Raw genomic sequence first — 65,033 nt, 5'->3', positions numbered from 1 at the left:
CTGGGAACTACAGACCAGTCAGTCTGACATCAGTTCCTGGGAAAATTCTGGAGCAGATGATAAAGCAATCCATCTGTAAGCACCTTGACAACAATGCAGTGATTACTCGAAGCCAACATGGGTTTGTCAAGAACAAATCCTGCCAGATGAATCTGATCTCATGTTTTGATTAGGTAATTTCCCTTGTGGACTGTGGGAATATGTACATAACATACCTCGACTTCAGCAAAGCTTTTGACAAAGTGCCCCATGATATCCTGATGTGCAAACTAGCTCAAAGTGGGCTAGATGAAACAATGATCCAGTGAATCCACAGTTGGCTACAGAATCAGGTTCAATGAGTATTTATCAAGGAAATCTTCTCTAGCTGGGGAGAGGTAAGGAGCAGAGTACTGCAGTGCTCAGTCCTGGGCCCAGTGCTCTTCAACATTTTTATTAATGACTTGGAGGAGGAGGTGCAGGGAATGCTGATCAGATTTGCAGATGACACAAAATTGGGCGGGATAGCTAATACCCTGGAAGACAGAAAAAAAATTCAAAGTGCTCTGGATAGACTGGAGCGCTAGGCAGAAAACAACAGAATGACATTTAATAGGGATCAATGCCAAGTTCTGCACCTAGGAAGAAGAAACTAAATGCACAGTTACAAGATGGGGGATACGTGGCTCAACAATACTACAAGCGAGAACGATCTTGGAATCATTGTCGATCACAAGCTGAATATGAGCCAACAATGTGATGTGGCTGCAAAAAAGGCAAATGCTCTTTTGGGCTTCATTAATAGAAGTATAGCTTCCAAATCCTGGGAAGTACTAGTTCTCCTATACTCAGCACTGGTTAGGCCTTATCTTAGGGTGTATGGATTCCCCACCACCCATTCCAGTGGGGAATCCATGCAGGGGGAGGATTTTAAATTTTAATACAATTTAAAATAAAAAAAATTATTTTTTTATTTTTTTTAAATGGTGATCAACAGGATGTGCCCATAGACTTATACACAAAATAGAGCCGTGAACCTTGCATATAAGCCTATGGACACATAGACGCAAGATTCATGGCTCTATTTGCATCTAAGTCTATAGGCACATCCTGCCAGCTGCCATTTTCTTTTTAAAAAAAGACATGGTGATCAGCAGGGAGGAGGCAAATGGCTCAGGCTGGCAAGAAGCAGCCTAGTGCCGTTCTGCCTCCAGTCCTCCTGGAGCGGAGGTAAGTGGTCCCAATCCACAGCGGATTTCTCTGACATCCTTACCTCATCTTGAGTACTGTGTCCAGTTGTGGGCACCACACTTAAAGAAGGATGAAGACAAACTGGAGAGGAGGGCAACGAAGATGATCAGGAATTGGAAACAAAGCCCTATGTAGAGAGACTGAATGAACTGGGCATGTTTCGCCTTGAGAGGAGAAGACTGAGGGGAGATAGGATAGCGCTCTTCAAGGTTGTCACAGAGAGGAAGGCCAGGATCCTTTCTTGATCATCCAGAATGCAGGACATGGAATAATGGGCTCAAGTGACAGGAAGCCAGATTCTGGCTAAACATCAGGAATAGCTTCCTGACTGTTACAGCAATACGACAGTGGAACCAGTTGTCTAGGGAGGTGGTGGGCTCTCCCTCGCTGAGTCACTGGAGGCATTCAAGATAAGGCTGGATGGCCACCTGTCAGGGATGCTTTGACTTGGATATCTGCATTGAGCAGGGGGTTGGACTCAGTGGTTTTATAGGCCCCTTCCAACCCTACTGTTCTATTATTCTACCTAACACTGGGTCCAGAGGTATACTGCTGCTACATGGTGGAACAGGCACCAAATCCTATGCCAGCTGAGCCTAGTAGGGGAGAGAAATGCATCAAAAAAGAAAATACAAAAACAGTGCGAAAACGACAGAGACGCCCACACTGTTCCTGGAAACTTCGCCACCGTTCATCAGTCCAGCATCAGCAGTGACATCCACATGTCACCCAGACATGGAGGCAGCCAACGACACCACGACAATTGGGGCATGCCTCCAGTATAGCCCTCCCCTAGCATCATCAAACATGAAATGATGCCAGAGCACCCCACTCCATCAGCCTCCAGTTGCTCATTCCATAGGGCAGGTGTTGGGAAGGGGGCAGTGGGGTTTGAACCCTCTCTGGACAAAGGGGGGAAATGTAAGCAGTGACACTGGTTTGTGTAAGATTTACCAGGGTTCAACAAACTGCTCAGGAATGGAAATCCAAATCACCAAAGGAAAAAGGTACAGCTCCATCTTATTGACAAGTATAGTCTATCTTTCTCTCTAACAACAAATTGTGCTTGTGTACAACTTGTACTCCATGCACCCACACTTTTCCACCGTCAGCAAAGACGCCCGATGTTGTTGTGGTCATATATTGCCTAATGAAGCACGTAGCCATACTACTAGAAAAGAGTACTAACAGTTTAACCCATCCTGCCAGCTACTGATGAAAGCAACGAACTGGCACAGGTCATCCCACCCCAGACACCCATGGGTGAAGAGCGGTGGCAATATGCAGTAGTTGTCTGGACTGAAGTGAGGCCAGAAACAAAAGACCCAAGCCTGCCATGAGGGCATATTCATTGAAATTCAGAAGACAGTGGGTTCTGACTGGGTTCTGACTGGGTTCTGACCGGGCCGGAGATTTTTGTTTGCTGCAGACAAAGAAAACAAGGCCGCCAAGGGCATATTAATTGAAGTACAGAAGACTCTGAGCTCTGACTTGAACTGGGCCTGCTGAGACAAACAAAACTAGCTCCATGGGGGCTGCCAGGTCCCCAAATTTCATATATGTATCATGAAAACTGAAGAAGTTATGGCCGTTTCTGTTTTCCAATGCAAGTCAATAGGAAACCGTCAAAACCAAATGATTTGGATATCCAGATCTCGCTTTGGATCTGGATCTGAAGTGGAGCGGATGGGGTCCAAATCAATCCAAAGTGAAGTGCAGCTGCTTTGCAAGATCCAAAGCAGCATTCACCCCTTTGTTGGGTGAAACAAAGAAATAATCCACAAAAGAAAGAAAGAGAATAGTTGAATTGGGAAGGTAGAAGAGAATTGGGAAGGTAGAAGAGAGCAGTGCATACACACAGACACACACCTCAAGCCAAACAAGTTCAGATAGAGCCCTCTCCAGTAATACCACCAGAGTGATCTCTGTCTCTGAAATGCAACCGTTTTTCTCCAGTTTTATTCAGTCTTCCCCCCCTCCTCCACCACAATCACTGATTGGAGACTGCTGGGTTACATCCAGCCCTGATTTGGCAACTAGAGGTGCCATTCGCCAAAGTTCCCTCCCCCTCTCCCCTTCCCCACTCTCTCCTCCTCTTCTCTCCCTCCTTGATCTCTTTCAAGGTGAGACGTTTAGCACCAGGCTGTCTGGGCTGCTCAGTACACAACATAAGAGCTCTGAATCACCAAGGTGGACCGAGTAGGGATGGCAGAGAATTCCGCCACGGATCTCGGTGAGGCCGAATGCCAGTGCATTCGGCCCCCCAAACTCCATGGCAGAACGGCCTGCCACCCCCCCGCCCCCCACCCCCCCACGGATCCCCCCCGGGATGAGACTTACCTGGGGCGGATCTTCCGAGCGGCGGCAGCTGCGGTGGCGGCAGCGGCGGAGGCTGGTCTTCCAACCAGCTGCCTCTGCCACCATTTCCAGTCTTGAAAAAAAAAAAAAAGACGTGATAGGCTACGTAAAGATTTATGTAGCCTATCATGTTGTTCAGTCGTTCAGTCATGTCCAACTCTTCGTGACCCCATGGACCATAGCACGCCAGGCCTTCCTGTCCTGCGCTCTCTCCCGGAGCATGCTCAAGCCTATCATGGCTAGGTTTAAAAAAAAAACAACAACAACGACACGATAGGCTACGTAAATCTTTACGTAGCCAATCACGTCTGACTTTAAAAAAAAAAACATGAGCGTACGCAAATGCGTCCGCTACGCTATTTGCGTTCCCCTTATTTTCGCCGTCTTAGTCTACATAAATATTTACGTAGACTAAGACGGCCCAAAATAAGGAACGCAAATGGCAGCGGCTGTAGCCACCGCCATTTGCGTATCCACGTTGTTGTTGTTTTTAAGTCAGACGTGATAGGCTACATAAAGATTTACGTAGCCTATCACGGCTGACTACAGGGATGCAAACGGCGGCGGCTATGGCCGCCGCCGTTTGCGTCCCTGCTAGCCAGCGGCCAGATGTCCAGCTGCTGGCGGAGCCAGCCGGCAGCTCTGCGGAATCCCCGCGGAGCGGAGCCAGCCAGCCAGGATTCCGGGGGGAGGGACGGAGCGCCTCCCCCCCCCCAGCGGAACCCGGCGGAGACAGGTAAGGGCAATTTCGTACATCCCTAGTTCCTTCCTGGCATGCCACTGGGCTCCTTCAGCCTCTGCAGAAGCAGCTGTCCTCTGCCTGGCTCTCCCCAGACCTTGCCACCCCTGGAGCTTCAGTATCTTCTGGCACAAATGTGTTTACATCTGGGTTTCCTGAATATATTTTTATTTTATTTATTCAGAACATTTCTATACTGCCCTCAGAGTGGTTTACAACTAATAAAGCCCAATAAAAACTCAACAAAATTTAGTGTCAGGGCCTTATAAGTTACAGCCAGGATTTGATTAGAAGTAGCCTAGAAGGGCTTGGGCACAATCAGCCTCTGGATTGTCAGGGTCTGCGTGAGTTTCTCTCTGTCAGTGTTCTAACAGCAGAGCCAGGGCCAGGGGGAGCCCCTCTTCCCCTCTATGGTGGTCTATCCCTGTATGAAAGTCTCTCCTTCTCAGGGCCGCCATCCCATGGGGCAGCTTGAATCCCTCGCCTCAGGCAGCGGATCCGGAAAGGTGGCAGATTGCATCCCCACCCCACCCGCACTGCCAGCAGCCGTCTGCTGCTGCCACCAGGCCCAGGCTGATGCCTCGCATCTGAGGACTCCTCAGAGCGCTTTCTTCGAGCTGTGTGCCACAAGCTCAGGATCCCTCACCTGGCCAGTCATGACTCAGCTCATCACCTAAACCAGGTGTAGGGAACTGGATTGGTCCCAGGGTCCAGATAGCCTCCTGGGACCAATCTGGAGGGCTAGACGACATCAGGGGGTAGGACCCTCTCCCCAAATCCCCACTTCATCCCCCAAAGCACCAACCCCTCACGTGACCCAGCCCCATTTTTGTTCCCTTCTTTATACAGCAGGAGGCCAGGAGGAGACAGGACATGACATGACTCTCAGCAAAGACAGGCATCTGCCTGTGCCTGGAGGAGCGGATAATGCTGAGTGCATGGCTGCCCTCATATGGGATGTCTCCTGAGATCTCAGCTCTGCTGGCCCAGAAAAAAATCATAACAGTCAGTTACGTCCAGACATTTAACTGCTGACAGACTTGCCAAAGGTACCCCTGCAGCACCACTGCAACACAGAGTCATAGAACAGTAGGGCCGGAAGGGGCCCACAAGGCCATCGAGCCCAACCCCTGCTCCATGCAGGAATCCAGGTCAGAGCATCCCTGGCAGGTGGCTGTCCAGCCTCGTCTTGATGCCTCCAGTGGGGGAGTGCCAGCCGCCTCCCTATTTGTGTGGAATCCAAACCTCCAGCCGCAAGAGATGCTGTTTTTTCTACACAACACAGGCTGAGCTCCTTCCATCTTTGCTCTGAAGATAAATGCTCTTTTCCAAGGATAATTTTTGTTGCCTTCTTTCCTATTCCAGCATGAATTTATCCTTCCTTGGGGGACAAAAATGGGGCACAATATTCCACATGTGGCCTCCTCTGTGCCTTGTACAAGGGCAACAAGATTGGCAGAAGGTTTCACTCCACTGAGGTTGTTAGATTCCTTGCTGTAGAGGGAGTGATGACAGTATCACAGTGACATCCAGCAGCTATGGGGGGAGTTGCAAGCAATGAGACATGCCAAGTTCTTTTTTTTTATGTTTCATTGGTTTTCTTTCTACACAGACAATTCCCCTGTAATTAGGGATGGGGTAGAACTTCATCCAGTTTGCAGTTCAATGTGAACGTACCTAATTTCACTCTTTCAAACTAACATGCAAACCAAAATGCAATTATCCTTCAAAAATCACACTTCTCCAAATTCTGCATTTCAGTTCTCAAATTAAAAATGGGTAGAAAAATGCACATATATTAGGGGAAAGTGCATACAGAAGTGCATGTATTTGAGAAAATAGCATTCAAAAATGTATTACAGATGCTGCTATTCCAACAGTGCCAGGAAGCAATCACCCAGTTTCCAAGGAGCCAGAGCTGTGCATCACCCTTGTCAGGAAGATGGGAGGAGGGAAAAGCGCAACGAGAAACACTGTCACTGGGGAAGAGCGGGTGAAGAAGCTCACGCTCTCGGTGGTGTCCACACTCCCATTCCTGGGCTGGACATTAAACGTCTGCTAACGTTGCCCAAAATGTCACTGACCAGGTTCGCATGACACAAGGGTGGTTAATAAGCCATAGTGGCTTGTTAACCATCCCTGCTGGTCATCTGCTGCCCAATTTAACAAATTACCCTCGCTGGGCAAGGCTTGTCTTGAGGTCCATGCGCAGGGAGGGAGGGGTGGTGGGGTGGTTAACAAACCACCCAGAACCCACAGCCTGCTCTAGAGTTGCTGGATGGCTTGTCAACAACCCCAGCCCCCTGCCCTCACTAGGTTCGTATGTCAGGACAAGCCGTGCCTGGCGAGGGTCGCATTAGGTGAATCGGCTGGCATGCACAGGCGTGGTTAACAAGCCTCTGTGGTTCATCAACCACCCTCGTGTTATGAGAACTGACCCATTCACTTTTTGAGCAGTCTTGACGCACTCCTGGCCCTGTTTAACTTGTAATCAGCCCAGACACCAACATCTTCCTCCTACATGTGGCTGCAAAGCCCGTTTTTGTTTTTGTGATACCCAGTGTCTTTTCTTAAAGCATTTGATCCCTAGATATCAGTACTTCTGCATTCATAGTCCTGTTCCCAATGGCCTGGTCCAGACACAGCAGTCCTGGTCCAAGGAAGAGTGGGTGGCCTGCCCCCCCCCCCGGTCTCTCGCACCTTCATTCAACACTTCCCGGTTTCTTACACCACCGTTTCTCATGACGTCCACACAGTTCCTTGGTCTAACATTTGACTTGATCCAATGTGTTCACAAAATAAAAGCTTGAAGAAATGTTTTAAAAGAAATAAAATACAAGTATTTTAGCCCCACCCCTTTCTGTTCCATACCATTTTCTTGCTCCCATCAGTGTCGTTTCAGCTCAGCTGAACTCCCCTGCCCCCAGCTGACTCCTTACATTTTGCAATGCCATCAGGATCCTGCCTCAAGGAGCCCACCACCAACCCATTTGCCGGCCACCGGTGTCGAGGCACCTTGAAGTACTGATTCCAGTTAAAACAGATTCTGTGCATATTGGGTCCCCACCTGTTAAGGTCGTGTTTCATCTGGATTCTGCTTTCCATGGCGTTGGCTGTCCCTCTCAGCTTTGTGTCCCCTGATCCTACAGACTCAGAGGCAGCAGGCCTTGAAGCACTGGTTTCTGGGAAGCAACAGCCTCATAGGACTCTGCCCTTGGGCCCCTGCTTGTGGGCTACCCAGAAAGTCATCTGGTTGACCACTGTGGGAACAGAACACTTGACCACATTAGCTCCTGATCGGACCCAGCCCAACTCTTCTTCCTACGTTCTTACAGTCACTCTTTCAAATTGATTCAACAAAACTGATGCCTTGTGCCAGCCCTTGGGATTAAGTCCTAAGTGGCTGCTCCGAATCAGTGCCTGGGCAATAAACTGAGACTCAACCCAGACAAGATGGAGGTACTGTTAGTGGGTGGTTTGTCTGCCTGGCTAGGTGATACTCAACCTGTTCTGGAGGGGGTTGCACTCCCCCTAAAGGATCAGGTTCATAGTTTGGGGGTGCTCTTGGACGCAGAACAGTCACTTGAGGCACAGGTGGACTAGGTGGCAGGGAGCACCTTTTATCAGCTCAGGCTGGTGTACCAACTACACCCTTCTCTGGACAGAGAGAGCCTAGCTACAGTTGTCCATGCTCTGATAATAACCTCTCGTGTGGATTACTGCAATGTGTTATAGAATCATAGAATAGTAGGGTTGGAAGGGGCCTACAAGACCATCGAGTCCAACCCCTGCTCAATGCAGGAATCCAGGTCAGAGCATCCCCAACAGATGGCTGTCCAGCCTTGTCTTGAATGCCTCCAGGGTGGGAGAGCCCCCCGCCTCCCTAGGTGATTGGTTCCATTGTTGTATTGCTCTAACAGTCAGGACGTTTTTCCTGATTTTCAGCCGGAATCTGGCTTCCTGGAATTTGAGCGCATTATCCCATGTCCTGCACTGTGGGATGATCAAAAAGAGATGCTGGCCTTCCTGTCTGTGACAACCTTTCAAGGACTTGAAGAGTGCTATCATATCTCCCCTCAGTCTTCTCTTCTCAAGGCTAAACATGCCCAGTTCCTTCAGTCTCTCTTCATAAGACTTGGTTTCCAGTCCTCTGCCCTCCTCTGAACCCTCTCCAGTTTGTCTGCATCCTTCTTAAAGTGTGGTGCCCAGAACTGGACACAGTACTCCAATGAGGCCTAACCAGTGCTGAGTAGAGGGGAACTAGCACTTCCTGGGATTTGGAAGCTATACTTCTATTAATACAGCCCAAAAGAGCATTGGCCTTTTTTGCAGCCACATCACATTGTTGGCTCATATTCAGCTTGTGTTAGACAACAATTCCAAGATCCTTCTCGCTTGTAGTGTGGTTGAGCCACGTATCCCCCATCTTGTAACTGTGCATTTGGTTTCTTTTTCCTAGGTGCAGAACTTGGCATTTGTCCCTATTAAATGCCATTCTGTTGTTTTCTGCCCAGCACTCCAGTCTATCCAGATCACTTTGAATTTTGTTTCTGTCTTCCAAAGTATTAGCTATCCCACCCAATTTGGTGTCCTCTGCAAATTTGATCAGCATTCCCTGCACCTCCTCCTCCAAGTCATTCATAAAAATGTTGAAGAGCACTGGGCCCAGGACTGAGCCCTGCGGTACCCCACTCGTTACCTCTCCCCAGTTTGAGAAGGTCCCATTGATAAGCACTCTTTGAGTCCGATTCTGTAGCCAACTGTGGATCCACCGGATCGTTGTTTCGTCTAGCCCACTTTGAGCTAGTTTGCTCATCAGGATATCACGGGGCACTTTGTCGAAAGCTTTGCTGAAGTCGAGGTATATTATGTCCACAGCATTGATTCCCACAGTCCACAAGGGAGGTGACCTGATCCAAAAATGAGATCAGACTCATCTGGCAGAATTTGTTCTTGACAAATCCATGTTGGCTTCAAGTCATCACTGCATTGTTTTCAAGGTGCTTACAGATGGATTGCTTTATCATCTGCTCCAGAATTTTCCCAGGAACTGATGTCAGACTGACTGGTCTGTAGTTCCCAGGTTCCTCCTTTTTACCCTTTTTGAGGGTAGGGACCACATTAGCCCTCCTCCAGTCATCTGGCACTTCACCCGTCCTCCATGATTGCTCAAAGAGAATAGACAGCGGTTCTGAGAGTTCTTCTGCCAGTTCCTTTATGACTCTAGGATGCAGTTCATCTGGCCCTGGAGATTTGAACTCATTCAAAGTAATGAGGTGTTCCTTGACCATATGCCTGTCGATCTCAAGCTGCAATCCTGCCCCTTCAGCCTGTACTTCGCCTTTGCCAGGGAGGTCATAGACCTTCTTTTGGGAGAAGGCTGAGCCAAAGTAGAAATTGAGCACCTCTGCCTTTTTTTTGTCAGCTGTTATCATTTTGCCATCCTTATTTAATAGCTGAGCTACCATTTCTTTCCTCTGTCTTTTACTATGCTCGTAGCTGAAGAAAGCCTTTTTGTTGCTTTTAGCTTCCCTCGCTAACCTCAGCTCGTTCTCAGCTTTGGCCTTCCTGATGCCATCCCTGCAATTCTGTGCTACCTGCCTGTACTCTTCCTTTGTTGCTTGGCCTTCTCTCCACTTCCTATATGTGTCCTTTTTAGTTTTCAGCTCATCTCTTAGCTTTTTGTGAAGCCACCTTGGCTTCTTCTGTTGTCTTCCACCTTTTCTTCTTGTTGGAATTGTTTGTAATTGTGCCTTGAGAATTTCCTTTCTTAAAAAAAACTCCTGCTCATCTTGGATTCCTTTTCTCGTTAGAGTCGCTTGCCATGGGACCTTCCTGATCATTTTTCTGAGTTTATTAAAATCAGCTTTCCTAAAATCCAGGGTACGCGTTTCACTACACTCGGCTTTTGCTTCCCTTAGAACCAAGAACTCAAGTGCAACATGGTCGCTTTCCCCCAGAGTTCCTGTAACTGCTACTTGACCCACCAAGTCATCTCTGTTGGTTAGGATCAAGTCAAGGACAGCCAATCCTCTAGTTCCTTCCTCCACTTTCTGTAGGAGGAAGTTATCAGCAACACAAGTCAGGAATTTCCTGGAGGGGCCATGTTCTGCAGAATTTGTCTCCCAACAAATATCGGGGAAATTGAAGTCCCCCATTACAACTACATCATGCTTCATTGAAACATTGGCTGTTTGCATTTCAAAAGTTTCATCCTTGTCTTCTCCTTGATCGGGTGGCCGGTAGTAGACTCCGACCACCAGGTTCCTTTTATTCTTTGCTGCATTTATTTTAACCCAGATGCCCTCAATGGGGCTACGAAGCTCATCCTCCTGTATTTCTGTGCAGAGATATGTATTGTTCACATACAGTGCAACTCCACCTCCCTTTCTGTTCCTCCTGTTCTTTTTGAACAAGTTATATCCTTCAATTGCTGTATTCCAGTCATGAGAGTCATCCCACCAAGTCTCAGTTACACCTATCAAGTCTTAATTTCCCTCCTGTATTAAGAGTTCAAGTTCGTTCTGTTTGTTTCCCATACTCTGGGCATTAGTATATAGACATCGAAGACCATGTGCTTCATGGTTTGGCTTTCTTCCTACATGTTTGTGAAGACTATTATTGGGCGCTATCAAAGCTGTTCTCTCCATTGTGGTGTATGAGCCTTCGTCCATCATTACCCCCAACTTTACATCTCCCTTCCCCATAGGATTCAGTTTAAAGCCCTCCTGATGAAGTTCTTCATGCTGTGGCCAAACACATTCTTCCCAGCCTTTGTGAGGTGCAACCCATCCCTTGCCAACAGCCCATCTTCCAGGAAGTATAGCCCGTGGTCCCAGAATCCAACTCTCTCTCGTCAGCACCACCTTTGTAGCCAGTCATTCACCCGGAGTATTTTTCTTTCTCTTTCTATCCCTAACTACAGGAAGGATGGATGAGAAAACTATCTGGGCCTCAAAGTTCTTGAGTTTCCTCAAGTTTATATGTGGGGCTTTCTTTGAAAATGGCCCAGAAACTTCAACTGGTCCAAAATAGGGCAGCAAGATTGTTAACAGGGACTGGCCAATGAGCTTATATTATGCCAGTACTTTTCCAGCTGCACTGGCTACCAGTCCATTTCTGGGCCTGATTCAAAGTGCTGGTATTAACTTACAAAGCCCTAAATGGCTTGGGGCCAGGTTACCTGAAAGATTGCCTCCTCCCATATGTGCCTGCCTGGGCCCTAAGGTCATCCTCAGGGGTCCTTCTCTGGGAGCCCCTGCCAAAGGAAGTGAGGAGGGTGGCTACCAGGAAGAGGGCCTTTTCTGCTGTGGCACCCCAGCTGTGGAATGAGCTCCCTAGAGAGGTTCGCCTGGTGCCTGTGCTGTACTCCTTCCGGCGCCAGGTGAAGACCTTTTTATTCTCCCAGTATTTTAATATTTTAGCTTCCTAGTCTTTCAGTTCTGGTGTTTTAAATCCGTATTTTAAATCTCTGCATTGCTGCTAGGTTTTATTCTGGTTGTATTATTATATTGTGGTTTTAATGCTTTTATATTTTGTATTGTTTTATATTGTACTCTGTGGTTTTAATTTCTGTGAACCGCCCAGAGAGTTTCGACTATTGGGCAGTATAGAAATGAAATAAAAATAAATAAAAAATAAAAGTCCAGGGGTGCCTCCCCTTCACACTTGTTGGAGGGAAAAGCAACACTCAAATAACCCAACAGCAGGCCATGGGTAATTTGAAGGCTGTTTTCCCCTCCAACAAGCCATGCCGCCTGGGTTCGGATGACACGAGAAGCCACGCCAGGGCAGGCACTTAGGCAAAGCACACCCCACACACCCCAGCATATACCAAGGATTAAACACGCCACAGTGACTTATCTAACACTCTGTGCACTGTCCTGCCCCCACTGGAGGAATCCTCTTTAGAGGATGACCTGACCCCTCCCCCGAGCCCAACATCATAGAAGAGTTGCCTGTGCTGAGGGACCTGGAGGCAGATCAGGGGGATCCCAGGCCCTCAGGAGAGACGGTGGTCAAACCTTCCCCTCAAGACACACTTAGCGCCCTCTAAGAATCAGAGTCAGGCGCCCAGCAACCATCTGACCCCAGGGAGCACAGGCACCCGACGGTGCAGAGTGCAGACTCAGCCAGCTGCCAGACACCAAAGTGCCCACCTGAGAAATAAGAACTCCCCAGAAGTAAAGGGACACGCATGAGTACACTCTACTCATAAGCAGACCATTCCTCAGGTGACATTGATGGGCTGCAGCTGTGCTCTGGGTGGGGCTCTGAAGGCTCGGGCTAAAAAGCCTCCAGCAGGCTGCAGGAACCATGTCTGTGCACCAGTTGCCAGACTCTTCCTGTTTTGTATTCCCCAGCATACCTTGCTCTTCTCTGGACCTCCCTGCATTTGGGCCTTGGATCGCTTACTGGCCTTGCCTTTGGTAATAACCCTCCCTGGCTCATTCCCTGGAGCTCTGTCTCTGCACCGCTGGAAGCAGACGTGTGCCTTGGAACAATTAAGGCTAAGTCACGCTGCAGATGCCACCTGTTCAGATGTATCCAATGGGTTTCCTTCTGTGCGTATGTTCTGTGTCAGATCCCCAGTTGCACAAGTCCCTTCTCCTATCGATAAAAACAAGGAAGCAGAAACTTTCTTACTATCTTGATCCTGAACTCTGTGCTTAAGAGCAAGGCTGGCTTGGCAGCCCCACTCTTGTCTTGTCTCACTCGCCCTCTCCCTCTGCACACGCCCCTCTCTCTTTCCAGACGATCACCTGCACTGGGCATCATAGTTTCCAAGAGAGCTGCCTGTTCTCTGCACTGTCCCCTCCCTGTCTCTTTACAGCACTGCACACATTCCACAGCAGCTGCATAGAGACTGACAGACCCACGCAATCCGAGCACCAAGTCAGGGGCAGCTCTCAGTGCTGAAGTTCTTCCCAAAGCTGAGGAAGAGGCACCCAGGTAGGGACCACGTCTTTGTTCAAAAAGGTTCTTGGGTAGCAGGGCTGGGAAAGGCCCTTTGTGAGCGGCTCGGGCTGCTTCGGAAAGCCAGGAGCCCATGGAGCCAAGTCCAGCAGGAGGGGAGGGGTGGTTGAGGTGGGGAGAAGCCCTGGAGCTGCTGCTGCGTCCAGCCCCAGAGCTGCTGCCCGCCCCCACCACCTTTGCATGCTCTGGCCACCAAAGCACAGCTGCAGGAGAGGAGGAAGGAGAGCTGCACACTTGCAAACGTCCTGTAACCCTCCCTCTTATGCAGGAATCCATGAGACACTGGGTGAAATAAGTGGTATAGAAACGCTGTTGCCCCCTCCCAGAGTAATTCTCATTATGACTGTTGCCACAGACACACCCCAAGAAGAGTGCCAAAAACAATATGCAGGCAGCTGTGCTGATCTACATCTATGTGTACATACACCCCAAAGAGCTACTTAGCATAGTACCCAATTCAGTAGGTTCAGCTGACAGCCATAGGCCAGTGAGCTGGCAAAGGGCAGTGGAATGGATAGCAGGTAGGACTTTGGCCAGAGAGATCCGAGATAGTATGGAAGGGAAAGAGAAGAACACAGCATGTCCCCAAGCAGCGTGAGACCGCCAGCTCAAGGCTTTCCGGGAGTTTATTTCCCAACCCGAGGAAGAAGCATTTGATCTCAAAGCCAACAAGCCAGTTCTAGCAATTTCAGAGCATGTATTTTGTAAAGCTAATGGGCCTTACTTACTCATACAAGACCAAGCCATCCCCGAGTATTTTGAACAACAATGGGGGCAGCTCGAAACTATATACTGTTGTTGGGGAAACGGGTCCTTCCATTAGGCAGACTGAGGAGGCTGACGCAGGCAGGCAGCAGCAAGGTGTCTGAGGAGAGAGCTGTGCATCGAATGTCCTGCCGGAGCCCCCAAACCAGGTTAACTTCTGGTGTGGTGGTGAATGCCAACCCATCACCAGTGCAGAAGACAGATTCAGCTGCCACCCAGTCAGCTTTGTGCGTGGAATGGGAGGGGGCACCTCAGGCAGCCAAGTGCCTTGGCCAGCCCTGGCTCAGGGGGAGGCCTTCAGGGCATGGGGTGGCAGAGGATGTTGTCACTGTCCCTCCTACTCAAAATGTGCCAGCGCTTCGGCTTGTGAGCTCTGGCTTCTCTACAACACCGAATACAACTGCAGATCAGGAGAGGGACCGAGCTGAGAACCCCATTGCACCACTAGCACAATGGGGTGCAATGGGGTTCTCAGGTCCCCATTGAGAACATTGCAATGGGGTCCCCATTGAGAACTAACCCCATTGCACCACTAGCGCAATGGGGTTAGTGTTGCATGTAAGAACCCCGGGTAAGCAGAATCGCCCATTTCCATATCAGGAAAGGACAGCAGGGCTCCCTTATGCGAGCTCCACTGACCTGCCCCATTCTGGAAACAGGTGCTTCCGCTCGCTCCCAGTTTCTTTAGGGAGTGCTGACTTCTGGAAGTGGCGCTTCTGGTGGGTCCCACTGGTGTGGGCCCCACTAGCATGGGTCCCGCTAGCATTCTCCAAGTGGGAATCTTCCTCCAACCAATGGCTCACAAAGTAGCCTGAGGCAAACTGCCTTCTCTCAGACCTTTGAAAGAATGCTGATCCCAACATGCCCTGCACTCATGTTGTAGGGCTTGCCAAGGTACTCTGCAAGGAACACTTGGGAACGGTGCTGCATTAAGCCTAAGTATTCTCATGGGATTATTTTGTGCTTCGTGGCCAACTGCCATGTTTTGCCACGTGGGGCAGCCACCGAATGGCACCCTCTCTCTCACTAGAAACTGGTAACTGTGGCATTTCTAAGTGCTGTTCCACTTCAAAGTGTGCAATAAATATGCAGGTGTTCCTTGTTTGTGGTGCTACAGTCTGGAATCTTGCCTCAGACTTAAGCATCCCTAAATGTGGACATCACATTTCTAAATTACCGCTCTGTGTTTGGAATGGATGAATCTGCCAAATGTGGTTTCTCCTTTTTCCAATCTTAAATTGGATTCATTTGAAATATTAAGATTTTTTCCAATCTTAGATTTGGTTCATCTCAATCTCTGATCATATTTTCTTTAAGTCTACATGAAACTTTGTATACATTTTTCTGTACATTTTTTCTAAAATTGCATGCATTTTGTTTGCAATTTTGCCCAATATACACATTTTGCAAGCAGTTTTCCTAATATCCTGTATCTTGATATATACTGTTGTTTCCATTAATATACACATCCTTGTATGCATTTTTTTACTGGTAGTGATGACCACCAATTGCAAAATTTGGAATTCACGCTTCTTCAAAGGATAACTCAGTATGGGTTCACATTTTGGTTTGAAAATGCAATACTAGGTAACAAAGATTTTTCTCCACCATCCCTACTCTTATTAATTTTATTTGATTTGTATGCACTTTCTACCAAAAAAAAAAAAAAGCACTCAAGGAGGTTTACATGCATGATTCAAATTGACTGAAACAATAGAACAACGCATTAAAATACAATAAAATGTAATTACAGAATAAAAAATAACACTACTATTTGTGTACTAACAAAATATATTGAAGGCAAATTGTATCTTACACATTATTCTGTTGCAAATCTTTCAGGGAGAAATGGACAGGATCAGACATGGTAAGGAATCAGAGAAAACATCACATTCTGGGGGCAACTCTGCACTGCTGCTCAGCTTGTATCTCGGGACAATTGATTATTTTTGCTACAAAAGTTTAAAAAGGGAATCTAATTGTAAGAGCCATGCGGGAGGGGGGAGACAATTGGAACAGGGCTGTGGCACTAGGGGAGGAATGGATAACCCTTCCCCCCTGAGCAATTCCTGGCTTAACCCACACATGTTCGTGTGCACGCACACACATACACACCCCCGAAGGTGCTATCAGACAACATGTAAGAGGGGACAACATATAAGCACCTGTGCTGGAAGGTAGGATTTTCAGTCCACCTTTAGTCAGACCTCATCTACTAGTGCTGCAAAATCTGGTGTGAAAGAGTATTGCTCAGCCAATCTGTTCATGGAAGCTTTTTTTCTTTCTTTCTCTCTCATCTTTAGCTAAACACCAACTCATGCACAACAGCTATTCTCTTAGAGAGACAAGCTACATCTGCGGCGGTTGAGCCTGCAGAGTCTCAGCAGCAGAGCAGAGCACAGGAGCTGCTTTAGATCCAAACTCTTCTGGTATGGATCAAGAACATAAGAAGAGCCCTGATGGATCAGACAAAAAGCTGCTCTAGCCCAGTATTCTGTTGCCACAGGTCACAGAACAGAACTGGGAAGCCCATAAGCTGGACAGGGGTGCAATCACACCCTCCGGCTCATGTTCCCCACTAGAGGTGGCATATAGCCCCCAGGACTAGTAGTCTTCTTCTCCATGAATTTGTCTAATCCCCTTCAAAAGCCCTCCAAGCTGGTGGCCATCACGACATCTTGTGGAGGTGAATTCCATAGTTTGACTCTGCGCTGTATGAAGAAGGCCGTCCTTGAGGACTCCTCTCTTTGAGTCATCAGGCTTCCTTCCCCACAGGTCTCCCTTATGGTGGCGTTGCAGCAGCTTCTGCTTTGGTGGTTGGAGGGAGAGAAATGTGGCTGTATGAGAAGTGCGTGCTTCGCCCACAGTCAACATGGGCTGTTTTGCTTTCAGAGGCTGCTCTGGTTCTCCTCCTGGGCTAAGGGCATCAGAGCAGCATTCAGATGGAGAGAGAGTTTCCCCCCAATAGGCTTACATGGGTGAAACATCAGCCAGCCGTTCTGTACTATTAGCGAGTTTTTAATAGCCTTGAGCCTTGTTATGTTAAGCGGGAGGGGAGGGGGAAATCCACCCATTGATAATATAATGACACGGGGACCTAGGCCGCTGCTCCATCTCATCAACGCCACCTGGCAGTGGCTCTCCAGGGTTCCAGGCAGGATTCTTTCCTATCCCTACCAGGAGACACTGGGGGCTGGACCGGGGACCCAGCTGATCTACCACTGAGCACAGCATGCATCGCTTACATCAGCACAGCTAGATGCCCCTGATCTGCACCTTATTCCTTTTTCTTAAATGAAAGCTGCAAGACAGATGGTTTGTGGTGATGTGATGAAGGCCAGATTGGCCACCAGCTTAGATGGCTTTAAAAGAAGACCAGACAGTCAGTTTACGAAGGAAAGGTCCGCCAGTGGTCCCACGCGTGTTGCCTAGCTATGGTGACAGCAAAATGGCACCGCCATGTTCAGAGGCAGCACCTCTGAGAACACCAGATGGCTGGGGGCAAGAGCCACACTGGTCGACTGGTGACCTGGTGTCCCCCAAGTCTTTCGGAGTACAGCTCCCATCAGCCCAGCCAGCATGGCCAATGGCCAGGGAGGATGGGAGTGGTGGTCCAAAACATCTGCACCACACTGGGGAGGACTTGTCAGGCATTGGGGCCTGGTAAGAGGAGGAACTGTGCAGAGCATGATGGCAGCCTGGGGGCCCTTTGCTTGGCTGGGGGCTCCAGCAGGAGGAGTGTTGTGGGAAAGCCAGCTGAGTGATGCCGGGAGCAGCACAGGACCAGACAGGGGTGATCAAAGGCGCTCTGCACACACTCAGAAAGGCATTGTGCCTGAAGAGAGAGCCTTTAATTTTTATCCCCCAAAAGGAAAGAGGAATTGCTTGCCCTCATCCCAGCAGATGTCACAGCTGAAACTGAATCGAAACTTCAGTGGCTTGAACCCCCTCCCCCACCACACTGGATCTCAGCCATGTGCTGTGTGACTGTAAATGTCAGAAATTCACTAATTGTGTTTACATTCATTGTAAAAAGTAGTGGAACCCTAGCAGTGATGCTCAGCCTTTCTCTGACATGTTCTTCGAAACCAACAGGGGGAGAATCTGAACTCAGGATCATCCTTGTTGGCAAGAGTGGAGGTGGGAAGAGTGCCACAGGAAACACCATCCTCTGTCGGAACGTGTTCGAGTCCACACTGGGGGCAAAGACAACAACTCTGTGGTGCCAAAAAGGGCAGGGAAGCTGGAATGGCCGGGAGGTTTCTGTGATTGACACACCAGCCATTTTTGATCTAGAAGCCTCCAATGAGATATTGCGACGTGAGATCAAGCGCTGTATTGACCTCTCCAGGCCTGGCCCTCACGCCCTGGTGTTCGTGACCCAGGTGGGCCGCTTCACCGCGGAAGACGAGGCAGCAACCAAGCAGGTCCAGGACGTGTTTGGGGTGGAGGCCACCAAGCACATGGTTGTCTTGTTCACCCGCAAAGAAGATCTAGGAGGGGGCTCCTTGCACGATTATGTGATGCAGTCAGATAACAAGGCTCTCCTTGAGCTGATTCAGGAATGCAGGAGCCGCCTCTGTGCGTTCAATAACAGGGCAACTGGAGAAGAAAGGGAGAGGCAGGTCTCTGGGCTGATGGAAATGGTCCTGAGGATGGTCCAGGAGAAGGGAGGAGAGCATTACATCAATAAGCTGTACTTGCAGCCTAACTTAAGGGATGAACAAATCATATCTTACGTGGGAGAGAACAGACGAGCCAGGAGAAAGGCAGAAGGAGCTTGGGTTTTGAATAACAAATGGTTATTTGGGGGGATTCTTGTTATTTTTATTTTCATTGTGATTGTGGTTATTCTGGTTCAATTTCTAAATGCATGATTGTCTCTGTTAGCAGCAGCAGCACATCAGGCTTAATCATGGAAGATCATGGGGATTTCAGAGCTGATGGAAGGAAGGCGGGGCATAAATGGTCTTCTTTGTATCTGAGTCATGGCATACCACCAGCTTCTCCTTTCGTTAGTGTATATTTCACTCTTTTGTTTGGCACTTATGATTTGTTCTCTGTGGCTGCTTTTTGGTTGTGGGACTCTCAGCTGCTTGGGATTCACCAAAGCCTCAGCATCTTTTCTGACCATTTCAAGAACTTCTCATTTGGGACGGTTTCTGTGATTGTGTAAGGATTTCTTGGGCCTTGCAATATGGGTATGGGTACACTATGGGGTATGGGGAGTTTAAAGTTTAAGGGGGTGGTAAGAGATGATACTTATAGGGGGTTGATGCTTGGGGCAATGGGGCAAGTAGGAAGATGAGTATGATAGTTGCTTACCAGAGCTTAGAGGGATGATGGGATAAAGGGTTCAATTTATACCTTGTATGCTATCACATGAGGCTGCATACATCTCATGAGGTGGTTCTAAGTAGAAGGTTATCACAGGACATTTGGAGGGTGAAGAACAGAGCTGGTTCCAACTGGTTTTAGGAAAAGGGGAAGGAGAAAGGAGTTGTTTGACTTGAGCAGGGGGTTGGACTCAATGGCCTTGTAGGCCCCTTCCAACCCTACTATTCTATGATTCTATGATTCTGTGACTTCAAGAAAGGGGAACTGAGGCATTCTGGGAGAAAACAAGATGTGTCAGAGATAGGGAATTGCTGGGAATGTGTCACGAAAATACACATATGAAGTGACATGGTCCAATAGAAAATATAATTTCTGGAATATGTATTAGAGGGGAGGACATCAAGACAGAGCGGTCTTTAAATTCATACACGGAAGAGATTGGGGTCTCTCTTTTAGGAGAGGGACCCTTTTACCAGTAAAAACGTGTATGAATGCTAACCAAGTAGAGCTGCTAGAAGTGTGAGTATTACTTGTATCTTTGCTTTGCTCGCTGAAGGTCTGTGTGCTTGTTGAACTTTTCTTTATCTTCCTTTAATAAATGCATTTTGCTTATGTCATTGTTTTAGTCCTTATTTGTACAATTTAAGTACATCTGAATGATTGTGAACATGAATGTGAACGTCTTGGTCCCCAAAGAAACCTCACCAACCACATCAGGGCCAAATTGAGGCTGGTTAAAATAGGTGTGCCTGGGTATCCAGTACCAGGGACCCTGAAATTTTACCCTCCAGTTTTTACCTTACAGTTGGATTTATGACTTAAAAGTACTAACCAATTAAAGGGCTGGGATTTCAGTATATCTATTTTACATTGTTTTTAGCTGTAACCTGCCTCAGATTTGGGCACAAGATGAACCACAAGTACAAATCAAAAATGTCTCTGCTCTGCATTTTTTTGGAGTGCTATTGCTTGAAATGGATGACTGGATTAAATTAACCATCCTCTAGCATTTTAGGACTTCAGCAAAGGAGATCGTTACCTTGTCGTGATGCTGGAGCTTGAGCACCTCAATGACGTCATGAGCTAAACCGTGAAGGGACACCCAAGACGGGAAGATCATGGCAGAGAGGTCAGACTAAATATGATCCCTGGGGAAAGAAACAGCAACCCACCCCAATATTCTTGCCATAAAAACCAAATGGATCAGTACAACCAGAGATATGTCGGTATACCATCGGAAGATGGGACTCCCAGGTCGGAAGATGGTCAAAATGCTACTGGGGAGGAACAGAGGATAAGTTCAACTAGCCCCAGATGTGATGACGCAGCTAGCTCAAAGCTGAAAGGATGGCTAGCAGCCGATGGTGCTGGTGGTGAATGACGAATCCGATGTTCTAAAGATCAACACACCATAGGAACCTGGAATGTAAGATCTATGAGCCAGGGCAAATTGGATGTGGTTATTGGGGAGATGTCAAGATTAAATATAGACATTTTGGGTGTCAGTGAACTGAAATGGACTGGAATGGGCCACTTCACATCAAATGACCACCAGATCTACTACTCTGGACAAGAGGACCATAGAAGAAATGGAGTAGCCTTCATAATTAATAATAAAGTGGCTAAAGCAGTGCTTGGATACAATCCAAAAAATGACAGAATGATCTCAATTTGAATTCAGGGTAAGCCATTTAACATCACAGGGATCCAAATATATGCCCCAACCACAGATGCTGAAGAAGCAGAAGTAGATCATTTCTATGAGGATCTGCAGCACCTACTGGACAGTACGCCAAACAAAGATGTTATTTTCATTACAGGAGACTGGAATGCTAAGGTGGGTAGTCAAACGACACCTGGAATTACAGGCAAGCATGGTCTGGGAGAACAAAACGAAGCAGGACATAGGCTGATAGAATTTTGCCAAGACAACTCACTGTGCATAACGAACACTCTCTTCCAACAACCTAAGAGACGACTTTATACATGGACTTCACTAGATGGTCGACACCGAAATCAGACTGACTACATCCTTTGTAGCCAAAGGTGGTGGACATCTATGCAGTTGGTAAAAACAAGACCTGGAGCTGATTGTAGTTCAGATCACAAACTTCTTATTGCACAATTTAGAATCAGACTAAAGAGAATAGGGAAGACCCACAGATCAGTTAGATATGAGCTCACAAATATTCCTCATGAATATGCAGTGGCAGTGAAGAATAGATTTAGATTTAGTAGATAGGGTCCCAGAAGAACTATGGACAGAAGTTCGCAACATTGTTCAGGAGTCGGCAACAAAAAACGTCCCAAAGAAAAAGAAAACCAAGAAGGCAAGATGGCTGTCTGCAGAGACACTGGAAGCAGCCCAAGAAAGAAGGAAAGCAAAAGGCAACAGTGATAGGGAGAGATATGCCCAATTAAATGCAAAATTCCAGAGGTTAGCCAGAAGAGATCAGGAATTATTTTTAAACAAGCAATGCGCGGAAGCGGAAGAAGATAATAGAATAGGAAGGACCTCTTTCAGAAAATTAGAAAAATCGGAGGTAAATTCCAGGCAGAAATGGGTATGATCAAAAACAAAGATGGCAAGGACCTAACAGAAGCAGAAGAGATCAAGAAAAGGTGGCAAGAATATACGGAAGATCTTTATAGGAAGGATAATAATATCGGGGATAGATCTGATGGTGTGGTCAGTGAGCTAGAGCCAGACATCCTGAAGAGTGAGGTTGAATGGGCCTTAAGAAGCATTGCTAATAACAAGGCAGCAGGAGATGACGGTTTCCCAGGTGAACTGTTTAAAATCTTGCAAGATGATGCTGTCAAGGTGATGCATGCCATATGCCAGCAAATCTGGAAAACACAAGAATGGCCACCAGATTGGAAAAAATCAAATTATATCCCCATACCAAAAAAGGGAAGCACCAAAGAATGTTCAAACTATCGAACAGTGGCACTTATTTCACATGCCAGTAAGGTAATGCTCAAGATCTTGCAAGGTAGACTCCAGCAATTCATGGAACGAGAATTGCCAGATGTACAAGCTGGGTTTAGAAAAGGCAGAGGAACTAGAGACCAAATTGCCAATATCCGCTGGATAATGGAGAAAGCCAGGGAATTTCAGAAAAACATCTATTTCTGTTTTATTGACTATTCTAAAGCCTTTGACTGTGTGGATCATAACAAATTGTGGCAAGTTCTTGGTGGGATGGGGATACCAAGTCATCTTGTCTGCCTCCTGAGGAATCTGTATAACGACCAAGTAGCAACGGTAAGAACAGACCACGGAACAGTGGACTGGTTTAAGATTGGGAAAGGGGTACGGCAGGGTTGTATACTCTCACCCTACCGATTCAACCTGTATGCAGAACACATCATGCAACGTGCTGGGCTTGATGAAGCCAAGGCTGGAGTTAAAATTGCTGGAAGAAACATTAACAATCTCCGATATGCAGATGATACCACTTTGATGGCTGAAAGCGAGGAGGAGCTGAGGAACCTCATGACGAAGGTGAAAGAAGAAAGTGCAAAAGCTGGGTTGCAGTTAAACCTCAAAAAAACCAAGATTATGGCAACCAGCTTGATTGATCACAGGCAAACAGAGGGAGAAAACGTGGAGGCAGTGACAGACGTTGTCTTTCTAGGCGCAAAGATTACTGCAGACGCTGACTGCAGCCAGGAAATCAGAAGACGTTTACTTCTTGGGAGGACAGCAATGACAAATCTTGATAAAATAGTGAAGAGCAAAGACATCACGCTGACAACAAAGGTCCGCATAGTTCAAGCAATGGTATTCCCCATAGCAACCTATGGCTGCGAGAGCTGGACCATAAGGAAGGCTGAGCGAAGGAAGATAGATGCTTTTGAACTGTGGTGCTGGAGGAAAATTCTGAGAGTGCCTTGGACTGCAAGAAGATCAAACCAGTCCATACTCCAGGAAGTAAAGCCAGACTGTTCACTTCAGGGAATGATATTAAAGGCAAAACTGACGTACTTTGGCCACATAATGAGAAGACAGGATACCCTGGAGAAGATGCTGATGCTAGGGAAAGTGGAAGGCCAAAGGAAGAGGGGCCGACCAAGGGCAAGATGGATGGATGATATTCTGGAGGTGACGGGCTCAACCTTGGGGGAGCTGGGGGTGGCGACGGCCAACAGGAAGCTCTGGCGTGGGCTGGTCCATGAAGTCACGAAGAGTCAGAAGCGACTGACCGAATAAACAACAAACAACAACAAAGCACTTTAGGGGGAGGGGGAGGGGCCAGAGCCCCAATTCCTCCCTCTGAGGCCGGAGTGCTGTCTCCGACCTTGAACCTGGGGATCCAAAATATCCTATGGCCCCTCAGATGCTCTCTAGGTGACATAGGATCACTCCATCCAGGACTAATGCATGGATTATGGCATACGCTGTCATGGACTGGAGCCCCGTCCTCAGGCAAATGAAACATAAGCCTCAGATGGCCGCTATACACATGGGAGTGTAAGGAGGAAAGTGGGGAGGTTTCATGGCAAAAAAATGAACATAAGAACATAAGAAGAGCCCTGCTGGATCAGACCAAGGGTCCATCTAGTCCAGTACTCTGTTCACACAGTGGCCAACCAGCTGTCGACCAGGAACCCACAAGCAGGACACAAGCGCAACAACACCCTCCCATTCATGTTCCCCAGCAACTGGTTTACCTAGGCTCACTGCCTCTGGTACCAGAGGTAGTACATAGCCATCAGGACTATTAGCTATTGATAGCCTTTTCCTCCAATTTGTCCAACCCCACTCTAAAGCCATCCAGATTGGTGGCCATCACTGCATCCTGTTGAAGCAAATTCCACAGTTTAAGTATGTGCTGTGTGAAGAAGTATATCCTTTTATGAAAAGAGTACAATCTCTGATCATTCAATTAAAGCTTAAATGTGCACAAGGGCACTCAGCACTATTTGCGGATAGGCTTGTCATCTTATCATTGTGCATAAATCTACGTTAATGAGAGCAAATTCCCCCAGCTCAGTTCAGAATGGGGTTAGTATTTAGGAGCATTCTCTGTGAGCGTTTAGAAATGGGTCACACTTTCCAAGAGTTCTCTCCCAACTCATAAAGCTGGCACGTGTGTTCTGATAATGCACATTATCTTATCAACCCCTGGGAACTGGCATTTGGTTTCTTAGGCCCTACACTCTCCCCACAGCACCAATCAGGATGGAGAGCCACTTTTGGAAATCCGAGTAAACCATGTCTACCACATCACCCCTATCCGCATGCTTCTTAACACTCTGAAGGAACCCTAAAGCAGGGGAGCATGACCTTTTCACCCCTGGGGCTGTCATCAGGTGTCTGTTGGGGTAGTGGGGCTGCACATGTATGGGAGCGCACATAAGCATACACAGACATACACATTCACATACAACTCTGGCTCTCTCTCACACACACCCCGCTCACTCTGTGCTTGTCTTGTATACATTCTAGCATGAAAAGTTTCCATTTCAGCCATGGGTGGGAAACTGAGGTGATGGGCCCCCACTTTGAGGAATGGGCCAAATCGGAGTGGTCCACTGAGGCAGCGCTTGAAGCAGGAGGTGGAGATAACTGAGCAAGCACCTGACTGGAGAGAAGCAGCAGCAAGGATGGCAGCCCCGTCCCAGGACCTAGGGGAATGTAGGGGACTCAGCAGCGGACATAACAGTACAACATGACTTGAAATGGGGGAGGGAAGCAGAAAGGCTCCCAGTGGGGTGGTGACAAGCACTGTCCCTGGTTTCCCCCTTCCCTTGCTTTTTGTGCTCCTAGCCTGATGAAGAGTTCTGGAGAACTCAAAAGCTTGCACATGCTTTTATGACATAGGAACATAGGAAGCTGCCTTATACGGAGTCAGACCATTGGCCCATCTAGCGCAGTATTGTCGGCACTGACTGGCAGCAGCTCTCCGCGGATTCAGGCAGGATTCTTTCCTTGCCCTACCTGGAGAAGCTGGGATCGAACCTGGGACCTTGTGCATGTCAAGCAGGGGCTCCGTCACACTGAGCTATGCAGGTATTTCCTGATGGATTCTGGATTTCTGTCTCATGGGCCAATGCAGCTATCTTGGCTTTTTATGTTGAATTACCCCAAGCAAGTTCTACTGGGAAGAGGGGGGGTGTTTTGTTTTCTCAAAGCCTTTTAGAAGTCCAAGTAAATAATGTCTACCAGATCACATGCTTGTTGGCACTCTGCAAGAACTCCAGATCAGTGGTGCACAACCTTTTCACCCCTGAGGGCCGGATCAGGTGTCTGTTGGGGTGGCAGGGGCCACATACATATGAGAACGTACATACGCATACACACACAAACAGTTGACTCACACACACACACCACTCATTCACTCACTCACTCACTCCTTGTCTGCTATACATTCTAATACGAAAAAAAACCTTCAGTTTAATACGGGGGTGGGGGTGGGACTTGTGCTGCTTCCCTTTGGGGTTAATCTGTCACAGTCCAGGTTCCCCCTATGCCCCTCTCACACACAAACTACCCTGATTCACATCCATTCACACGCACACACACACACACACCTTTAACTCTGATGCCACCAAGAAAAAGAAAAAAGCCATGCTTTATGCATGGACTGTATAATTCTTGCCATAGAAGCCTTCTTCCTAGAGCATCCATGCAGAACCCATGCAGATATCTCTACCTCAATATAGAAATCTTTATATCTCCCCTGTACCAGTTCCAAAAACCTGCCAGCTGCTGGCAGGGACAGCTCTGTCTACTTTTTCCATTAACATGATCTTCAGAAACCACCAGGGAAGAGAAAGAATCCAAACTCAGGTTCATCCTCACTGGTAAGACTGGAGGTGGGAAGAGTGCCGCAGGAAACAGCATCCTCAGGCAGAAGGGGTTCAAGTCCAAACCCAGGGCAAATACAACAACTCTGAGGTGCCCCAAAGGGCAGGGAAGTAGGACTGGCCGGGAGGTTTCTGTGCCTGACAAGGCAGCCATTTTTCATTCAGAAGCCTCCAGTGAGATATTGCAACATGAGATCAAGCCCTGGAGTTTGTGACCCAGGTGGGCCGCTTCACTGTGGAAGACGAGGCAGCAGCAGAGCATCTCCATTGTGTTTGGAATGGTCCTGGAGGCCACGGAGCACAAGATTCTCTTGTTCACCTGCAAAGAAGATTTAGGAGGGGGCGCCTTGAAGGGTTGTGTGAGGGGCTCAGACAATGACGCTTTCCTGGAGCTGGTTCAGAAATGTGAGAACCACGTCTGTACTTTCAATAACAGGGCAGATGGAGCAGAGAAGCAGGTCTCTGAGCTGACGGGAAAGGTGCAAGAAATCATGGTTCAGGAGGATGGAGGAAGCCATTCTGTGAACAAGCTCTACTTGATGGCTACCTTAAGAGTTGCAGAACTCAGGCACTCAGGAGAAAGCCAAAGACGAAGGGAAATGACAGAGAGATCTCTGGGGGTGAAATCTACAAATCAGTGTTCACCATCTTTCAGTGCGTTGGAGCTGTTTTCCAACTTGTCTGTCGTTGCGTTTGGCATTTCTACAACTATCTCACTTCTTTTCTTTTTAAAAAAAGCCAATTAACCATGTAGCTTTTAGGTGTTCTATAGGTTAATTACTGAATAATCTAATACATTTATGAGTATATTTGATTATCTTGGCCTAATGAAATTACTGGCCCAGAAATCCTCTTCAAACCACACTGTTGCATCAGCCACTAACTAACCCAGTTCACTGGATCTGTGTCTAAAGCGCAGCCTTGCCCAGACTGGTGCAATGGCTGTGCTGGCTGCAGATGGTGGGACTTGTAGTCCAACACATCTGAAGGGCAACAGGTCAGAGAACGCTGTGCTAGAAGCTGAAATACAGGTGCCTCACAGCACCTTCTTTGTGCATCCTCTTTCCTTACAGTTCAGGAGTCGGGGGTCACATTTTAACAAATTCCATTTGTGTGGGGGATTCTGACGCCTGGCTCATGACAGGAACAACAATAATGCAGTGCTTTTCTGTTTTGTTTTTCTTGGGAGATGAAACACGTTCTTAATGTCACCTTGTGTTGATACCAGAGTGCCATCTCATGGTCCATTCTTCTCACTGCCCCCTGTCGGGGGGGGGGGGACTATCTTGGGCCAACTCCTCCTACCAACAGAGGAGGGTTCCTTCTCGGGTTGTGCACGGACCCCATCCGCTTCAACTCGGATAAGAATCCAAAGCGACATTCAGACATCCTAATCATTCATTTTTGGTGTTTTCCCATTAACTTGCATGGGAAAACACAAAAGGCCATAACTATTCCAGTTCTCATGAAACATATATTAAATTTATGTTTAAATTTAAACATAACCTCCCGCCGCGAATCCTGGCTGGCCGGGAACGCAAATGGCGGCGGCCGTAGCCGCCGCCATTTGCGTCCCTGCAATCAGTCATGATAGGCTACGTAAATGTTTACGTAGCCTATCACGGCTGAGTGGGGGAAAAAAACCGCACGTATGCAAATGGCGGAGCCCATGGGCGCCGCCATTTGCGTTCCTTATTTTGGCACGTCTAGTCTATGTAATACATCATGAGAAACGCCGGGTTGGGTGAATCACAGGTCGGAATTAAGATTGCTGGGAGAATTATCAACAACCTCCGATATGCAGACGATACCACCCTAATGGCAGAAAGCGAAGAGGATCTAAAGAGCCTCTTGTTGAGGGTGAAAGAGGAGAGTGCAAAAGCTGGTCTGAAACTCAACATTAAAAAAACGAAGATCGTGGCATCTGGCCCCATCACTTCCTGGCATATAGAAGGGGAAGAAATGGAAGCAGTGACAGATTTTACTTTCTTGGGCTCCAAGATCACCGCAGACAGTGACTGTAGCCATGAAATTAAAAGACGCTTGCTCCTTGGGAGGAAAGCTATGGCAAACCTAGACAGCATAGTAAGAAGCAGAGACATCACCTTGCCGACAAAGGTTCGTATCATCAAAGCTATGGTCTTCCCAGTAGTAAAGTATGGCTGTGAGTGCTGGACTATACGGAAGGCTGAGCTCCGAAGAATTGATGCTTTTAAACTGTGGTGCTGGAGAAGACTTACGAGTCCCCTGGACTGCAAGGAGGTCAAATCAGTCCATCCTAAAGGAAATCAACCCTGACTGCTCATTGGAAGGACAGATACTGAAGCTGAAGCTCAAATATTTTGGCCACCTAATGCGAAGAGAAAACTCTCTGGAAAAGACCCTGATGCTGGCAAAGACTGAAGGCAAAAGGAGAAGGGGACAGCAGAGGATGAGATGGCTAGATAGCATCACTGATGTAATGAATATGAACTTGAGCACGCTCCGGGAGAGAGCGCAGGACAGGAAGGCCGGGCGTGCTATGGTCCATGGGGTCACAAAGAGTCGGACATGACTGAACGACTGAACAACAAAGTCTACGTAAACATTTACGTAGACTACAGCGAAAATAAGGGGAACACAAATAGCGTAGACACTACGCTATTTGCGTTCCCCTTATTTTCGCCGTAGTCTACGTAAATGATTATGTAGACTAGACATGCCAAAATAAGGAACGCAAATGGCGGCGCCCATGGGCGCCACCATTTGCGTACACGTGGGGTTTTTTGTTTTGTTTTTTACTCAGCCATGATAGGCTACGTAAACATTTACGTAGCCTATCATGGTATTTTTTTTAAATCTAGCCGTGATAGGCTACGTAAATGTTTATGTAGCCTATCATTTTTTTTTGGTTTTTGGTTTTTTTTTACTGGAAATGGCGGTGGCTGCAGCCGGTCGGAAGACCGGCCGCTGCAGCCGCCGCCGCCGAACCACCACCGAACCGCCGCCAAACCGCCGCCGCCAGGGACATTCGCACAAGGTAAGTCCCGTCCCGGGGGGGCGGAGGGGACAGACTGTTTCGCCACCAATTTCGGGGGGGCAAATGCGCTGGCATTCGGCCTCCCCGAGATTCGTGGCAAAATTCTCTGACATCCCTAACTGGAATATCACCTAGGTCAATGATCCCTCTCTGCATTCAAGGGGAAGGAAGGCCAGTCCACAGGGATGGTCCCATCACAGAGAAGGCCCATTTCCTTCTCTGATACTTTGTGTTGATACTTCATGTACTGTGGCACAACCAGAAGGGTCTCCCCAGCTGGTCAAAGGGATCTAGCAGGACAGTAAGGGAGAAGAAGTTCCTTGAGGTCTAAGCGAGATGCTTGTGTGGAAAGAACCTGTTTGCAGGTTTGCAAAGAAGCAGGTTTGCAGACTAAGAACGGGGAAAAGAGCGCAGAAGCAGCCTGGGTTGAGGTGCAGGAAAGAGGTACCTTTGGGAGGCCGTGTGTGTGTCTGGCTGCCTTGTTGGGACCTGAGTTGTGGTTGCTGTTTTCCTGTCTCTTGGAGAGTTCCTCTCCCTATGCCCAGCATACATATTTGCAGATACGCAGTGATCTTGGAACTTCTGCACAACTTGGGGAAGCGGGGATCATGTGACAATATTATCAACATAATAGTGGCTAATAATCATAAAACAGGCAGCAACATCAAGCCAAAAGGCCACATCAACAGTCATAAAGTGGCAGATCATGTGCTAAAAGCTGGCTGGGATTTTTTTTTTTAAGTTTGCATTAGAAATCTAAAAATTAGCAAAGAGAGGACCACTGCCCCCCCCCCTTGTACCTGTCCAGGTAGTGCCATGGATGGATGGGACAGAGAGGAGGGCTCCAAGGCCAGTCATACAGGTTCAGGTATGAGTAGGCAGTTTCTAAGTTACATGGGAGGATTTTGGCTAGATATATACTAGAATTTAAGAATATAAGAATAAGAATATAAGAAGAGTCATGCTGGATCACACCAATGGTCTACCTAGTCCAGCATTCTGTTTACACAGTGGCCAGCTATTGACCAGGAACCCACAAGCAGGGCATGAGTGCAAAAGCACCCTCCCACCCATGATCCCCAGCAACTGGCACACATAGGCTCACTGTCTCTGATACTGGAGGAAGCAAAGAGGCATCAGGACTGATAGTGACTGATAGCCTTTTTCCTCCAGGAATTTGTCCAACCCCCTTTTAAAGCCATCCAAATTGGTGGTCCTCACTACATCCTGTGGTAGCAAATTCCATAGTTTAACTCTGTGCTGTGTGAAGAAGTCCTTCCTTTTATCTGTCCGGAATCTCCCACCGATCAGCTTCATGGGATGACCCCACTGGGTTCTAGTACTTTGAGAGAGGGAGAAAAATGTCTCCCTATCCACATTCTGCACACCATGCATAATTTTGTAGGCCTCTATCATGTCTCCGCTCACCCGCCTTTTTTTCCAAGCTAAACAATCCCAGCTGTTGTAACCTTCTCTGACAGGGGAGGTCCTCCAGCCCTTTGAACATTTTTGTTGCCCTTTCTGCACTTTTCTAACTCTACAATTTATTTTTTTTAGGTGTGGTGACCAGAACTATACACAGTATTCCAGATGTGATCACACCACAAGTTTGTATAAGGGCAGTATGATATTGGCAGTTTTATTCTCAATTCCTTTTCTAATTATGCCTAACATGGAGGGGGGTTTTTTACAGTGATATTTATGTATTTATTAATTGCTATACCGCCCAATGGCTGAAGCTCTCTGAAGATATGCTCTTCAGAATGCTTTTTTGCATCTCTTATTGTCTGCTTGCGTTGCCTTTGCGCAAGCTTGTGCTCCCTTTTGTTTCCCTCACTCGGGCGAGACTTCCATTTTCTGAAGGAAGCCCCCTTTTCTCTGTTAGCTCCCTTGACGCTGCCCGTTAGCCATGCCGGCGACCTCTTGGACTTGGTGCTGCCTTTCCTAGCCTGTGGTATTCATTTTAGCTGGGCTTCTATTATTGTGGTTTTGAGTAACCTCCAAGCATTCAGAATTCTCTTGGAGGCATTTCATTATAGAATTTCCTAATTGAGCAGCAGGGGTAAGATGATGCAAATATGAAAGATTTGCCAGATCTGCCACAACACACCAGGGATTACAAACATATATCAAATATCAATGGAGAGAGTGGACATCCTTGCCTGGTGCCCCACCCAAGAAGAAAAAAAGCCAGAAGTAAACCATTAGTCATAACTAATGGTTTACTCTTAGTCATAACTCTTGGGGCTGAGCATAAAGTTTTAACCCATTTCAAAAATGCTATGGGGAAGCCAAAATTAGTCAATATAGTGAAAATAAATTTCCAGTAAATTTTGTCAAAGGCCTTTTCTGCATCCAAAGAAATTATGGCTGCCTGGTGTGTTCTTTCAGAAATCGATGACTCATCTAAGATCATTAGCTCGCTGTCTGTTTTTAATAAATCCCACCTGGTTTAGTCAAACCAGTGTTGCAATAACTTGCTGCTGTCTATCAGCCAAAATTGCTGTTAATATTTTAATATCTATGTTAATTAATTATTTAGGTCGATAGTTAGCACAGTAGGTATGATCCTTGACAGGCTTAGGAATCACAGTAACAGAAGCATCATTTAATGATGAAGAAAGGGAGCCCAATTCAAAAATATGATTATAAAGGTGGTACAGCTGTGGAGCTAAAAGGCCAGAAAAAGTTTTATACCACTCAGTTGGAAATCCATCTGGACTGAGTGATTTCCTAGCATTCATATTCATAATTGCTTTCATAATTTCCTTCAAACATGAAGGACCCAAAATAAGCCGTTGTGAGGAATCTAGGCATGGAACGTTAGCGTGACGGAGAAAAGCGTCCATATCTTGCTCCGACATTTCACTACCAGTGCCATTAAGATCAGCTGAAAACTTTAAAAATTGTGATGTTATATATCTATAGGAGAAGTATTTATTGTGTCACTCTCATCTTTGATAGCTGAGATGACATTTCAGTGTTTTTGCTGTTTAAGACAATGTGCAAGGGTCTTACTGCGGCATTCACCATTTTCCCAATATGCCTGTCACAAACAAGTCAGAGCAAATTCTGCCTGCTCTGAAAGAATGTTGTCCAACTCATGCTTCGTATTCTGCAACTCCTGATAAAGTTGTGCAGTAGGTGTCAGAGTGGATACTGAGCCCATAGAATCCCAGAGTAGTTCTGATTCTGAGGTGGAGCAGCCGCTCGTGGGAGAGGAGCGCGCTCATCCCTCCCAGGGCCAACAGCTGGCAGAGATTCCTCCCGCTGGCATTCCTGACATAGATAGCGGTCCCGGGAGTGAGACAGCGCGGGAAGACGGCTTGCTGGACGCGCGACACCAACACAGGGAGTGGCGCCAAATGGAGGGCGCGGAAAGGAGGCGCAGTGCCTGGTTGGCGTGCAAGCAACGGTTGCGCCCAGAGGATCCAAGGGAAAAGGGGAGGGACTCTCCCTATCCCATAAGTTCAGGGTCTGCCAGTGATTCTCCTTCAAACGGGGACCAACTGTTCCAAATCAGGGCATAGGTACTCTGCTGCTCATAGCTAGTCGCTGATAGTAGAGTTGTTAAGTTGTGAAAGGAATAAAGCTTTGAAAAGAATCCCTTTGTCTGTGTCTGGACTTGGCTACTGGATTAGACTGAAAGAGGCTGCCAAGGAGCTCCTGACAGTAGGAGAAATGGCAAACTAAGTTGTAAGAGATTTCATCTTCTTATTTAAGGACATCTGTTGATTTAAAAAAAAATGCATAGGCAATAATTCGTTCCCGTATAAAAGCTTTGCTAGCCTACCATTCGATGGCTCATGAACCAGCCGTACTCTCAGTTTTAAAATACTTCATCACTTCAGCTAACATCTGAGTTTTAAACTTCTCATCATTAAGAAGAGGAACATTAAGGCACCAAAGACTGGGGGCCCTAAGGGTGTCTGAAAATTGCAACTCTCAGCATACTGGGGCATGGTCTGACACTACCAACGTGTCAATCTTACAATCTTTTATTTGACATAGCAAAGTAGAGGCCCAAAAATAATCTAATCGAAATAGGGATGTGCAAGTCCACCCCCGTCCGGGTTCTCCGGGCACCCACCCAGCCCCTGCCCATGCTTGCCCCAGACTGTGCTTGAGCCCCTCCGGTACTCGGTGAGCAGCCCGTACTTATCCCGGGGGCCTCATCAAGCTCTGCGATCACCATTTTTTGAGAAATTAAATGGCAATCGCCAAAATGCACATATTTGTGTATGCACGAAAATGCAAATTTTCACAAAAATACACATTTTCATGTGCATTTGCAAAAATGCACATTTTTGCAACCACAGTTTTATTTATTAAAAAATGTCAATCACAGAGCTTGATGAGGCCACTGGGGTGAGTGGGGCCACTCCCCAAGCATGGCCGGGGGAGAGTGGGGGCAGAGGCTCCACCAGCAGGGCTCAGGGGTGTGGGCAGAGGGGGTTCCGCTGGATTCCCGGATGGAATCGGGTGCCCTCACTATCCCTAAATCTAAAGCAATTACAATGAACTGGTGAAATAAAGGTATACTCTCTATTGGCAGGATGTAAAATTCTCCAGGCATCAATTAAACCAAACTCAACCATGTAAACCTGGAGTGCCAGTCTCACAGCTGTTTGGCTCTTCAGAGAAACTGTACTCCTGTCCAGCACATCAGCCACTTTACTAAATCAGTCATGAAACATAAGCAGAGAATCATTATTATGCCCGCATACATTAATCATAGCAATTACCTTATCCTTTTATTTCCCACCCAGGATCAAAAAACAATCCTCAGGATCAAGAATCACCTGTTGGACTGAAATGGAAAGTCACTTAAGAATTAAAATCACAACCCCTTTACACCGTGTCAAAGTATCTGTTACGTAAACCTTACCAACCCAGTCCTTTCTCAACCTATGTTCATCTACAGCCATCAAATGACTTCCTTGTAAAAAAAAAAGAAAAAAGAAAAAGCTGTATCAACATTATGCTCCTTTAACTTCGAAAACACTCTTTTCTGCTTATTTACATTTCCCAACTCCTTGACATTCCATGGAGTCACATTAAGCACTGAAAAAGACAAAATGAATTATTTGCCCCTCCCTATGAACACATCTTACCAGATCTGCAAAGAATACCTGAATTTAAGTAGCATAACAAATGTGTCCTTAATATAACAGATTTAGGTCTAACAATTTCAAAAACTTTTCAAATAATATTTATTATATTGAAAGTGAGAAAACATTTAAGATTACACAAAAGTATAAAAGATCATGCAAAATAAAATCCAGAAAAAAAAACCCAATTTGTGTCCAAATTTCCCATCTAACCCACAAAAGAAAAAGTGCCAAAATAAAACCCAAACAACAAAACCTTAACCAAAGCAAAAAATAGAAATGAACAAAAAAAACCTTTTGCCTTCTGTTTGAGTCAGCGTGCAGGCACTGTGCCCGGCTCGACCCCTCCCACATGTTAAATGCATACACAAGAGCAAGAAAAGAAACAAGCAGACTTACAAACAAGAAATAAACAACAACAGTAGGTGTGTGAACTGCTTTGGTTCTGGATCCAAATTCCAAACCGAAGTGGCAGGATTTGGACTGAATCAGTCAGGACCAAATCGGATCTGGATCAATCTGAAGTGGTCCAAATCAGATCTAAATCAGATCCGGATGAGTCTGAAGTGATCCAAAGCAGGTCAAATTGATCTGAATCTCTCCAGATCGCTTTGGACAATCCAGATGATTCTGAAGGCCAGACTGCCTATCTGGGAAATGTAACAATTTTCTTAAGATTAGGGAGGGGGAGAGGGGGCGTTGGGAGGGGGGAACTGAGCCTTGGCAAGTGACATCTCCAGGTGCCCATAGGGATGAACTTTTAGCCCAGCAGTCTCCAGTCTCAGTGGTGGAGGAGGGATTGTATAGAATGGGGGATTCTGCTTTCGTTTCCCAGTGTGAGAGACAGTTGGTAGAAGGAGGAGAGTTCTTTATTATTGGATTGTGCTAGTGCAGCTTTACTTGCTTGTTCTTCCCAGTACCTGCCCAGCCCTTCTCAACAGCCTTCCCTTTCCTTTAAATCCTTCTTCTAGATTCTCTCTAGAGAATCTAGAAGGAGCTCCACTTCCCAGGACCTACCCAGCCCTTCTCAATTCCATTTCCTAGTCTACCCTTTCCCTTAAATCCTTCTTCTGGATTATAAAATTAAAATCAATTCTTGATTATAAAATTATATGGAGTAGAGAAAGTGGAGCAGTGCAATAAATAGTTCAGTGTGACTTACCCCCAGCCAGGTAATATGTACAGCAGCCAAAGAGAGGTTTAACTTTTTTCTTCCCTTACTGAGAAGAGCCTCAGGTCAACCAGTGAAGCTGAATGACAGATTCAGCACAACAAAAGGAAAGTACATGGGGAGAGGGGTTATTTTGCACTTCAAAAACTCCTACACCAGATATTTGGGACAGCAACCTCCTAACTGTCACCTTAAACACCTTCTGATAAGGATCTTTAATCCCCTGTGTGGGGCTCGCTTGACAGGATTTTTTGTGTGTGTGTTTTGTTTTCATTTTTGAGAAAAGGAAAATGTATGCAGGGCTAGCACAAAAGCCACCCAAAATTAACTGTCTGAAATTTGGCAGGTTCCGTCACCTCCATAGGGGCTGCAGGTCACTGGCTGTTTCTGTAAAACGTGTGGGTTTCCTGTCGCCAGCTGGCTGGCTGTGTGAAGAGAATACTGGAGTAGGTGGACCCTTGGTAGGGATGTACAAATTGTGTACCTTCTGTGCCGCTTGACTTCCGCAGTTTGCGGCCAGTGCTCCATACCATCGTTCACAAGCCCCCGGAATTCTCTTTTTTTCCACTCCAAGAATTACGAAGATAAATCTGTACCGACAGCCATAATTCTGCATAACTTCCACAAAAAAGGCTATTTTTCCTAGATATTTACGTATTTTTTCCCCTGCCCTGAGACATGCAGTAATTACTTTCAGCCAAAAAACTTCCTCCTCCCCGGGGCTTCCCAAAACAAGGCTGCCCTAGGTGTGCCTGAGCGACGCACTCTTTACTTAAAGGAACGCTGTGAAAGAAAGAAAGAAAGAAAGAAAGAAAGAAAGAAAGAAAGAAAGAAAGAAAGAAACTTTTAAAATGACCATGCCTGTCTGGAGCCCTGCACGAGGTATTATTCCCCCTGCTAGGCTTTCTATTTCCACATCCAGCCTTGTTGGTGACGTTGTGAGGCTAAAATGGAGAGGAGAACCAACTCTGTGCATATCTACTCAGAAGTAAGTCTTACTGAGTTCAATGCGACTTATTCCTACACATGTCAGCACCCCACTTGCCTCCAGCTCAGCTTTGTATTTCCACATCCAGCTCATTAGCAAACCTGTTAGTTATCTCACTGGGTGACTTTGGGCTGGACTCTAACCACTAGATCATACTTCTGTTATATGAAACTCTTGAAGAAAAAGAGACAGTATAATGGAAAGTTCTTTCTGAAGCAGTCACACTTGTACAAATGCAGCATGAAGGGAAAGATCAGCATCCTTCTCTTTGTTTGAATAAAAAGCACACTCTGCACATGCTCAGGGAATGGACAAAATGAGGAATAAACATACCAGGGAATATAAAGAACTATATTCTTCATGTGTGTGTGTGTGTGTGTGTGTGTGTGTGTGCGCGCTCGCACACAGTCTCCCTCCATCCAGCTGTTCCCTGGAACCCCCCCCCCCATTCACCCAAGGGTCTTCTGAGATAACTAACAGGAGGTTTGCTAATGAGCTGGATGTGGAAATACAAAGCTGAGCTGGGGGCAAGTGGGGTGCTGACATGTGTAGGAGTAAGTCGCATTGAACTCAGTAAGACTTACTTCTGAGTAGACATGCACAGAGTTGGTTCTCCTCTCCATTTTAGCTTCGCAACGTAACCAACGAGGCTGGATGTGGAAATAGAAAGCCTAGCAGGGGGAATAATACCTCGTGCAGGGCTCCAGACCGGCATGGTCATTTTAAAAGGTTTTTTCTTTCTTTCAAACAGCATTGCTAGTTTAAACAAAAAGCGCATCGCTCAGGCACACCTAGGGCAGCCTTGTTTTGGGAAGCCCCGAGGAGGAGGAAATGTTTTGGCTGAAAGTAAACGGAGACGGAGGATTTCAATGGAAAAAGAACACTCACAAACAAGGCGGTGAGCACAATTCATTTTTTTAAAAAAAAAACTTACGTATTTATTATCGGAATATCCTACCTTGAGTTTTTATTTACGAAAATTTTGCGACTCTGTGCAGATGACCAAAAAAAAGCCGCATGACTGCTGGCTCCGCAGGACCTCGTGGTGCCGTTCCGCAGAGGATTCCGTGGCACGGACTGAAGGGAATTCGATCCCATTTCAGTCCGTGGCGGAATTCTCTGACATCCCTAACCCTTGGTCTGATCCAGCAGGGCTCTTCTTATGTTCTTCACTCTTCATTAAGTCATGAGGCTGCTCTGTCTTTACAGTATGTATCCTGCTCAATTGGTGAAGTAGCCTTGTCCCATGTCCTTGGATCCTTTATGTTGTCCAGAACTTTGAATGCTTTAATCTTGCCCAAGGTCACTGAAGTGTTTCACCATGGGAGCCGGGAACCTTTTGGAATGAATGCAGGTGTTATGATTTTTAATTTATGTTAGAATATTTATATATTGCTTCCCATTTTTAAAATCCCAAAGCTATTAACAGTGAATTATAAAACAGTACATCATTATAAAATCCCAGTTTATGGTTGGGAAAAGTGAGGGTAAACAAGTAAGTTCTTAATAATCATCGAAAGCTCATGAACTTCAGTAACTGTCGTATCGCAGAGTGGAGGACATCCCAGAGGGAAGGGGCCATCACAGAGAAGGTCTGTTGCCATGTTACAATACTGACACAGGGGACTCCGACAGGTGTGGCATGGCAGCAAGACCTCCTGTGAAGATCGCAGTGGTCCATCAGAACTATATAGGGGGAGATGATCTTTCAGGTGACCTGGTCCTGAGCTGTTTAGGGCTTTATCTCAATAATAACACCTTGAACCTGGCTCAGCAACAAACTGGCAGCCCATGCAGCTCTTTCTGCACAGGTGTTACGTGTGTCTGGCAAGGCCATTCAACAGCCTCACTGTGGGGTTCTGTGCTAGCTGCATCTCCTGAACAAGCCTCAAGGTCAGCCCCACATAGAGAGCATTAGTAGTCCAGTCTTTAGGTTACCAATGCATGGATCACAGCAGTCCACTATCCATGTCCAGGAGTGGGCACAGTTAACATACTAGCCAATGCTGGTAAAAGGCACTCCATGCTGCAAAAGCACTTGGGCTTCAAAGGTCAATGATGATGAATCTAGGAGCACCCCAAACTGTGTACCCATTCTTTCTGGGGGAGTGTAACCCCATCCAGAAGAGAGAAATTTCCTAAATCCCAGACACGGGAACCACTTACCCAAACTGCCTCCATCTTGCTGGGATTCAGCTTCAGCTTATTGGCCCTCATCCAGCCCAGTCCTGTGTCTGTGCACCAGTCTAGGTCATGCACGGCCTCTCCTTTTTCAGATGGAATGGAGAAATCAAGCTGAGTATCATCAGCATACCAGTGACACCTTGCCCCCAAACTCCTAGTGACCGCACCTAACAGCTTCATATATAAGTTAAATAATATTGGAGACAAAATGGTACCTTGCAGCATAATTGCAAAGGGGGTGAGGTACAGCCACCAAATGCTATTCTCTGGACCCTACCCTGCAGATAGAAGTGGAACCACTGTAAAACAGTGCCCCCAATTGTCCATCTACACAGCCGGTCCAGAAAGACATCACGGTCAATTGTATCAAAAGCCACTGAGAGATTGAGTAAAATTAACAGGGTCATACTCCCTCTGTTCCTCTCCCAATAAAGGTCATCCGTCAGAGTGACCAAGGTTGATTCTGCCCCATATCTAGGCCAGAATTCAGACTGGAATGGGTCTAGATAATCCACTCCTTTAGAAGAGGGGTTTTCTTTGTGGTTACTGTTTATCAGGCTATAGAAGCTACAATTCCTAACCCTAACCAAACCTAGTCCAATTCCCTTATCAAGCTCCACCACCCCAGCTAATTCACAGGTCTGGTTCAGAGAACTTGATACATAGCCTCCTTTAATATATGAAAGGTATATTTAAAGGTAAATATACCTTTCATATTGCTTTCAGCCAATTTACCCAGAACAGACGTTAAGCTAACCAGCCTGTAATTTTCCAGATCCCTTTTTTGAAATTGGTGTTACATTGGCCATTCTCCAGTCCTCTGATACAAAGGCTGATCTTAGGGCCAACAAGTTGCCTATTTTTGTTAGAAGATCAGCCATTTCATATCTGAGGTCTTTAAGAACTCTAGGATGTATACCATCTGTGTGCAGTGATTTATTAACTTACAATTTGTCAGTAAGTTGAGAACCTCGTATTTTGTCACCACTATTTGCCTCAGTTTCTCACACTCCCTTCCTGAAAATATCATTTCAGGCACAGGTATCTGTCCTATATATTCTGCTGTGAAGACAGGTGAGAAGAATCCATTCAGTTTTTCTGCAATCTCCCTATCATCCTTTAGTACTCCTTTGACTTCATTGTCATCCTATGGTCCGACTGCCTCCCTACTTGGTTTCTTGCTATATATTTAAAGAACTCTTTATTGTTGTCCTTGATGTTGTTAGTGATATGTCACAAGCTCATTACACCAAGCACACATCCATGACGTATGACTATATGTCTGCTGGACAGACATGTGGAACTCAGTGCAATACACTGGATAGCCCGCACGCCCTTGCTGGCTTTCTACCTTCATAATTAGTGTTTTTTTACATTGCTATTATTGAGTGTGTGTACCTGGAAAACTATCTTATTTACAACTCCAAGGTCGGGAATTTATTTAGTTATTTATTTCTCTTACTATGAGAAAGGAGGTAAGAGTTGACTCCCCTAGTCGCCTCATTCTGTTGCTAAACTCACATGGGTGCTGAACTCACTTGTGTGCTGACACTTTATCACGGGGGCTGAGACCCTTTGTCACTGGTGCTCCTTGCACTTGGAGAGCTGGAGCCCATGCAAGCTTGCCTCCATATTGTCTTGCATTGGCGGTAGTACTCTCCGTGATAGGGCTGACCACAAGGCAAAGTAATAAACCAGGCCAGTCTTCCAGCAGACAGATTTCAGTTCAAGGGAGTTCAGGCAAATACAGAAGCGATCAAGATAACAGGACAGGGTCCAAGCACAGGCAATCTATGTGGAATATGGAGTCAGGGAAAGCAGGAATGGTCAAACAGGCAGCAGTCAAACACAGTTAGGCAGTCAGATGCATAGGCAATCCAATGGCAGAGTCAAGCAGGAGTCCATGGCCTGGTGCACAGAGGTTCAATCATAAGGCAGGGTCAGAAGACAAGGCAGGAGGAACTGGTGAGAGTGTTTCCAACAACTAGCAAGCTCTGACTGAAGGCCTTTAACCACAAAGTCTGCTGAGCCCCACCCAGGCTCAGCTGCTGTCTATTAGAGCTCTGTGGCGACAGCCATACTCAAGAGGAGTCACTTTCTCCTGAGGAGACCTTCTTTGTAAGAAAGCACTCCTTTCAGGACACCTACTGGCTTGCTGCTTGAGATGACGGTGCTCCTGGGGGCCAGGGGGCTGCTCAGCCTCTGCTCCAAGTCAGAGTCCCCTCCCCTGCCAGGGAAGAGCCTGCAGCCATCTCCCCCAAGGGCCCAGGCTCCTCCTGGTCTGGTGCTGGCGACTGATCTCGTGTGCCCTCGGGTTCTGGAGGCTCTAGTTCTCCCTCTGAGGAGGATTCCTCTGGGGAGGGCATGACGCATATATGGCTTGGCCCAACCGCTGCTGCAGCCATTCTTATTAGATTGTTTGCAAAGCAAGGGGGGCTGTGGCTGAACCCCTGGCCGGACCCCTGGCCAGCACTAGTGTGCAGTGGGTGAGAATGTAGATCAGTTGGGTCCCCTGGGAGTGGAGGTCACCTATTTCGGGGAGAGGAAAATAGCAAATAGGAGGTTTTTCTTTTTAAGGGAGAAGACAACTGTCAATGGGTCACTGGAGGGGACAAAGGTTAGGTTTGGGAAGATTTGGGAAGGGATGCAGTTTAGCCTCCCCTGGGGATGCAAGGGGATGACACTGGGTATCAGATGTAGGAAGGGATGTGGTTTGCAAGGGCTGAGCCCTTTTCTGTGTGTGGTTTCAAAACTAAATGATAAACTGAACCATGAAACTTGGAATGAGTCCTTTTTCCTAGCCCTGCTTTGTGAACTGCTGCATAAGCCCTAAAACCTGAGCCTCTCCTGTCCTGAGCCCAGACTGAAGCTAGCCTGCACTTCATTTGTTTATACGCAGATGCTCCCGCTCTAAAAACAAATATGTAGAGATAAATACATGCCAATATCAAAATTCAATAAGATACAGAGTTACACATATATAAAACCCAATACTGCCATACAGACGGTTGACTGATAAGATAATAGGGTAGCCCTGAATGCTGCCAGAATGGGGGCCTTCAATGTTCGCACTCAGTCTGAGGAAACCTGGAGCTCTCAATTAAGTTATTAAAACTACCAAGGCACAGATGTGCGGGATGGAGCCTGACATAGTCACAATTAATGCCTTAAAGGGCTCCACCCATCCGGAGCTAACTGATACCACTAGATTATTTAAAAACATCATCAGTTTCTCAGTGATCAAACACATACCGGCCAAACATAAAGAACGCATACATAGCACTGCTGTTTTGTCATATATATTTATTATCATCGGTAAGCCCAACACGGTTGTTCCACTATGAATTCGTATGCCAGTCCATGTGCTGGGGGAAGGTGTACTAATCGAAGCATTGTTTTCCTGCTGTAAAACAGTTTGAAAACAGCATTTGTAAAAATAGGCTCTGTTAACTACATACCCCTCAAACTAGAATCTCCTCCAAACGTATGCCACAATTTTGTGTCCGTTTTGTGCTGTTTTGTGCCATAAATCCCAGGTTTGGGGCCACCACTCACAAATGTGTGCTAATACATCAAGTGCAGGTTCATAGTTAGCACACACAAAAGCCAACACTGACCTATCACCTCCAAAGCTGTGCCAAAGTTTTGTGCCACAAATCCCAAATGTGAGAAAGACATACCCTCCTGCGGGACCTGGCAAATGCTAAAAAAAATCCACATTCTCATATCACCTCTGAACCTGGGCCAATGTTTTGTGCCTGTTTTGTGCCACAAATCCCAGCTTTTGTGCTGCCACCCACAACTGTGTAATGATGCATTAAATATGTGAGTTAACACAGAGAAAAAAATCACCTTCTCTTATCACCTCCAAATCTGGGCCAAAGTTTGTTTGTTTGTTTGTTTGTTTGCTCACCATTATGTACCACAAATCTCAAGTTTTGTGCTGCCACAATTTACTTAAGTCTTGCTGAGGTCAGTGGGGCTTTCTCCCTTGCGAATAAGGGAAGCTTTTCTAAAATCTTTGCCTGCCAGTCAGCTGTTAAAGGCACAAGGACGCGGCTAAGAAAAGCTAGCAACCCTACATGTGCCACATCAAATTCCCCACCTTCCCCCTCCTTTCAGTGTATTATTATCATTATCATTATCATTATTGTTACAAAAATTGTGTTCTTTTCCCTGGTAGACTTTCCAATTTGTTTACCAAGAACGAGAGGAGGCAGAGATCTGGTCTAACACGATTTTATTCTGCAGAATAAGGCATCCCTTGGGGCTAACACTCCAACAAAGGTCACAATCAAGTGATGTGATCCAAGAGTTTATATAGGCAAGACCTTTGGGGGCTGTCTTATGCTTGCGCTGTACTAACCTCTTTGTCTAGCTGAGAGGAAAACAGAAAACAGGCAGCACCTTTTACATATCTAGGCATGCGCAGAGAAGTAGCCTTGTACTCTAACGTAAATACATTCCTGGCATTCTTGAGTCTCTGATAAGGCACTATGTCTTTGTCTGGCATGACAATTTCACACAAAGGTAGAATAGACATAGCCTAGCTTATAAAATTATGGGATAACAGACATATTACAACCGAAATTTCTATAACATTATCATGATTTCATTACATTTCTATACCACCCATAGCCGAAGCTCTCTGAGTGGTTTACAAAAGTTAAAACATTAAAATACAATATACAAAGTTTAAAAGCCATTTACATAAAAGCATATGGCCAATATATACAAACAACAGATAACTAAAAACAACTTTGAACTCAGAACAATGTAATAAAAAATAAAAATCCAACAATAAAACACAGCTTAAAACAACACTGCTTAAAAATAGTATACAGAAGTCAGCAAAAGGAGCAAGAGTTCTAAAAAGGGAAGGCCGGACAGAATAATAGAGTCTTTAATGCCAGCTTAAAAACCTTCAGCGAGGTCAGCAGGCGCATTCCAGCCAGCAGGTCGTTCCACAGCTGAGGGGTGGGGAAGGAGAAGGTCCCCTTGCATGTGGCTACGGATCTCACATTAGGCAGCTGCAGCAGACAGCCCTCAGAGGACCTTAGGGGGTGGACTGGGATGCAGGGGAGGAGGCGCTCCCTAACGGACCTTGGACCTAGACCACATAAGGCCTTAAAGGTTAGAACCAGCACTTTATATTTTGCTCGGAAACAAATTGGCAGCCAGTGTAAAGATTTTAAAACTAGTATAATATTGTCTGCACAGGATGTCCCAGAGACCAACCTGGCTGCCATATTTTGTACCATTTGAAGTTTCTGAAATATACAGGCAGCCCCAAGTACAGCACATTGCAGAAATCAAGCCTAGAGGTGACCAGTGCGTGCACCACCGTTACCAGGTCCACATGTTCCAGGAATGGGCGTAGCTGGAGTATCAGCCGAAGTTCATAACAGGCACTTCTCACCATTGCCTCCTCCGGGGGTGCCAGGAGCAGAGTACGAGAACCTGATAACAGCTCCAAAGGCCCTCGGGATCTACAGGGCAACTTCATGTATGAGATGTATAGCCCAGTCCTATTCATATCCCAATCCTATGCATGTTTACATACAGTGGCAAGAAAAAGTTTGTGAACCCTAATGGTAATTATGGAAATTCAATAGTTTTACCATGATAGCCTTCGTGAATCAAAACTAGTCCTTTTCTAAATATCCAATAGCATTTATATTAACCAATTCCGTGTCTTGTGCAATAAAACGATGTATAAGTGAGGCAAACATTGAGTACTTAAGAGTCAGAGTATGTACAAAAGTAAGTGAACCCCTGGTTGCCTCAGCTCAAGTAAAGGGAATAATTATTATCAGGGGTTTAAGTAATTAGGAAGATCTTCAGTTTGGGAGGCCCTACCCTATAAAAAAACAGAAACGTCATGAGTTTGGTTTTCACCACACGGTTGCGTGGAAACACATCATGCCATGATCAAGACATCTCTGAGGACCTCAGAAAAGCAATTATTGCTGCTCATTGGTCTCAAACGGGTTACAAAACCATTTCTAAGGATTTGCAGCTCCACCAATCCACTGACAAACAGTCTATAGAAGGCGAAGATTCAAGACAGTCACTCTACCCAGTCACAGTCACTCTACCCAGGAGTGGTCATCCTACCAAAATCTCTCCAAATGGTGTATCATCCAGGAAAACTACAGATGGGCAGCAATATTCTTTTTAGAGAGCGGTGTTTCCTCCTGGCTATCCTCCCGTGAACACCATTCTTGTTCAGTCTTTTCGATAACTGAGTCACAAACACTCACATTAGCCAAGGTGAGAGTGGTCTGCACATCCTAACATCCGAGGATCTGCAGACCACTCTCACCTTGGCTAATGTGTTTGTGACTCAGTTATCGAAAAGACTGAACAAGAATGGTGTTCACGGGAGGATAGCCAGGAGGAAACACCGCTCCCTGAAAAGAACATTGCTGCCCATCTGAAGTTTTCTAAAGATCACATAGACGATCCCCAAGACTTCTGGAACAAAGTCATTACTTGAAGTCATTGCTGCGGCAGGTACTGCATCTAAAGTTCACATACTTTTTCACACATGGATAGTGAATGTTGAATCACTTGTGGATAAATAAATGTTGAAAAAGCATCATGTCTGTGTGTCATTTGTTTAATCAGGTTATCTGTTTTTCTCTATCTAGGATTATGGGGTTAGATTGAGATCTAATAACATTTTAGGTTGGAAATATGTGACAATACTACAGGGTTCTCAAATGTTTTCTCACCACCGTATGTGTGCTCCATTACATGTGAGTCACTGCACATGCGTGTGGAGATAAGCAACCAGTGTACATTTCACGTAGACTCTACACAGATCAGACATTATGTGTGAATACCTGTACCTGTGTCATTATTCCCATCTCATTCCCCTCCCCTCTTCCCGTCTCCCCTTTGCAGCAAGTGTTCCCATTGCTACCACCACCACCATTCTTCAACTGCCTCGCTCTTGGGAACCAATGGCCATAAGAGACTGCAGCTCCTCCCTCCCCTCCTTTTCCTCAGCATCTGCTTCCTTAAGGTCCCGTTCTCTTTCCATGGGCAGCTTGCAACCCATTAAGGGATGGAGGGAGAGCAGAGAAGGAGGAGGGCAGGGGGAGGATAATTGGAGGTGAGAGGAGGGGGGCATGAAGGGTCTGGCAGGCTGGGGGATGTTGGTGGGTGCAGGTCTCCAAGCTCGGGGCCAGGAAACCGAACTATCCTATCCACCACCACCCCCGAGACACTGTCTGGGGGGCATGGGATTGCTCTCCCAGAATATCAGAAGCAGGAAACCAGCTAGGCTGCTGGACTGCTGGGTGACAACGGACTTAAAGGAGTACTGAAGGAGGATCAGGAGAATGCAGAGAAACTGAATGAATTCTTCTCATTTGTCTTCAATGCAGAAGATGTAGGACAGGTACCTGTGTCTGAACTGATGCTTTCAGGAAGGGAGTCTAAGGAACAGAGGTGAACAGTGGTGACAAAAGATGATGCTTTTGACCTTATTGACAAATTAGAAGCCAGATGGTATTCGTCATAGAGAACTCAAATGTGAAATTGCTGATCCTCTTAACAAAAATATGCCACATGTCCCTAAGATCAGCCTCTGTAACAGTGGACTGGAGGATGGCCAATGCAATGCCAATTTTTCAAAAGGGATCCATGGGGGATCTGGGAAATCACAGGCCAATTGGCTTAACATCAGTTCCAGGTAAATTGGTTGAAAGCATTGTTAAATATAAAATTAATGAGCATATAGAAGACAAGGCCTGCTGAAAAAGTGTAAGCATGACTCCAGCAAATTTCTTCAGAATTCTTTCAGAGTGTCAAAACGTGTGGACAGGGGTGATTCACTAGATGTTGTTTCCTTGCACAGAGAATCAAGTGCCTTTAAGATCATTACTGCAAAACAGTGTGGGAGAACCCAGTCATACAAAACGACGATATCCTCAGAGCTGCCCAGAAAAGAAGCCTTTGGAACCCAGGAGTAGCGGATTGCAAAAGGCACACAGAGATGATGGTCATGATGACGGTAGTATCCCCAGAGCCACACACAACAGCACCCAGCATTAGCCCACACATTCTGAGCACCCAAACATACACCTCTCTACATGAATAACCCCACCACCACCTCCTCAGAAGCAGCAGCAAGAAGCATTACACACCAGATAAAAAATTAAATCCATCGTGTCAATGCCAACTCTGAAACCAGAAGTAAGCATGCCTAACACATTTTGACTGCATCAAAAATCCCCCCACCCCACAAGCAGATTTTCTTAAAAGGAAAAGAATGCCACCACTGCCAACACAAGCTGGTTTAAGAAGAAGGCTGGTGGATATTCTGGACTACGACTCCCAACAACTAGCACAAAAAGGCTTGGGGGGGGGGGAATCCCCCTAGCAGCAGGAATGGTTTCATAGAATCATAGAATAGTATTTTCAAATTGTTTTTAACACAGCAATAAAACTTCAAGACCCCCTCCCCCACCCTAAATAAAAGCAAGTAAGGCTGCATATAAACACATTCCTGGGAACAGGCCCTATTGAATTCAGTTGGGCTTACTTCTGAGTAGACATGCAAAGGATTGCTCTGCAAATACATTTCAGTTACATACAGTTGCCTGGTTTGCAGATTATTCTTGATGGCTCAGAAGAAGTAGAATGGGCGGGGGGATGTAATACAGGTGCTTGCGCTCGCTCCCTCACTCGCGCTCTCTCTCTCTCTCTCATTCAGATGATAGAAAGACAAGAGAAAAAGGAATAATAAAGTATTGTATGGAGGGAGCTGTGTGTGGGAGGGGTGTTGGTTACCACCATGAATGCACTTTTATTAGCGCTGCGACTGACTATGATTCTTTCTTAGCCATGCTGGATCAGACCAAGGGTCTAGCCAGTCCAGCTGCCATGGGAAACCCACAAGCAGGACATGAGTGCAACAACGCCCCCCCCCTCCCCCCGTTCCTAGCAACTGGTCTTGAGAGGCTTCTGACTGGAGGTAGCATATAGCCATTAGTAGCCATTTATAGCCTTGTCCTCCATGAATGTGTCTAATCCCCTCTTAAAGCGTGAAAGAAACTTCATTAGCTAAAAGTGAAACTGCACGTAGCCAGGAGTTCTGGACAAGTAAGCATGATTATGTAGACGGTGTGAGACAAGCTTGAACCTGATGAGGAGCCAATGAATGTTATTCTCTGACCTTTTGCTGGATTTTGTGTCCAATCTACTGTTGCCAAATGTGCCTTTGTCTCTTGTATCAAGGTGTAAATACCCTGAAAATTATTTATTTATTTATTAAGTGAATTTATTTATTTATTTATTTATTTATTAAATTTATTAATCGCCCATCTGACTGGTCACCCAGCCACTCTGGGTGATGTACAACCCACCATAAAACAATTTAAAACAATAAAATTTTACCATAAAATCTTTTTTTTTTAAATACCCTAACCCACCCCAAATGCCTGCCTGAACAACCACGTTTTTAATGCACGACGGAAGCTCATTAAAGAGGGGGCATGACGGAGTTCCCTAGGGAGGGAGTTCCACAGAGTGGGGGCCACCACAGAGAAGGCCCTCTCCCTCGTCCCCACCAGTCTAGCTGTCCTGGCTGATGGGACAGAGAGAAGGCCATCCGAGGCTGATCTTGTTAAGCGGCCTGTCTGGTGTTGCTGGAGGTGCTCCTTAAGATAGGCTGGGCCGGAACCATATAGGGTTTTAAAGGTCAAAACCAACACCTTGAATTTGGCCTGGAAAACAACTGGTAACCAGTGCAACTCCTTCAGCACTGGAGTGATGTGATCTCGCCGGCGGCTGCCTTTAATCAGGCGAGCCGCCGCGTTCTGTACCAGCTGCAGTTTCCGAACCGTCTTCAAGGGTAACCCCACGTAGAGCGCATTATAGTAGTCTAAACGAGAGGAGACCAGGGCATGTACTACCAATGGGAGCAGATGGTCGGGAAGGAAGGGGCGCAGCCGCCGTATCAGATGGAGTTGATACAGCGCTGTCCAGCTCACAGCTGACACCTGAGCCTCCATGGACAGCTGGGAGTCCAAAATGACCCCCAGGCTGCGGACCTGGTCTTTCAAGGGTAGCTGTACCCCATTCAACACCAGGTCAACATCCCCCAGCCTCCTCTTGTCTCCCACCAAAAGTACCTCGGTCTTGTCAGGGAATCCACGGATTCTCTTCCATACATGTCTGTCTGTCTTTTGTTCAGCTGAATAATTTATTTTATTTATTTATTGCATTTATATCCCACCTTTTTTCCTCTTGCAAGGATCCCAAGGTGGCTTACATTATCCTCCTCCTCTCCATTTTATCCTCACAACAACAACCCTGTGAGGTGGGTTGGGCTGAGAGTCTGTGACTGGCCCAAAGTCACCCAGTGAGCTTCCATGGCCAAGTGGGGACTAGAACCCGGATCTCCCAGCTCCTAGTCCAACACTCTTGCCACTACACCACACTGGCTCTCATAATAAAAATGAACGCTTGGAAATAAACAAAAGAAAAGTTTTTCTTTGACAAAAGCCACACTAATTGGTGGCCATGACTACAAGCATCTCTACACCAGCCTAAAATTCAGCATTTAAAAGGGGGGGGGTGTTCTGCTTCCATTTTAAATGCAGGATCACAACGGACTCCCTTTACACACACTTCCTTTCCCCCCTCCCCTTTCCGCCTCCTTCTCCCTCTTATGTGAGTCTTTCATATGTTTCCTTGATCTCACTCCTCTTCTTGCAGCTTTTCCTTTTTCACGGAGGGAACTCAAGCAGAACACAAGCACAGTAATTTGACAGCTCATTATCTCTGATCTATTTAAAAACAGAATAAAGGTCATTTAGCACAGGAGATACCCTGGAGGTTAACAGCGTCATCTAAAGGGCCCGCAAACTGCCATGAGGGAGCAATCGCCATAGCAGGATAAAAGCTCCGTGTGAGAAAGCCCTACATCTTATGGTAGCAAATTCCATAGTTTGACTATGTGCTGTGCGAAGAAGTCCTTCCTTGTGTCTGCTCACTAATCAGCTACATGCGATGACCCCATTGGGTTCTAGTATTAAACAGCACATAGTTAAAACTATGGAAATCACTTCCACATGATGTAGTGCTGGCCACCAATTTGGATGGCTTTAAAAGGGGGTTGGACAAATTTATGGAGGAGAAGGCTATTGATGGCTACTAGTCCTGATGGCTATGTGCTCCCTCCAGTATCAGAAGCAGTGAGCCTGTGTACACCAGGCGCTGGAGAACCTGGGCGGGAGGGTGCTGTTGCACTCGCGTCCTGCTTGTGGGTTTCTTGTGGGCAGCTGGTTGGGCGCTGTGTGAACAGGATGCTGGACAAGATGGACCTTGGTTTGATCCAGCAAGGCTCTGCTTATGTTCTTATGTTCTCATTATGAAAAAGGAGACATTTTTCTCCCCCTCCACTTTCCCAACACCATGCATAATTTTAGAAACCTTTATATTATCCCCACCTTAGTCATCTTTTTTCTAAACTAAAAAGCCTCAAACACTGTAACCTTTCCTTGTAAGGCAGTTGCTCCAGCCCCTTGGTCACTTTGGTGGCCCTTTTCTGAATTAGATTTAGGAAGGAGATTTATTCAGGTATGACCTAAATCATATCCCTTATGAATATACAGTGGAGGTGAGGAATAGATTTAAGGGATTAGACCTGATAGACAGAGCGCCTGAGGAACTATGGACGGAGGTCCGTAACATTGTTCAGGAAGCAGCAACTCAATCCATCCCAAAGAAAACGAAATGCAAGGAAGCAAAGTGGCTGTCTGATGAGGCTTTACAAGTAGCTGAGGAAAGAAGGGAAATAAAAAGCAAGGGAGAAAGGGGAAGATATATCCAACTGAATAAAGTAGCAGTTACAGGAACTCTGGGGGAAAGCGACCACGTTGCACTTGAGTTCTTGGTTCTAAGGGAAGCAAAAGCCGAGTGTAGTCAAACGCGTACCCTGGATTTTAGGAAAGCTGATTTTAATAAACTCAGAACAATGATCAGGAAGGTCCCATGGCAAGCGACGCTAACGAGAAAAGGAGTCCAAGATGGGTGGGAGCTTTTTAAAAAGGAAATTCTCAAGGCACAATCACAAGCAATTCCAACAAGAAGAAAAGGTGGAAGACAACAGAAGAAGCCAATGTGGCTTCACAAAAAGCTTAGGGATGACCTGAAAACAAAAAAGGACACATATAGGAAGTGAAAAGAAGGCCAAGTAACAAAGGAAGAGTACAGGCAGGTAGCACAGAATTGCAGGGATGGCATCAGGAGGGCTAAAGCTGAGAACGTGCTGAGGTTAGCGAGGGATGCTAAAAACAACAAGGCTTTCTTCAGCTATGTGCATAGTAAAAGGCAGAGGAAAGAAATGGTGGTTCAGCTATTAAAGAAGGATGGCAAAACGATAACAGATGACAAAGAAAAGGCAGAGGTGCTCAATTCCTACTTTGGCTCGGTCTCCTCCCCAAAGAGGGTCTATGAGCCCCCTGGCAAAGGCGAAGTACAGGCTGAAGGGGCAGGATTGCAGCTTGAGATCGATAGGCATATGGTCAAGGAACACCTGATTCCTTTGAATGAGTTCAAATCTCCAGGGCCAGATGAACTGCATCCTAGAGTCATAAAGGAACTGGCAGAAGAACTCTGAGAACTGCTGTCTATTCTCTTTGAGAAATCATGGAGGACGGGGGAAGTGCCAGATGACTGGAGGAGGGCTAACGTTGTCCCTATCTTCAAAAAGGGTAAAAAGGAGGAACCTGGGAACTACAGACCAGTCAGTCTGACATCAATCCCTGGGAAAATCCTGGAGCAGATGATAAAGCAATCCATCTGGAAGCACCTTGAAAACAATGCAGTGATTACTCGAAGCCAACATGGATTTGTCAAGTCCTGCCAGACCAATCTGATCTCATTTTTTGATCAAGTCACCTCCCTTGTAGACCGTGGGAATGCTGTAGACATCATATATCTCGACTTCAGCAAAGCTTTCGACAAAGTGCCCCATGGTATCCTGATGAGCAAACTAGCTCAAAGTGGGCTAGATGAAACAACGATCCGGTGGATCCACAGTTGGCTACAGAATCGGACTCAAAGAGTGCTTATCAATGGGACCTTCTCCAACTGGGGAGAGGTAAGGAGTGGGGTACCGCAGGGCTCAGTCCTGGGCCCAGTGCTCTTCAACATGTTTATTAATGACTTGGAGGAGGAGGTGCAGGGAATGCTGATCAAATTTGCAGAGGACACCAAATTGGGCGGGATAGCTAATACTTTGGAAGACAGAAACAAAATTCAAAGTGATCTGGACAGACTGGAGCGCTGGGCAGAAAACAACAGAATGACATTTAATAGGGACAAATGCCAAGTTCTGCACCAAGGAAAAAGAAACCAAATGCACAGTTATAAGATGGGGGATACGTGGCTCAACAACACTACAAGCGAGAAGGATCTTAGAATTGTTGTCGATCACAAGCTGAACATGAGCCAACAACGTGATGTGGCTGCAAAAAAGGCAAATGCTATTTTGGGCTGCATTAATAGAAGCATAGCTTCCAAATCCCAGGAAGTACTAGTTCCCCTCTACTCAGCATTGGTTAGACCTCATCTTGACTACCGTGTCCAGTTCTGGGCGCCACACTTTAAGAAGGATGCAGATTGCAGACAAACTGGAGAGGGTTCAGAGGAGGGCAGCAAAGATGATCAGGGGACTGGAAACAAAGCCCTGTGAGGAGAGACTGAAAGAACTGGGCATGTTTAGCCTTGAGAAGAGAAAACTGAGGGGAGATATGATAGCGCTCTTCAAGTCCTTGAAAGGTTGTCCCAGAGAGGAAGGCCAGGATCTCTTCTTGATCATCCCAGAGTGCAGGACACGGAATAATGGGCTCAAGTTACAGGAAGCCAGATTCCAGCTGAATATCAGGAAAAAGTTCCTGACCATTAGAGCAATATGACAATGGAACCCATTCCCTAGGGAGGTGGTGGGCATTCTCACACTGGAGGCATTCAAGACGAGGCTGGACAGCCATCTGTCAGGGATGCTCTGACTTGGATTCCTGCATTGAGCAGGGGGTTGGACTCGATGGCCTTGTTGGCCCCTTCCAACCCTACTATTCTATGATTCTATGATTTTATGGGGTGGGTTAGGGTATTTTAGAATATAATGATTTAAAATGTAATTTTAATGTGTAATTTTAATATGTAATTGTATTGTTTTATTGTGTACATTGCCCAGAGTGGCCAGGTGACCGGCCAGATGGGCGATTAAGAAATTTAATAAATAAATAAAAATAAATAAATAAATCATATCTCCCCTTACCCTCCATTTTTCCAAGCTAAGAAATCCAGCTGTTGTCATCTTTCATCGCGGAGATGCTCCAGCCCCTTGATCATTTTAGTTGTGCTTTTCTGCATTTTTTCCAGCTCTACAGTATCCCTTTTAGGTGCAGTGACTAAAACTGTTCACAGTATTCTAAGTGTGATCGCACCATAGATTTGTATAAAGGCAGGATGATATTGGCATTTTTATTCTCAATTCCTTTTCTAATTATTTTTTGGAGTTTGTCTGTTTTGAACCAGCCGCACACTGGGTCGACATTTTCATTGAGCTGTGCACCAAAACCCCAAGATCTCGTTCCTGGTCAGTCTTCACTAGCTCAGATCCCATCAGGTTATACTTGAAGCTGGGATTTTTTGCCCAAACGTGCATCACTTTACACTTGCTTACACTGAACCCATTTGCCATTTGGAGGCCCATTCTCCCAGTTTGGAGAGATCCTTTTGGAGCTCCTCACAATCCCTTTTTGTTTTAACCACCCTAAATAATTTGGTGTCATCAGCAAACTTGCCCACTTCACTCCTCACCCCTAATTCCAGGTCATTTATGAACAAGTTGAAAAGCTTTTCTGCTAGCTGACTGCAAATAATTGCATAAGTTTTTTGTTTTTTTTAAGTTAGCATGAAATAAAGTATTTTTATTACATGCATTCATTCACACGCACCATTCACACTTAATACAGAAATTTTAAAAAAGAGTTAGGCTTGCAACGAATCTGCCGGCAGAGGCCCTATCCCCCCTCCCACCCAAAGAGGACGTTCTCTTAGAGCCGGGATAGAAGGCGGGAACCTCGCCCGTCTGGTAAAACTTTCTTTTATACCCACAAGTCCTAGGCCAACCCCGTATCTGATGCCATACTTGCCATCCACCATGCTGCAGGCTTACTGATTGGCCATTATAAGGCGGTCTAGCTCCATCTAAGCCCCTCACGCAAAATCCAAGTGCCTCCCTTCTGAAAACATCATTATTTGCATTTTGACTCACTCCAGGGAATTCTGAAAAGTCTCTAACTTCTCCTTAAGCATCCTGGCTCTGTACCTTGTGGTTGGCAACATATCTAAAAAAAAAAAAGTACATTAATCACAAGCTTTGCCCATAAACCTCTTTCTTTTACAAAGTCAAAAGATGACTCTGCTATCCAAACAGAGTGCTATTCACTCTGGCCCAAACTGGGCCCACAGAACCAATCTTTTACCAGGCCTGGTAATCTTTGGTTCTCTTAGCTATCCCATCCTTTACCCATCTCATGCTATCTATACTGCTCTTACGTATAAGAAAAAAAAAAAAACCTATGACAGGTTTATATAGGCTGTTTGCCTTAAATAAAGCTCAGTTACAATGCCTTATAAGCTTCCTAGACTTATTGAGGAGGGAATCCCCTTGACTCCCGCTTCCCCACTGAATTCTTCCAACCCCTGTGGCTGAGGGGGCAGGTTATTTCCCTTCTACATTTTTTTGCACAGGAATTTGGACTGCCTGGCATTCCAACTTGTGACCTTGTGTAAATATTCAGATGGAACAAATTGCTTACGCGTCCCTGCCTCACAGCATGGCATCCTCTGAACAGGTTAGCCTTTTATTTGCCCAACTAATTGCTTAAATGTGTGAAAGTCATGAATTAATGTTTTAAGGAGCATGATAGTGTAGTAAACCAGTCATATGAATGCTCTGAAATATGTCACCAACGCATCCCACAACAGCCATCGCGCAAAATGCTTTCTGAAGATCCTCCAGTATTCAGTAAGCTGCTGTCTGAACACATGTTGGAATGCGCACAAGACTGATTGGTGGAATCAAAATCGCGTCAGAAGGGCCAACCGGGGGTGGGGGTGTTTGTGACTCTATTGTGTAATACATATTGTTCGTGATCGGTGCCATGCGTATGCGTAGAGGATACCCTTGCCTCCTCTCAACTTCTCTCCCTCTCCCCACAGACTTTTGCAAGGGCCAAGGGATATTCAGAGGTCCTTCTTCCCACAGTTCTGGCAAACCACTGGAAAGGGGTGGAACAGAGGGTACCTGGGAAGCAGGCAGCAGGGAAGGACGCAGCCCCACAGCAGTACGTGCAGGTTGCTTTTGTCCTTCTTTCACCCATTCAAAGAGGAGAGGGAAGAAGAAGCAAGAGGGCAACCTTCCCCTATTGATGGAATGGGGCTCCTCTTGGGAATGAGAGGGTGAATGTAGGGATGGGTGAACAAGTGGAGTTCGAGATCGCCAGGATTCTCCGAACATCCCCTCGCCACTCATCTCGTGCCCAATTCCTGTTCGTGTTTGGAATCGCTGCTTGCTCTGCGCAAACGAGAAAGTTGCTCAAATCGAGCAGCAATCAAATGTGAAATTTGTGGAAAATTCCTGATTTGTACAACTTTCCCCCATAGACTAAAGCAGGGCTGATTCAGTCTACAGGAAAATTGAAGCAGGAAAGTTGTGCAAACCAAATGCGAGCATGTCTGGCAATTTGCAAACATTTTCAGAGGACTCATGCTCGTGATGGCACTCAGAGCTTCGAACACAGCATGCTAGCAGGATCATCCTCATCAGTAAGACTGGAACTGGGTTTGGATAGGACTGCATACAGTGAAGAACTGGATGTGGCGGGAATGACATGGGACAGAATGGCTGTGAGGAGCATGTAGATCGGGAGGTCTGCAGCTAAAGAACGAGACAGAGAAAGACGCAGACCACCAGCTGTCTTACAGAACAAGATACAGAACTTCAATGACAAGGCAAGCCAGAAAGTGAACTGTTACAATAGTTAAAGGGTTATTGGATATTATAGGGATATTAGAGTACTTTCAGTTTGGTGGTTAATGTTCATAAAAATTGTAATTTTCTTACCATTTATAAATATTGCTAACGTTCACCAGTATCTGCTGGAATTTGTCCAATACCTATCTCAGATTGTCCTATAAAGAACCATCACACTCATCTTTTGGATCTGGCTTTCTGGCCTTAGTTTGTGATCTTGTGACTAAAAATATTTGTCTCTTGGATGTCATAATATCTCAGCCCAACACACTTTGTTCAAAATTCACCCCCACTTCATATGTTCCCTAAGATCCTCTCCATGACACAGTAACTCGTGCCAACGGAATCTGGATAGGTTTGCCAGTAATGCCTTTGATAGTGACGTGTTTCTGAGGTAAATGTCCTCTTTATTAACCAGGTGATGGTTTATAAGAGACAAATCTGCCCCCGTGTCTACGACAGCTAAATAATCACTTCCATTTAACTTCACACTCTCTCTCAAGGTGATATCAATGTCTGGCATTTTTTCCCACTTCAACATGTGGCAGGACAAATCTTGGGTTTCTTTTACCTCAGGGGTGTTTTGAACTTGTAAGCAGTGACAGATTTTACTTTCTTGGGCTCCAAGATCACCGCAGACGGTGACTGTAGCCATGAAATTAAAAGACGCTTGCTCCTTGGGAGGAAAGCTATGGCAAACCTAGACAGCATAGTCAGAAGCAGAGACATCACCTTGCCGACAAAGGTCCGTCTAATCAAAGCTATGGTTTTCCCAGTAGCAACGTATGGCTGTGAGAGCTGGACCATAAGGAAGGCTGAGCGCCGAAGAATTGATGCTTTCAAACTGTGGTGCTGGAGAAGACTCTTACGAGTCCCCTGGACTGCAAGGAGGTCAAATCAGTCAATCCTAAAGGAAATCAACCCTGAGTGCTCGTTGGAAGGACAGATACTGAAACTGAAGCTCCAATATTTTGGCCACCTAATGCGAAGAGAAAACTCTCTGGAAAAGACCCTGATGCCGGGAAAGACTGAAGGCAGAGGATGAGATGACTAGATAGCATCACGGATGCAATGAATATGAACTTGAGCACGCTCCGGGAGAGAGCGCAGGACAGGAAGGCCTGGCATGCTCTGGTCCATGGGGTCACGAAGAGTCGGACACGACTGAACGACTGAACAACAACAACTCGAGTAGGTTTGTCTTTCTTTTCCCCCACTCTAGAACAATTGGGCTTAATGTGACCCGCTAAATTGCTGAAACCAGAAAAGATGCTATTTTTTATTTATTCAGGGAAAAATAAAGACTGCATGGCCCACATGTATCCAAAACACGAGTTACTGATGAAGCCTCATTCTGGGCTGGGATTTGTTTCTTTTGGATTTAGAGAGAACCCCACTTCAACTCAGGACCAAACAGAACAGGCCCAAAGCTACTGCTCAGGCATTGGACTTCACCCAAATCCATTCCTAGAGAGCTTCAGCTATTGGGCGGTATAGAAATAAATAAATAAATAAATAAATAAATAAATCACATCCCTAGCTAGTACAGCTCAGTCCTCCAAAACAACATTAAAATGTTTTGCAGGTTTCTGGGCCCCCAACATGCCATTCTACAGTCCAGAACCAAATTCCAGCTGGGAACTGGGAAGAAGGAAAAGAGGCCAATCAGAAGGCACCTGAATTTAGGGGTGTGAGTGGAATAAACAGTGACTGCTCCCTAGCAGAGGGTTTTATGCCTTTTTGTTTTCCTTTGTTGATTTGATCCAGCTTTTGGTATAATAACTTTGCCCCCTTTGAGGCCTTTCAGGCACAGCTCGCTTCTTGCCTTCTTTTAAACCGGAGATGGGGTGTCTTCCTTTGACCCCGTCCCTACTTCAGTCTCTGAAACTGCTCCTGGACGTCTTTTCTGAGCCAGCCATTTGGGGTTGGATGCTTGGCTCGTGAACAACTTTGAATGGATTCAGCTTTTGTTGAATTTCTTAAATTTACCATTTCTTACTTTTGTTGTTCAGTCGTTCAGTCATGTCCGACTCTTCGTGACCCCATGGACCATGGCACGCCAGGCCTTCCTGTCCTCCGTTCTCTCCCGGAGCGTGCTCAAGTTCATATTCATTGCATCCGTGATGCTATCTAGCCATCTCATCCTCTGCCGTCCCCTTCTCCTTTTGCCTTCAGTCCTTCCCAGCATCAGGGTCTTTTCCAGGGAGTTTTCTCTTCGCATTAGGTGGCCAAAATATTTGAGCTTCAGCTTCAGTATCTGTCCTTCCAATGAGCACTCAGGGTTGAATTTCTTTAGGAATTTCTTACTTAATTGTTGTTTATTCCCTTGTGAGGCTCAAGCGTCACTCCTTACTTTTAAAAGTATTTTTCTTCATTCTTCCTCCACTCCCATCTGCGCCCACATGGTCTGACTCAGTATCAGGCAGCTTCCTATGTTCCAGAGGCAGGAATCAAGGGACCAGCAGACCTGACCATTGTTTGCCTCCTAAGCAAGCTAGTAAAGAACAAGGCAGCATGTACCTACCCAAGCCCAGCTGCTGGCCAACTGGCAAGCGAGGCCTTTGCTGAATGAAACTGGGCACTGGCTTGGAGCGTAGAGATCCCGGGGCAGAATCTAGGTCTAGGCACAGCGTGGCCGTCTCTGTCTCCATACCGGCAGAGCTCCGTTTAAACTGCTTACACTTGTGCAGGGCCCCAGGAGATCTGGGCACTGAAGGGGTCACTCTGAACTGGACTGAGCCAAGTGATCAGCAGTGGTCCTGGTCAGATATGGAGATGCAGGCAGGGTGGGGTGGGGGGATTCTTTGCAGAGCTTTCGACCATAACTGGAGGCAAAGGAATTGAGCATCACTCCACAATGCTGTCAACAAACATGCGCAGCATGGAGAATTTCAGGAGGTGCAGCTTCTCAAAATTCCTTCATCCACACAAGTATTCCCTGCATTCCTTTGCAGATGGCCATCCCTTCTGGGTGGTACGCACAATGCATAAATTTGCCCTAAGGAAGATCTCTTGTACCAACCTAGAAAAAACACTTTGCATTTCACAAAAGCCCAAATTTGATGTCACACAGGAAGAAGCCACTGAAATGAAGGGAGGCCACTTCTGGTGGGAGGGGGGGTCGCATTGTCTTTTCCTTGCCTGCTGTTTGCTCACTGTAATCACTGAGCCCAGTGGCTGTTTTCCTCCATGGTGTTTTAAATGTGGTACTATCTGAGCCCACAACAATGCTGGCTTAAAGCGGAGGAAAGTGAACTTGCATGCAGCTAAGGAAGGAAACCATTCCTCTGTCTCCCTGACAAATGGTATCAAAACAACGGTTGGCTGTAAGCCACCCCTCTCGGAGGAGCGACTCTGCATAGTCACTGCATTTCCCAGAAAGGCAAAGTCGTTCTTTCACTTTCACAGTTCACGAACACATCCCCCACCGCCTGATGAACGCCAGCCCAGTCAGGTTTTCCTTGCTGTTTTTCCACATTTTCTGTCAATAATGATTCAGGCCTGGTGCAGTAACAGGATCGCAGAGCTGGATGAGACCCCAAAGAAGTGATCTAGTCCAACCCTTCCTGCAAAGAGTGATTGACTAGACTGCTGGGGCAAACCTCCTGTGGCTCACTGGGGACCATTTCGGCTACAGTCCAGGTACTCTCAGCCCTCACGTTTGCTCTCCGAAGGGTGTAATCTTGGAGGCGCCTCCTTCTGCACCTGACCTTGCCCTCTTGATCGCCTGTCTGTGCTCTGCAGCCACACCCTGCTCCTTTCACCTTAAGTACACAGAGTTCAGTGCAACCAGATCATCGGTTCTGAAGCCTGAGAGCCCCAGAGTGGGAGGGGGGGCAGAAATCTAGGCTGGGGGCGAACCTCCAGATTCAGCCTCTCCTTCCAGGATCCCTTCCCTTGCTTCCACTGCAAGCTGAGAAGGGAGATTGTCTCAAGAAAGTGCCTTGAAAGAGGAGAACAGCTGACATTTATCTATTTTATTGCATTTTTGTACTGCACAATAGCTGAAGCTCTCTGGGCAGTTCAGAACAATAAAAGCCACAAAGTCAAGACGGCGATCTCTGTCCAGATAAGGACGTAGCTGGTCCATCAGCCTAAGCTGATAAAAGGCGGTCCCTGCCACCGAGTCCACCTGTGCCTCAAGTGACCGTTCTGGGTCCAAGAGCACCCCCAAACTACAAACCTGATCCTTTAGGGGGAGCGCAACCCCCTCCAGAACAGGTTGAGCATCGCTTAGCAGGGCAGATGAGCCACCTGCTAACAGTATCTCCATCTTGTCTGGATTGGGTCTCAGTGTATTGGCCCTCATCCAGTCCATTATCACACCCAGGCACTGGTTCAGAACACCCACTGTCCGACCTGAGTTTCATGAAAAGGACTGATGGAACTGGATGCCATCCGCATATTGGTGTCACCTCCGTCCATATGTCCAGAAAACCTCCCTCTCTGGTTTCATGTAGATGTTGAACAGCATGGGGGATAGAATAGAGCCCCGTGGCACCCCATGGCATAACTGCCAAGCGACAGAGCAATAATCCCCCAGCACCACCTTCTGGAGTCGGCCATCTAGTAGAAGCGCATCCAGTGCAGTGCCTTACTGTCAACTCCCAATCCAGATACCCTATCCGGAAGGATACCATGGTCCATGGTACCAAAAGCCGCTGAGAGGTCCAACAAAATCAATAGGGTCTCACTCCCCCGTCCCTCTCCTGGCTAAGGTAATTCCCCAGGGTGATCAAGGCAGTTTCTGTTCCAAAACGAGGCCTCAAGCCCAACTGAAATGGATCGAGATCATCTGTTTCATTCAAGAGCGCCTGGAGTTGACCAGCAACCACCCACTCAAGCACTTTGCCCAGGAAGGGGATGTTGGCCAATGGCCTAGAGTTGTTCACATCTTCTGGATCCAAGATAGGCCTTTTCAGGAGTGGCAGAATTATCGCCTCCTTTGGCACTGCTCCCTGTCTCCTCCTGGACCCAGCCGGACATCTCCTCCCTATACATGTAGTAAGCCATGACGGGCAAGGGTCAAGCATGCAGGGGGTCGATCAGACATGGCCAAGCACCTTGTCCACATCCTGAGGCCTCAACAACTGAAAACCAGTCATGCAGACCGAACCCGGTGGTGCTCTGGGCAGCTCTTCTAGTGGAACTGCACAAACTGTGGTGTCCAAGTCGTGATGAATGGGAACGATTTTATCTTCAAAATGTCACACAAACGTGTCACAGCATGCTACCAAGGATTCCAGCATCTCCCTGGTCCAGATAGCAAAAGGTCACGGACCACTCAGAAAAGCTCAACTGAGCAACACTGGGAAGATGCAATGGTGGTGGAAAAGAGCGCCCTCCTTGCTGTCCTCACCACCACAGCGTAGGCTCAGGAATGAGCTGCAACCTGTCATCAGCTGGACTTGGCAGGAGTCCACCTCCACCTGCGTTCTAACCGTCTCCCCTTTCGCTTCATTGCCCTCAGGCCAGGTGTGCACCGGGGGGGGGGGTGCTTGGGAGCAATCATGTCAACTGCCCTAATCATCGTCTCTGCATTCCACAGAGTAACCAGGGCTTCCACAGGACCACCAGCCATGCCCCAGAAGATCCCCCAGAGCCCTCTGGGATCCATCAGAATCCATTAGCTTCCAAAGGCAGACCACTTTTATGGGCCCCCACCTTTGCAGAGAGGAAAGGCTGCCGAGAATCTAAACCTCGACAGGGAGTGATCCAACCATGACAAGGGGATAGACGTTAATTCCCCCACTTTCAGATTAGCAACTTCTTGCCCAGTTGAGAAAACCACATCAAGAGTGTGTCCAGGAGGGCCAACAAGGCGATCACGAGTGTGTTGGGCCAACAACATGACTGGACTGCCCCTTGGTTCTTATGGTGGCCATGAAGACCTGAGCCACCCCAGATCCAATGGCCTTAGCAGGGAAGTGGAAATCCCCCAGAATGATCATCCTATGGGTCCTCAACACCAAGTCCAAGACCACCTCCGTCAGCACAGGCACGGAGATTGATGGGTAGCGGGGTGGGCGTTTCACCAGCAGAATCCCTAATCTGTCCCAGGTGCCCTATGTAAGATACAAACACTCAAAATTGGCACTGAAGTGAACAGGAAGCCTACTGAGGGAGACAGACTCTCTGTAGACCACAGCAACCACTCCCCTCCCTGCCCCTGAAGTCGGTGTTGGTGCTGCGCTGAATACCCAGGAGGGCCAAGATGGGAGAGACCCACTCCTTCCAGTTCCCCCACCCAGGTCTCAGTAATGAAAACCGCATCCCTCTCATCCACAACTGTGAATGAGGGAGATTTAATTTTGGACCAACCTGGCATTCAGCACCAGCACCATCTGACCCAAGGGCAAGCTGGTAAGGCACTCAGGAACCATCTGGTCAGGGGAAGAACTAGAAGAGGGGATAGGTGTCTAACCCCCTTCTCCTGTGACCGCACTTACGGGGGCACCCCCATTCTCCCCAGCCTATCCACTGAATTCCCCAGCACATGTTATACATTCAGTTTAAAATAGATAGTTATGTCCATCGCAAGGGCACAGTAAAAAAAAAGCGCCCACCAAGTATATCACAGGCAGAAGCCAAGCCCTCACCTTGGCTACTATCCCCGCAAACTCACCTCTCACCAGAGCTTGGGCTGAAAGCTTGCACGCGCACACGCATGCACACACACACCCCCTTGGGCACGCCTGGCTCTCACCCAGGAGAACCACAGCTAATAGCCCACAGAAATCATCTGGTGAGGCCGGTGGAGCGACAGCTCCTTGGAAGCAGGGCGGCAGATGTAGTCAGTTCCAGCTCCATCTTGTGTTCTGCGTCCCCTGCTTTCCCACCTCGGCTGAGAGCCGCAGGACGGGAGCCCTTGTGCTCTTGCCCTTTGGCTCACGCACGCCACAGGCTCATGCCTTTGTCCGGGCCCAAGCTTCATCGTACCTGGATGGGAAGGGGATTGTTTACCTGGCACAGGTGCTGCCAACCATTCAGCCTGGTTCCTGGTCAGCGTTACTTGGATTGTTTTGGGGGAGCTGGTAATAGAGCTATGGAATAGAAGGGGGGAAACACTTTGGTCAGGAGAAAGTCTGGCTTGTGGCTTGGGCTGCAAAGCAAGGCTGTCTTGCTTGAGGACAGACCTCTGCCTCGATTTGGGTACGTAAAGAAGACAGAAAACAATACTTGGGAGGATGCCAGTCCTCCAGATCAGTGGAAAACTGTTTTGCAGGTTCCTGGGCCCTCAGTATGTCATTCACCATTCCAGAACCAAATTCCAGCTGACAACTGGGAAGAAGGAAAAGAGACCATTCAGAAGGCAAGAAAATGAAGGGGCATCACTGGCATGAAAAGTGACTGCACCCTAGTGGAGAGATGTTATGTCTTTCTTTTTGTTTTCCCTTTGTGATGAACTCCAGTGTTGCATTTATATGAAAGAATATTTGTGAGTAAAGCTGTTTTTTTCCCTTCACTAAAGAAAGGTGTGGACTTTTTTTAGCCGTGTGTGCATGTGGGATGGTGAATGCTCATTCTGCTTTGCCTTCTTGTTTTTTTCTCTGCTAGCTGCCTTTCTAACAGGAGGCAGCGATACCAAACACTCCCATCAAAAGCACCCGATCCTGACTGATCTCAGACGTTAAGCAAGGTCGGGCCTGCTTTGCACTTGGATGGGAGACTGCCTGGGAATACCACGTACAGGCTCCTTTTGAGGGGAAGGGCCATGGCTCAGTCGTAGAGCACCTGCTTTGCATGCAGAAGGTCCCAGGTTCGATCCCCGGCATCTCCAGGTAGGGCTGGGAAAGACTTCTGCCTGAAATCCTGGAGTTTCGCTGCCCATCGGTGTCGACAATTCTGCCTGAGATGGAGTGATGGTCTGACGATCAGGCAGCTTCCTATGTTCCAGAGGCAGGCATCAGAGGACCAGCAGACCGGACCACCGTTCACCACCTAAGCGAGCCAGCAAAGAGCAAGGGGGCACGGAGCTACCCAAGCCCAGCTGCTGGCCAACTGGCAAGCGAGGCCTCTGCTGAACAAAGCTGGGCACTGGCTTGGAGCGTAGAGATCCCGGGGCAGAATCTAGGTCCAGACGCAGTGTGGCCGTCTCTGTCTCCACACTGGCAGAGCTCTGATTAAACTGCTTACACTGTTGCAGGGCCCCTGGAGATCCGGGCACTGAAGGGGTCACTCAAAACTGGACTGAGCCAAGTGATCAGCAGTGGTACACGATATTGGCCAGATAGGGAGACACGGGGATGGGGGGATTCTTTACAGACCCTCCTGCCATAACCTGAGACAAAGGAAATGAGCATCACTCCCCCATGCCACCAACATACATGCAGGATGGAGAATTTGGGGAGGTGCAGTTTGTCAAACGGGGGGAGAAAAGTTGCACTTGCTGGAATTTCCTCTTCTACGGTTACTCAAGGGAGAGGGTCGCTACACTCCTTTGCAGAGGGCCTTCCCTTCTGGGTGGTACATAGAATGAATACATTTGCCCTACAAAAAGGTAGCATGTACCATGCTAGAAAACACACTTTGCAATTCACAAAAGTCAAAATTTGATGTCACACAGAAACAGGCTATTTAAATGAAGGAAGGCCACTTCTGGTGAGGGTGGGAGGAGGGGTCACGTCTCTTCTTTGCCTGCCCTTTGCTCACTGTAGTCCCCCACACACACATAACACACACACACACACACATATCCCAGTAGCTCCCCCCCCCCCCGCCGCCTTCGTGTTTTAAATGCGATTCTGTCTGGGACTGATCTGAGCCCACAACAGTGCTGGCTGAAAGCACAGGAAAGTCACTTGGGCGCAGCCTAAGTTGCTTTGGCTCGCCGACCAACAATAACAAGCAATTGTTGGCTTAAAGCCAAACCTCCGGGAAGCCCAGTTCTGCATAGTCACGGCATTTCCCAGAAAGGCTAAACATTCCGTCCACTGTCAGAGTTAATCTCCCCGCACGCACGCACACACACCACATAAACAAACCTCTTCAGGTTTTTCTTGCTGTTTTTGCACATTGTCTGTGGATGATGATTTGGGTCTGGTGAAGTGACAGGATCACAGAGCTGGATGGGACCCCAAAGAGTCATCTAGTCCACCCCTTACAAGGAACAATTTACTAGACTGACTGTGCAAACCTCCTGTTTCTCAGTGGGGACCACTGGACTACAATCCTGGTGGCACTCTCACCCCAGAGTTTGCTGTTAGAAGGAGTTACTCCTTGGTAGTGCCTTCTTCTGCATCAGACCGTGCCTTCTTGATATCCTGTTCGT

The 65,033-nt window shown here is 46.8% G+C and overlaps 1 protein-coding gene and 1 long non-coding RNA gene across 3 annotated transcripts; one reads left to right on the top strand and one right to left on the bottom strand.

Annotated features, from left to right (window-relative positions):
* The first annotated feature begins 12,974 nt into the window (after positions 1-12,974).
* On the top strand, positions 12,975-20,021 carry LOC146345354 (GTPase IMAP family member 2-like). The gene is made up of 3 exons (XM_084860140.1): positions 12,975-13,279; positions 15,911-15,935; positions 18,164-20,021. The coding sequence occupies exons 2-3, from the start codon at positions 15,917-15,919 to the stop codon at positions 18,943-18,945; spliced, it is 801 nt and encodes a 266-aa protein (XP_084716266.1). The 5' UTR covers positions 12,975-13,279; positions 15,911-15,916; the 3' UTR covers positions 18,946-20,021.
* Positions 20,022-37,469: 17,448 nt separating this feature from the next.
* On the bottom strand, positions 37,470-63,725 carry LOC146345353 (uncharacterized). 2 transcript variants are annotated; one of them, XR_014792543.1, is made up of 3 exons: positions 58,287-63,725; positions 38,677-38,777; positions 37,470-37,846 (listed from the first exon to the last, which is right to left on the bottom strand). It is a non-coding gene; the product is annotated as an uncharacterized LOC146345353 (long non-coding RNA). The 2 variants fall into 2 exon arrangements; XR_014792544.1 differs by lacking the exons at positions 37,470-37,846; positions 38,677-38,777 and adding an exon at positions 53,522-54,071.
* Between the last annotated feature and the right edge of the window lie 1,308 nt (positions 63,726-65,033).

The sequence above is a fragment of the Heloderma suspectum genome, chromosome 5 (assembly GCF_057233095.1).
Source record: "Heloderma suspectum isolate Gila_16-S chromosome 5, 16-S_ref, whole genome shotgun sequence".
In the NCBI taxonomy this organism is placed as follows: domain Eukaryota; kingdom Metazoa; phylum Chordata; class Lepidosauria; order Squamata; family Helodermatidae; genus Heloderma; species Heloderma suspectum.
The sequence above is the reverse complement of the archived record's forward strand: the minus strand, read 5'-3'. Positions and strand labels throughout refer to the sequence as shown.